The sequence below is a fragment of the Ursus maritimus genome, unplaced genomic scaffold, assembly GCF_017311325.1.
Source record: "Ursus maritimus isolate PB19 unplaced genomic scaffold, ASM1731132v1 scaffold_16, whole genome shotgun sequence".
Taxonomy (NCBI): Eukaryota; Metazoa; Chordata; class Mammalia; order Carnivora; family Ursidae; genus Ursus; species Ursus maritimus.
This window is the reverse complement of record NW_024424008.1, coordinates 26,515,379-26,587,467: the sequence shown is the minus strand read 5'-3', so window position 1 is coordinate 26,587,467 and position 72,089 is coordinate 26,515,379. Positions and strand designations below refer to the sequence as shown.

Here is a 72,089-nt window from a genome sequence, read left to right as displayed (position 1 = left end):
CTGACATTATTCTGATATTCCTCCCTCTGTACGTGAGAATTTTCTTCCTCCTGGCCACTTTCAAGATTGTATTCTTGGATCTAATATTTGCAAATTGCACTATGATGTGACCAGGTGTAGGTCTGTTCTCATTGATCTTGGGAGGGATCCTCTCTGCCTCTTGGACATGAATGCTTGTTTCCTTTGCCAGATTAGGGAAGTTCTCAGCCACAATTTGTTCAAATATCTCTTCTAGACTCTTTCTCCACCCCCACAGGGATGCCAATGATTCTGATTGGAATGTTTCATTGATTCGGTAATCTCCCGTAATCTACATTCTTAAGATTGGATTTTTTTGAACCAAGTTTCCATTTTTTCCTTCTCTTTTACCATCCCATCTTCCAACTCACTAATTTGTTCTTCTGCCTCATTTACCCTGGCCGTCAGAGCACCCAGTTTAGACTGCATTTGATTCATAGCATTTTTAATTTCTGCCAGATTCACTCTCTTTTCCACCCTTAGAGATTCTATATTCTCATTAATATTTTCCTTAATATTTTTTTCAAGCCTACACATTATCTTGACCATTGTTACTCTGAACTCCATTTCTGTCAATTTGGTTATATCCGTATCCATCAGATCTGTGGCAGAGGCCACAGTCTCTGTTTCCTTTCTTTGCTGAGGGTTCCTCCTCATCATCATTCTGATGAGGAGAGGTTGTGGGGATGCCCAGAGCCCAAATTATGGACCAGGACCCAGGCAGTGTGCACTTGTTTTATAGGGACCTTGGGGATGTGGGCTTCTTGATTTTTCAGCCTGACACTTGGGGGAGGGGCCTACCACACTGCTACTCAGGCAACCCTGTTTGCATAGAGTTGCCCAGTCCCCTGCAAGGGGGGGGGATGGGCACAATGCAGACCAGTATTTCCAGGCTTTTTTTCTCTGGCGGCTTTCCCTAGTGGCTTTCTGGGACTCTTCTGTGAGTCAGAGCAGCAGTGGTCATATCCAATCCTCTGTCTCAGAGCAGAGAGATCGCAGTCCACTCTCCACTGAGCTCTCTTGGCCACTTTAACTCTGTTTCTGTTGGGTTTGCTAAAAACCCTGCAGCATCTCTGGTTGTGTGCCCCACAGCCACTCTCCCAGCCTTTGCTTCCAGGTCCGGCTCGTCTCTACCCTCTGTGCTTCTAACACCACCTCCCTCCCTGGTTCCCATGCGTGCTCCCTAGCTCCTTGTTTCAGTGTGGTTCACGTGCCCTCCAGAGTGCCGGTTTTCAGTCTGGTCACGTGTGTGCTCTGGAGCTCCCGGTTTCACTCTAGTTCAAGTGTGTGCTCCGGTGCTCCAATTTTCAATCTGGTCACACATGCCTTCCCGGCCCACAGTCTCAGTCTGCTTTCTCCCAGGTGCCAGTCCGCGAGTCCGAGCCCGCTCTCAGTGCAGGTGGATACTGCTTCCTGGCACTGGAGCACGGCAGCTCCCTCTCCCTTCCGTCGATCTTCTGATATCTGTGCGTGGACTCATGGCTCCTGCTTTGTACCTCAATATTCAGCACTGGAGTTGTTTGTTTGTAGAGATCCAGATGTATCTTCCTATGTCTCAGGCTGATTTCATGGGTGTTCAGGATGATCTGGTAGATATCCAGCTCGGTTCAGGGGACCAGCTAAAAAAAGGTCCCCTATCCCTCAGCCATCTTTTTCCCTCCCTTAGCCTTTCTTTTATTAATGTGGTGTATCATGTTGATTGATTTGTGAAAACTGAACCAGACTTGTAACTCAGGAATAAATCCCACTTGATCATGGTGAAATAATTTTTTTAAGATTTATTCAATTATTTGTTAGAGAGAAGAGAGAGAGCACAAGCAGGAGGAGTGTCAGGCAGAGGGTTGAGGAGGCTCCCCACTGAGCTCCTGCTGAGCAAGGACCTCAATGTGGGACTCAATCCCAGGACCCCAGGATCATGACCTGAGCCAAGGCAGATGCTTAACCAACTGAGTTACCCAGCCATCCCGGTGAATGATTTTTAAATATATTCCTGGATTCAGTTTACTAGTATTTTATTGAGAATTTTTAAAAATATTATTATTTATTTATTTATATATTTGAGAGATAGAAAAAGAGAGAGAGAGAGAGCACAAGCAGGGGAGGGGTAGAGGGAGAAGGAGAAGCAGATTCCCCACTGAGCAGGAAGCCTGATGTGGGACTTGATCCCAGGACCCTCAGATCATCACCTGAGCTGAAGGCAGATGCTAAACCAACTGAGCCACTCAGTCATCCCTTACTGAGATTTTTTTTTAAAGATTTATTTATTTACTTGTGAGAGCGAGAGAGAGAGAGCGTGGGCACAAGTCAGGGGAGAGTCAGAGGGAGAGGGAGAGAGAGAAACTCAAGCAGAATCCCTGATGAGCACAAAGCCTGACATGGGCTTCAATCCCACAAACCTGAGATCATGGCGTGAGCCAGGACTAAGGGTGGACCAACTGAGCCACCCAAGTGCTCCTATTAAGAATTTTTGCATCCATGTTCTTCAGAGTTTTTAGGGGAGTATTTATCTGGTTTTGGTATCAGAATAATGCTTGCCTCATAGAATGAATTTGGAAGTTTTCCTTCCTTTTTTTTTTTTTTTTTTGAATAGTTTGAGAAGCATAGGTATTAACTCTTCCTTAAATGGTAGAATTCGCCTATGAAGTCATCTAGTCCTGGACTTTTGTTTGTTGGGAGTTTTTTTTATTACTGATTAAATCTTTGCTGGTTATTAGTCTGTTCAAGTTTTCTATTTCTTCCTGTTTCAGTTTTGGTAGGTTATATGTTTCTAAGAATTTATATATTTCTTCTAGTTTGTCCAATTTGTTGGCATATAGTTTTTCATAATATTTTCTTATGATCATTTGTATTTTTGTGGCATTGGTTGTTATTTTTCTTCTCTCATTTGTGATTTTATTTATTTGGGTCCTTTCTCTTTACCTTTTAATAATTGTGGCTAGGGGTTCATCAATTTTATTAATTTTTCAAAGAACCAGCTCCTGGTTTCATTGATCTATTCTAGTGTTTTTGTGTGTGTGTGTGTGTGTGTGTGTGTGTGTGTGTGTGTGCATTTTAAAGGAATTTAATTGTATTGGCTTCCATTCCCATTAGGTCGATGAGTTCAGAAAAATACACTTTTCTGGATTTTTTTTTTCATCCCATGCCTGATCTCTCCCTGCTGCTTCTGAATCTCATTAGCTGTGAATTAGTTCTTTCACTTCACAGCAATAGTGAAAAACTCCTTGCATTGACATAAAATGGTTCATATTTTGATACAAAATTTAGATATTTTTCTAGATTGCACACTAAACCATTTGTCCTAACTAGCTTTCTGCAGTTTATGGGTGTTTAGTATGGCATTTGCCTTAAGGTTACCTCTAATCTCTAAACCTCTTCTTAGGTTGATCTGGATTTCATACAATGTCAGTGTTAGTTAGATTACCCTTTGTCTCCTTTTTCACTGTATACTCATGGAAAAAGCAATTCTTCTCAAATAAGAAATATATGATATTCAATACGAACCCTAACCAAACATTTCTTCTCCAAGAATTTCCTAATATAAAAGCTACAAAATGGACTAGGTACCAGATTGGTCATTTACACAGCCAAATAATTTTCAGAAAAAAAAAAATAGAAAAGAATTGATTCAACATAAATAGAAAGAAAAAGAAACAATTCATTACTGTCCATTCAGAGACTATATGTCTGCAGTAGGGATTCAGAAGCTGTTATAATCAAGCTAATATCTTAAGCACTAAGTGTCAATATTGATACCTAATAATACTTCATATTCCTTGAACACTTACTATTTGTCAGATACTGTGCCAAGTGCCTTAAAGAGTTTCAGTGCTCTTTCAATCTCCACAACAACCTTCTGAGGTAAGTTTTATTATTATTATTGTTGTTGTTGTTGTTATTGTTGTCATTTTGTACACTATAATACTGAATTTTACAGAGTTTAAATAATTTACCCGGGGTCAGCAAGATGGCTGAATAGACAGCTTTCAACTCTCCTCACATAGATCAATTTTCTTCATGACAAATTCAGAAGCTAATTGGGAGGCTACTGCAGCCCTAGGAAGTGTGAAGTCAGCCACATAGAAACAAGTGGAATGAGTGAAGATGCTGTCTTACAAATCTATCCACATCTGGTAGTGTCACATGATCAGGAGAGAACCCCCTCCCCCTTCCCAAATGCTCCCTGAGTGGTTAAGGAGTTGGGCTTCACATCTAAGACTTCAACTTTTCCAGGTGTTACCAGAAGAATTGGTTTCTACTCCATCTGTTTCAGAGAGCTGATCAAGACTTGCATACACAAGTACCCTGGGGACTACAAAGAACAAAGCATGCAAGCACTCACTATAGCTTCTCCAACCACCACCCGCCCCCCACCCCTCACGGTCCCTGCAGAATGAGCTGGATTTTTGTTATTACATGAGAATAACCAGCAAAAGTGATGATAAAACTAATAGATGAAATTGTCCTGTGACAAGTCTAGCCCTCACAATAGGTAGAAATAGTTTAACATTTTATTATTTATTTGGTTTCTCTGAGAAAATTTAACAAGCCTTTTGTTATTTTGTGCAATTAATTAAAAGAAACTGTGAGGTTTTTAATTCAAATTTATGACTCTACAGATATATTCCTGACAATTCTCAGCTAATTTTATTTGTTCCTCAGACATACTGAGACATAATGCTGAGAAAACCCATGTATCTAAGTTGCTAACTGCCTGTTTGTGTCATTAGAAAGAATATTTTTTATATTTTTAACTTTATAATTAAATCTTCATTAATTACCTCATTTGGAAAACAAATAGTGGTGATGATTAATGAGTAGATTTTTATGGTTATTTTCATATGTTGTTTGGAATAGACCAAGAATGACATATCTAGGTAAATTAGAATATTAGAATTTCATAAAATACAGTATGAATATATAATATGCACATTATACATTATACACGTAACCAGACATAATTTGGAAGTTACATTGTCTCTCAGAGAGCAAAGTATAATTCTATAATCAGTGAGAGCCCTAAATAATCCCCCATCACTTATGCTAATTCATACTGGCTTATTTTCTCCTGTTCTTTTCTTTTTTTTTTTTCTTCTTCTTCTAAAGTTACAGTTTTCCAGATTTCTGTTTTATTTCTTAATATATTAACCCAAGATGAAAGTAAGCCACACCTCTGGTTTTCCAGTAAAAACAATATAAACACTCATCAAGAATTTCAAAGTTTTATTAGACTTAACTATTCAGACGCCATGGGGGAAGGAAGACACTATAACCACACCACTTCCCATTATGTACTGATTTAATCTCCTCTTTCTCCCTCAATTATCTATCTTTTGCTCTCTTCTTTTAAATTGTCCTGAAGAGTTCTAAATATTAAGTTTCACACGTGCATAACAATACTTATTAGGTGTAATAGAATACTCAGTTAAAGTTCTCCTGGGGAAATACGTATACCTCTGACATTATAAATATATATTGAAAAGAGGCCATTCATACCATTAGTTCCAAAATAAATAAAATATAATTCTAGGTCACTTGCCTTATACCCTTAAACATAGAAGAGTCATACACACACACACACACACTCACACACACATATACGTACCTTGAAAAGCAGTGTGTATCACAGGTATGAATTTGGGAGTGAAAGGTGATGTCTCAGGTGGCCCAGAGGATGGGATTAGTCTTGATGTTGGAAATGTCAGATTGTTTAGTCAGCACACAGTGAGGTATGAATGTTAAATATTGCTACCTTCTTGCAGATAGTTTAAGAACTAGATAAGCCCGTCACAAAAGGAGACTGTGTAGTTAGTTATGCACACCTTTCCAGGAAAGATGCAAACCAACTATTAAGGATCTATAACACAGTCATTTTGGGACACTAGAAGAAGGCATCTGAAATACTCAGGCCAAGTCTACAAGGTGTGAACTGGATGCTCTGATGCTTTGTAATGTCTGTTGATCTATTTTGCTGTTGTTCTCTCTGATCTTTTAATAAAATCTTTTGAATGTTTAAAAATTGATGTAACAATATGATTGTCAATTAAAAGAAACACCCCTCTGACAGCACTCAATGTTGAATTCTATAAATGTCTGAGGATTTGGTAAAAAAAAAAAAGTTTTGAAGAACTTGGCCCTTGCTTTGAATGTGTAACAGAAGAAAACAAGATTAAAAAGAAATGATATGCTTTAACAGTGGAGAAGATGAAACGATCTTGAAAAAAAAATGGAAGAAAAAATGGTGAGACAATTCTGCAAATAGTTTACAAAACTAAGAATATAAACATTTTGGAAGAATATTGTCAAATGAAGGTTTGCAAAAATCACCATTAGGGTAGGTAGAATATATATTTGCTGGCATTAGTGTTTTGGAATATTATATGTGTGTGCCTCCAATAAATGGAAGGAAAAAGAGGCAGAATCTAATAAATTTGTTTGGAATAACAAGGACACAAGAGGGGCAACTAGTGTAAGGGGAAGAGACTTTGATATCATCCTTGTAACTTAATATACTTGTATATATGATGGGGTCATTTTGGGGTCTTTGTGGGGAAGGTACTGATTTCAGTATCAGTATTTTTTTAGAACTCAGAAAAAAATTGTAAAACATCCTTTAAATTCTACCTTCCTAGACAAAAATAGACACAAAGTGCTCTGACAAGTATTTTTGAAAAAGAAAAATTGACAATAGGCTAAAAAAAAATACATTCTTCCATTAATGAGAGTCAGTATAACAAAGACATTAGTCACACAGAATCTGAAGGCATCTGCTTGAATTCAAACCCAACTTCATTTACTAACATGGTGATTTGGGGTAATATGTATAATTGTTCATATTTTTCTCACATAAAGTTGGGGCTGGTTGTATTATCTATTTTCATAGGTGTACTGTAGGTTTAAAATACATAAAAATGTGTGAAGCACTTAAAACAGTGACTGGCTCCCAAGTTATTGTATAAGTGTTTTATTTCAGTATTTTCATCATCAATTAAGAAAATATGTCACTTACTATGGTAACTGGTATATTGAAGTAAAGGACAGAGAGGACTATAAATTTGATAATTTGAAAGAATGGGAAAATTAAATAGATCATTCTGAGGCTGAAAGATTTTTTAGAAGAAACCAGACTCTCACATAGCAAACACATGGAGAAAAACAGTAGGATGATCAGAAGTATGAGAGAAAAATATGGTAGGAGAAGGCTATTGGAAAGAGAGGAGGTAAAAGGGGGTAAGGAGAGTTCATTGATAGTGATGAATATCAAATAGAAAAGTACTTTGGAGATCATTTGGCCAAGATTATGTTTTAAAAAAACTGAAAAATACTATCCCAAAGCAGAAGGAAATCTACAAAAAAAAATCATGATATGACAAGAAAGCCAATGTTTTGGAGAGTAGAAATACAGTTTATCATTGCAAGAAAGAGTTTAGAATTTAGTAGCCTTAATCTTCAAATCAAACCAAACTAAATATGTATCCTGCATGTCAACTGAAGAACATTATTTCAACTATAATGAGCCTCAATTTCCTGATCTATAAAATGAGGATATGATCTCTTCTTCAGGAGAATATCATAAAAATCATATGTGATAATAGGTATAAATAACCAGAAAAACAGTAAGAATACAAATTACTGAAAGTAATATTATTAAATGTTTAATGGGCAACGAAACCATAGAATAATAAGATGAAAGAATAAAATGTAAGGAAAACAATAATTATGTGACTCAGTTGAGTTTATAAAATATTAATGATATTTATATTTAGAAATTTTATCTACTGATCAAAAATAAAATCTATGTATATTAATATTCTTTATAATTAAACACCCATGAGGATCAAATAACATAATATCTGAAAACATTTAAAATTTTTAGCATGATAATTAAATACATCGGATAAATCGGTACTAAATTTTCAGACTAAAGAACTAGGGCAATTAACAGATGAAAGAACAGCTGTAGTAGTTGAAAATAATACGACTTTGAAGATAAGGCTTAAAATATAAATTACAACATAATGAACAGTAGCCAAAAGTGAGGGAGAAAGAAACACTATTTCTGAAGGGTTTTGAAGACATTTTTCGGATGTGCTTCAACAATTGAGTGTAACTTTTAGAAATCTGAGGGTTCCTAGTCTTTAAGAAGGTTTGACAAATGCATATACCCATCATTACAGTAAAAATAGTGAATATATTAATTACTCCAAGTTTCTTTGTACCCATTTGTATTCTCTATTTTCTCCTTTCCCCACCACTCCTACATTTCTCAGGCAACAACCAATTTGTATCTGTCACTATAGTTTGAATTTTCTAGAATTTTTTAGAAATGAAATTATACAGTATATACTTCTTTGTGTCGTTTCTTCTGCTCAATATACTTATTTTGAGATTCATTCATGGTAACCACATATCAATAGTTCATTTTTTGTTGTTGTTGTTGTTGAGGATTGTTCCATTGTAAAAATATGCTATCAAATGTTCATCCATTTTTTTTCATTAATGTTCATTTGGATGTTTCCCATTTGGGATTATTACAAATAAAGCTCTATAAATATTCTAGTATAAATGTTTATATGCACATATGTTTTAATTCTTTTGGATAAATACCTAGAACTTAAATGACTGGATCATATGATAGCTGTATATTCAACTTTTAAAAAAAGGCAATATATTTTCTACAGGTGTTGCAATATTTATATTCCACTAGAAGCATGAGAGTTTCTCCATATCCTTACCAATGCTTAGTATGCCCGCTCTTTTTAAACATACCCATTCTAGTAGTTGGTAATGGTATTGCAATATGTATGTGCATGTATGTGTGTATTATTGTTGAGAACTTTATTGATATATAATTATGGACCACACAATACACTAATTTTAAGTATACACATCAGTGAATTTTAGTAAATTTACAAAATTGTGCAACCATCGCCACAATCCAATTTCTATAACTGCCCCCTCCAATCCCTTATGCATTTTACAATCATTCCCTGTTACCACCTTCTGCCCTAGACAAATGACAATCAACTTTCTGAATTTATAGATTCACTTTTTATTGACATTTCATAGAAATGGAATCATATGTAATCTTTTGTGTCTGCCCACTTTCCTTTTTTTTTTTTTTAAGATTTATTTGAGAGAGAGAGAAACAGAACAAGCAGGGGGAGGGACAGATGGAAATGGAGAAGCAGACTCCCCACTAAGCAGGGTGCCCAATGTGGGGCTCAATCCCAGGAGCCCAAGATCATGACCTGATTGGAAGGCAGATGCTTAACCGACTGAACCACACAGATACCCCCTAATTTCTTTTTTTTTTCAAGATTTGTTTATTTATTTGAGAGAGAGAGAGAGAGTTGGGGTGAGGGACACAGGAAGAAGGAGAAAGAAATCCAAGCATACTCTGGGCTGAAAAAGAGCCCAAGGCAGAGCTCAATCTCACAATCCTAAAATCATGACCTGAGGCTAAACCGAGTCGGGTGCTCCACCAACTGTGCCACCCAGACATTCTATGTCTGCTTACTTTCAATTAACATATTTTTGAGTTTCATCCATATTGTAACATAGTATCAATACTTTATCCCTTTTTATTGCTTAATAGTATTTCATTGCATGTATATATGACCTTTTGTTAAAGGAATAATGTCAAAATGCAAAAAAAAAAAATCAGTGTTTATCCTGAGATTCCACCATTTTTATAAATATTTTATGAACAAGTTTTCGGTTAATTATTAAGCTCTGAAAAAAATATTATTTTGACAGTTTGGGCCAATGCTCTCATCGCTTTATGGAGGAGCAGATATTTGAAGGTCTTTTTTCCACCATTAGGAAATTTCTATTTCTTATATGATAAATTTATATTGGCAAACTGTTCTTAAATAGTAAAGTAGCACCATTATATATTTTTACTAACAATGCAGGATTATTAAATATATTTTACTTTGCATTTATTTCCCTAATGATTAATATCATTGATTATGTCCACATGTTTATTTGCCATCCCCAAACATTTTTATAAAATTTCTGCTAAAATATTTTGGCCTTTTACTTTTAAGTTAGGCCATTTGTTTTTCTTATTATTTAGTTTTCCAAATACTAGTAATATACATTTTTTATAATCTATATGTACTTTTAAATGATATTCTCATGTTACATATGTGTTTAAGAACCTTATAATGTTATATTACCTATTTCTCCTTCTTGCTTTTGTGTTATTATTCTCATACATTTCATTTTTCATATGCTGTAAATGTACATACACACAAAACTACTAATTTGATTTTAAGAGTTAGTCTTCTGGGGCACCTGGGTGGTTCAGTCAGTTAAGCATTTGCCTTTGGCAGGTCATGATCCCAGGGTCCTGGGATGGAGCCACGCATTAGGCTCCCTGCTCAGCAGGGAGTCTGCTTCTCCCTCTTCTTCTTCCCCTCCCCCAGCTGTGCTCTCTCTCTTGCTTTCTCATTCTCTGTCTCTCAAATAAATAAATAGAATCTTGAAAAAAAGACTAAGGCAATTAAGAATAACATATAAATGATTTTATTTTACCCCTATTTTCAACACTCTTTATTTCTTTAATTAGATGCAGATTTTTGACCTATATCATATTTCTTCTTCCTGAAGAATATTAAATATTTCTTATAGACCATATCTGCAAGCAATGAATATCCTGTTTGCTTTTCTAAGAAAGAAATTCTCTTTCAATTTAAACTTATTGTTATAGGCACTAAAGAGAATACAAATTGAGCCATACGTACATCTTCAAAGAATTTATTATGTAGTGAACTAATTATACATAAGCAAAAGGTTAAAATAAGAAATGACTGTGACTATGAAGAAGTGTTAGTAAAATTATTTCATCAGGTTAGAGGCCATAATATATTTCCTAAGAAATACAAAACAACAACAGCAGCAACAGCAACAACAACGAATAAAACAAAACCAAAAAAAATTGAAATGGTGAATTCATTATTTTTATGTAGATTGGATATTTATAGATGAAAACATTTTCAGTTTGTCCTTGATGATAGCTTCTCCAAAACAGCAAAAGCACTATGGAGGATTCCCCACAGAAAGAACAGCAAAAGTCTTACCCTTGGAAAGGTATTCAAACTATAAGATAAGTAAAACTACAAGTCTGTCAATTTATAAATTATAATTGCCCTTTCCTGAGAAGAACTCTTCTAATCTTGAGTTAATGCCTTCTTTTTGGAATATTAAAATGTTTTTTGCACAACGATCACTAAAGTGGATGCCAGATTTTCAGTTTACCTCGTGCTTTTTTCCCTTTAGTATTCATACTTGGCAAAATTAAATTTCCAATTTTATGGCTGTCCCAGAATCCCAGAAGTGTTTGTGTAAGAATGTATGTATATGTATTTTTTTTTAAATTGGTTCAGGAAATACAAATGCTTGGAATGTGGGCATTTTAAAATACTCATCTGGGAAAACAATAAGTATACTTATGCTGTATTGTTATTACTAGTTTATATTTCAGAAATATATATGAAAAGTATGAATATTAAGGAAACTGCTTGCCAAGTATTTGAAAGAAGGAGAAAGGAGAAAACTGAAATTGTTCTATTTTGTTTGTTTGTTTGTTTGTTTGTTTGTTTGCAAAAGCACTGGTGAAAATTTTCTATTCTTTAGGATAGTTGAATCCAATTCTACAGGCTAAGATCGATCTTGTACCACAACATATACATAATTGGAATGACCAAGGGAAAAAAGAAGCAGCACTGGCATATTTTGTGTAGCTTTATGTTAGATTCTGTCATGATTTCCTATGCATCCTGCCTGATCAGTATCATTCATTTCCATGCTGCAACTACATTATACTAACAGCTGTCTATATGTATTTCCAACTCCAATATTCATTCTACATTTTATTATTGTATTTCTAAATGCACACTAGATATCTTTAGTGACTATCCCAGAAGTATGTGAAAATCAACATAGTTCAAACAAACTCATTAATCTGTTGGCTTCCAATAAATACTCCCTTAAAATAGGATTAAATGGCATCATCAGTCATTTAGCTTTCTGAACAAGAAAATCTGATGCCAGTCACATATTCACTATGATCAGTCTCCAAATCCAATAAGATATTAAGTCAAGTTACGAATAAATCCTAAATATCTATCAAATTCATTACCTCTTTACAAATCCATTATTAATATCATAATTCCTATTCTCATCTATTTCCTGTACTATTTAGATAGCCTTTATCTAGCTTTTCCTTTCACCAGTGTCTCCTAACTTTAATACATTCACATTCCACAAGACTTTTGTGAAAAATCATTTACTTGGTGCATGACTTTTGGTATTTCCCCTTTGCCCACAGCTAAACTTCAGGCTCCTAAGAAAAGTATTTAAGGGCATTAAGATCTGCTTCTAAATTCCTATTCCTGCTTCTAAATTCTTGACAATTCCTATTTTGATTTCTTCACTGTAGCTATTCTATGATAATACCCTCATTATTTATGACACTTCATCAATGCTACTCAAGTTAGAATGTATGCTTTCTCATATAAAATATAATAAACTCCTTGCACCTTGAACCCATCTTAAAGGCCATCACTTCATTCAAAACCATCCTTATCTCCCTCATAATTAGTCATGCTCTTGTTTATACATTAATTTATAGCACCTATCAGCATGTATTACATTTATAAATATTCTTGCATTTTGTTTGTCTTACTTTAAACTCTGCAAAGAATAAAGGGAATTTTTCATTTTATTTTCCCATTTTGGCCACAATTGCCAACAAGTAAGAGATATTTAATGTATGTTTATTGAATGAGTTATATAAATGGCAATCCTACTTTATTTTCACCCCATCTTACCTTATTATTTAACCATTATTAAAATTTATCATCCAACCAGGCTATGTTATATGTCAGCAAGTGTGCCAAATTTTAGCATATATTATATCATTGAATCTCCCACAACATCACTAACACTTCATATTTTTATATCCATTTTACATCATTTTGCATATTAGGGAAGAGATAATGGAATATTTTATTCAAAGTCGTACAGGCTTTCTAATAGCAAAGCCTGTGTTCTTAGCCTCAAAACCATATACTGCCTCATTAATAATAAATCCCATTAAGCTTCCAAAGATCAATTTTACACATCATTAACTTGGCTTGGATAAAGAAAATAATGACCTACAGGTGAAAGGTTTCATAAACTATTGAATAACAAAATTAAAATTTGAAATGATTGCATTTATTGATTAGAAAAGCAACTTTTGTCTTAAACTATTTAGTATTTTCTATAGACTTTGGACACATCACTTAGACATTTTGAGCCTTTGTTATACATTATTTCACAATATTTTGAGAATCAAATGAAATAATTGTAAACTTCAACTATCCATTACAATTGGTGTTATTATTATCACATGGGACTTTTTTTTCAGGAGATTTTTATATTAGACAAATCTGAGTTTGAATTCTGTCACATAGGACCTTAAGTTCTTCATGTTTATTCTACTCATCTATAAATAAACATAATGATAAATAGCACTTACCTCGTCAAGTTGTGAGGAGCAATTCAGTCACGGAAGTTGCAGTACATGTTAATTGGTACCTAGTTAATATATGTGAGATCCTATGCTTAATATTATTGTTATAATGTTATAAATATATATTTTTTTATTATTTGCTTTTACTCACATGATCTCAGAATTACTATCAAGCTAAATCATTCTTTACATATAGCACAAATTCAAATTTTTACATTGGGAAGCCATTTTATTTTTACATGACATACCCAAATTTATGGCTCTGTAGAATCACCTTGGCATGTTCCAGATGGTTTGGCATGTGAGAGGAAAGAATAGTGGGATATTATAATGAAAGCTACTATAATTCTGGTCATAATTGACTGTGGTTTGTACTATGATAGTTATAGTGAATATTGTGTTCCCCAGTCCCATCTTTATGCTATCAGATACATGAACACTTTACAAGTCCATATTCTTCGAGGTCCTAGCCAGATATGTTAGGCAAGAAAAAAGAAACACAAGGAATCCAGATGGGAAAGGAAAAAGTAAAACTATCCCTATTTGTTGATAACATGATTTTATGTATAAAAAATCATCAGGTATACATTAATCAACCATTAGAACTAATAAATGCAGGATCAACAGAGAAGCATGATCCAAGATCAATCATACACAAATTTCATTTCCATACACTTGAAATGAACAAATGTAAAATGTAATTAAGAAAAGAATTCCACCTACAACACACCAAAAATATAAAATATCTAGAATACGTTTAACAAAAGTACAAGATTTGTGTACTAAAAACAATAAAACATTGTTGAAAGAAATTAAAGACCTAAACACGGTAAAAACATCACATGTTCATGGATTGGAAGACTTGACATTGTTAAGACAGCTGTATCAGTCAAGTTCTCCAGAGAACAGAACCAATAGGAGATTTTATATACATACAAAAAATATATATATTTATATGTATATGTACATATAAATTTATATATATTTATATAGATTTACATATATGTGTATATATATACATATATACATAAAGAAATATATATATATAATTTCATTATAAAAGGATTTATTTTAAGGTATTAGCTTACCCAGCTATGGAGGCTGAGAGGTCTAATAATCTGCTCAACACAAGCTGGAGACCGAAGAAGGCCAACGGTGTAGTATGAAAGCTTGAGAGGTAGAAAGCCAGTGATATAGAGTCCAGTCTAAGTCAGAAGACCTGAGATTCAGGAGTTCTGAGGACAGAAGTTTTATGCCCAAACCCAACCAGTCAGAGAGAAAGATAGAATCCACCCTTTTTCTACCTTTTTGTTCTATTCAGATCCTCAGTGGACCAGATGATGCATGCCTGCATTGGGGAGTGCAATTCCCTATACTCAGTCTACCAATTAAAATGCTAGTCTCTTCCAGAAACACCCTCACATACTCAGAAATAATACTTAATCAGATATTTGGGCATCCCATGATCCAGTCAGGTTGACCTGTAAAATTAACTATCACAATGGCACCACTACCCAAAGTGATTTACAGATTCAAAACAATCTCTTTCAAAATTCCAGCTACCTCTTTTGAAGAAATTGACAAGCTGATTATAAAGTTCATATGAAATTATAAGGGACCCAAAATAGCCAAAATAGTCCTTACACAGAAGAACAATGTTGGAGGACTTCCAATTCCAACATTTACTACAAAGCTACAATAATCAAAATATTGTGGTATTGGCATGACGGCAGATATGTAAATTAATAGAACAGACTTGAGATCAGAAATAAATGGTTAATTGATTTTGGACAAGAGTAAGGGAAGCAAACCGTAAGAGACATAATCACAGGAAAGAAACTGAGGGTTGATGGAGGGGAAGAAGATGGAGGATGGGGTAACTGGGTGATGGACATTAAGGAGGGCACGTGATATAATGAGCACTGGGTATTATATAGGACTGATGAATCACCGAACTCTACCGCAGCAACTAATAATACACTATATATTAATTGAACTTAAATTAAAACAAAAAAACAAATAAAAATTTACAATTAAATAGAAAATTATACATTTAAAGAGCACTAGTAAGTGAAAAGTCAACCAAAGGAAAGAAATGAAATATATGTAAATAATATTTGCATATACAAGGAACTTGTATGTACAATTTATAAAGAATTCTAACAATTCAATAGTATTCAAAGAACCCAAATAAAAAGTAGGCAAAAGACACAAATACCTATTGTTCAAAGAAGATATATGAATGGCCAGTAAAGTGAAAATATGATCTATCTCACTACTGATTAGGAAAATGCAAATGAAAATCATAATGAGACACTACATCACACCCACTAGGATGTCTATAATTAAAAACAATAACCGGTGTTTTTTGGAATGTGGAAAATTTAGAATACTCATGCATTGCTGATGGGGATGTAAAATGCTTCAAACACTAGAAAATAGGTTGTGACTACCTCCAAATATAAATACATGTAACCCAGGAATTCCACTCCTAGATATATACTCATAAGAAATAATATCAAATGTACTGTATGGTGACTAACATAATATAATAAAAAATCATTATAAAAAAAAAAAAGAAAAAAAAAAGAAATAATATCAAATGGCCATGCAATAATGTGTACACTAATGTTCATGGCAGGATTATTCACAAGAACAAAAAGGTGAGAACAAACAAAATTTTCCCAACTGATGATTGGATATGCAGAATATGGTATCTTCACATGGTATAGATATAAAAATCATTACTAAATACAACATGCATAAATTTTGAATATATTATGCTAAGCTAAAGAAGTCAGTCACAATATGCTGCATATTTTATGATTCCATTCATATGAAAGGTCCAGAATAGGCACATCTGTCATCACATAAAGTAAATTAGTTTTGACTTATGACATAGTTGAGTGAGGAATAGATGTTATAAGGCTGCTAAAGGAAACAAGACTTCTATTTGGAGAGAGAACAATTTTCTAAAATTATATTGTTGTGATGGTTATACAACTTAGGATATACTAAAAATCTACTTACCGTACATGTTAAATGTAATTATATGGTATTTGAATTGTATCTCAGTAAATCTCTTTTAAAAACATTCAACAGATGTTTAATATTTTACATAAAACCTCAGTGATTTGCGGTTTCTTAAAAGCATTACTTCCACTTGCTGTGATTAAATATTTATATCAATATCTATATAATAAATTGCTAACAGTCAAATATTGTAAAAGAAATGTTTTCTTAATATTATTGAGAGAAAGGGTTGCAAAGAAGGAAGTTCAAATACCAGTTTAGAGTGACACATATATGCCATAATGTCTTCCAAAACTAACCAGTATGTGGTAGATCAACTCATTGAAAAAAAATAAAATAAGAAAGTATTTTTCATTGCTACTCAATAATGCACAGGTACCACTTCCATGAAACTCTTAATGGTGACACATTTCTATTTCAGTCTTGATGACCAAGGCAGCTAGTCTGAACTATATAAAACTTTACATTGTTCACATATATTAACAGACATCAAAAGGTACACATGAAAAAGTGACATTTAGTATATGAAAATATGTATCATTAAATAAAAAGGAAATAAAAAATCAAGATACATTTTTAAAGTCTAGGACTACCCTATCTTTTATCAATTTAATAATCTAAATGTTGAGAATAATATTGAAACATTTTATAACAATTTGATGTTGCTGTAGCATCCTAAGGATAGACTAAGTAGGACTTGTTGAAATTATGTAGTAAAGAGCACATGTTAGCTGCTTATTAGTCAATCACAGCAGACGTTTTGCAGTGTTTAATATTTTAATGTCGTTTTATCAACTGTAGCCCCAATGTGTGCAAAAAGTCTTTAGGGTTTAGGTTTTTTGTAGAAGTATGTACCGATAGTGCTTTTTTTCATGAGGAAAGCTTTGCTCCTCCTTTCTGCTCCATTTTTCTGCCTTCCTTAAAAAAAGGGGGGGGAAAAAAGAAAGAGAAAAGAAAAAGAAGGAAAAGCAAAAACAGCAACAGAATACTGTTCAGTAACAGAGTAATACTTGTGAATTATTTAAAGCTAATATATTTTAATTTTTCTTTTATTATGTGAGAGCTAATCTTACACACTTGTAGAGGTACATGCAGTGTACCAGTGGCTTTTTTAGGAAATAATTTATGTTGAAAATTTTGAACTACAAAAAGCTTTTGCAATTGAGGTTATGAAGAATAAGAAACCAGACTGTTCTTAATGTTTTAATGATACGAACCAGACATGCAGATTTGCTTCATTGTCTTTTGTATTTTTAATGATTCTTATACTTCCATATAAATAAGGGATATAATTTATTTTTTAATGACAGGTAAGATTTAAAAGGACCCCATAGTTAGAAAACAGAATTTCTCTAGATTTCTGTAGCTTCTGTCATAATTTTTAGCAATAATTATCAAATAGGTAGGTGATGATCTATGAAAATTCTCAATGAACACCTTATAAATTTGATAAAGTATTAAAAATTATATTTTCCACTAAGATGAAATCATAGAATTTTTAAATTTAAATTACATGTGCATTAAAAAAAAACATGAAAAATTTATAGATCCAAGATCCATTTCTTTCACTGGAAAGATAAACATTTAAATATAATTTACAAATTAAATAACTGGAAGTGGCTACTGACAAATGATTGAATACTAATTTTGAAAACACAGCATCATTTTCTTCTTTTGTGAATAAATTACATTAAATTTCTTCCTCCAATCCCATCAATATACATATGTAAGAATGATTTCTTCTCATTAAATGCCAGTAAAACAAAACATAGAATCAGTTTAGATATACATTATCCCTTCTGAATACCACTCTCATCAATCTACCCAAGATTAGATAGGTTAATGTACAAAAAGCAAATTCATCATTACATTAAACCACTTTAAATATTGACACACAACATTTGCTCAAAGTGTGTATATTCATTTAATATGATAAATCATTATTTCAGTTATAATTTGTGAATTGCAAAATAATGAAATGTTTCAAGTATCATAGTGATTCCCGCCATTAATTGCCTATGTGTGCTGTGCTCTTTCAAATAACAATATTTACAGTTTTCTGTTACCTAGTACTGACTATTTTTTAAAGTGCAATTTTCTCTTTGTAGAATTTTATAATAAAAAAATCTTCTTGTAATTTGTAAGTCTTCTGTTTTTTAACTGATGTTTTCCAGCAAGTAATTTTTTATATGTTATAAGAAAATGAAACAGACCGGAATTTTTTTAAAAAATGGCTGTTTATCACAGACATTTAAATAATAACCCATAAAGGGCACCTGCTCTGGCCCTCCTCTTGCCAAAGGCTTTCTTGTAAGATAAAGCAAAAATGTACCCACCAGAAACCCACAACCTCCTCTGCTAAACAAAAATCCCTAGAAATTGAGACCTTTGACTTCCCTACCAAAAAGTTCCCAGACCACTTCCAAATCCTCTGCTCGCCTCTTTTCTTGGTCTGAACTCACAAGGGCAAATCACAGACCTGATTTGTGCATCTCTTATTCTGAAAATGTTCAAAAGGCAGATGTTTCAGGGACTATTAAAAGAACTTGCATCTGTGGACTAGGGAGTCTATATATGTGTGAGAAAGGCTGCAATATACAAGCCAAGTTGATAAGGGAAGTAGGACAAGATATTGACCTGGTGTTCGGGCACAGAATTTTCTTCCTCTATGTTGCCATGTACCTGAAGAGAATCTGGCCATTCAGATCACTTAAAAAAATATATCTGTCAAGATAGAAGAATAGAGCTTATTTTATGTAACGGTTCATTAACTTAATTATAATTTTTGAATATTCAGACATATGAAATATGAGCCTTTATTTATACTTCTGCCCTAATTCAAGGAAATGTCAGGGTCAATCTGACAATCACCATTTATGGTCAGTATTCATCCATTCATGAAGCAGTTATTTATGAAGTTCCTATCATGTGTCAGACTTTAGGTTTTGAGAATATAGCAGTAAAACAAAACAAAAAATATACACTTTACAAACTTCGTTTTTCTGAAGAAAAATTGGACTAAATTTAATAAAGTTATACATGCTCATTTTAAATGTGATTGAGTTCTAAACATGGGGATCTATTTTAAATAATATCTTACATTTATACATATGATATGTAAAAACAATTGTATCAAAAATAGGAACATAAATGTCCATCAACAAGAGATTGACTCAATAAACACCAATATTGATAAGTGCAATACTATATAATACGAAACAATCAAATGAACTAGATATATAGATAGATAGATGATAGATAGAGGATAGATAATAGATAGATAGATAGAGATGTAGATATATATAAAACAAATGTTAGCAAAGATGTGGAGAAAAGAGACTCCTTGCACGTTGTCAGTAGCATTGGTATAACCAGTTTAAAAAAAAAAAAACACAACAGTATGAAGTTTCCTCAAAAAATTAAAAAATAGAACTATCATATGACCCAGCAATCCCGTTTCTGGGTATATATCCAAAAAAGAAAAATGAAATCAGTTTACATACTTATTCAGCAGAGTAGTTGAACAGATAATTATGATGATAGGATTTATGACAGATATAAGATTTTTTTCCTATACTAGAATGACAATGATGGTACAGTTCTGTTCTGATGACGGAAAGGTTATGTTCATAGTTCTAGAACAGTGTGGAAGAAACAAAGTTGAGTAGGTTAAAGAAAAATAATTCTAGGAGGCCAGATGAATTATCTGGGGGATTTAGAAGTCATCACTATGATGGAATTAAAATCTACCTACATTCATTATTTATTTTGACTCTCTGTCTATGTCTCTGTTTCTCTGTATCTCATTCCCATCCTTCTTTCTCTTTAATTGATTCTGTTTTAGAAAGATGAAGGGATAATAATTTGGAAAAAATGATACCAATATCTATGCAGCATCTATAGGAGAAGAGTATGCAAAGTAGTTTTAAGGACAAAGCTGTTTTCATGAAGACAAATAAATCTTTTAGTGAAAAAAATAAAATAAAATAAAATAAATAAAATAAAAATAAAAAATAGGGGATGCTAGATTATCTGTTTAGAATAGCAGAGTACTAACCAGCATTGGAAAAATTTAGATGGGCAGAAAGCAATGGTAGGATCTCTTGGGGTCCATAGCATAGAGGGATTATAGTATCCTCTTGTCTATGAGAGTTTTGGAAAAGGTAGGTAGTCACTTTTGCACAATATACACAGTAGAAATTTAAAATATATTGCCATGTTTAAAATATTTTTGTTTGTGTTATAAAGTCTTCGTTCCCTAAGTAGAGAATGGAAGTTTGTCTTGATCTCTCATAACTTTCATAGTTAATGCTATGGCATCTTGCAGTAAATAAGTGTTCAATAAAACTTATTACAGAAATATGTAACAGTTCAATGTTTTAGTAAGTATACTTGATAGACCATTCTTGGTGCTATTACAGAGCACTAATGTGTACTAACGTTAGTAATAAATTATAGTTTCAAAAAATTTCACAGATTTATGACTATTCTAATAGTTACTGATATGAACCACATTGATTCCAAATAAATTTAACTTAATGAAAATAAAGATAAAATACATTTAATTAAATGAAAATAAAATAACCACTTGAAATCTTTGCAAAATACAGAACATCAATATCTTAAATTAAAAAATATATATATATAGTTTAATGATTCATTTATTCATCCATTCAATTGTTTTTACAATAAATATTTATTGAGTGCCTGCTCAGTGTATACTAATAACTTAAATAGATTTCCAAGCAGATGTAAAATTGTATAACCAAAGAAGAGAGAAGGTAAGAAACCAAATTAGTGAATTCTTCAGTCTCTAACTCTGTGAGATTTAAGAGAGAGATGAATTTCTTATTTACAAATTTTTCCTTTCTAGAATACCCTTCCACACAACGGTTAAATCCATTGTACTTCTGATAAATTTTAAGCATGGTCTTTTAATGCGTTATGACAAATCAGAGCTTGGGGAACTCATTTCTGACATTATAAATGTCTGTTTTCAATGTAGTCCCCATCACAAGGCTGAACCAGTGCCCAATCCACTTCTATTCATTTCCAAAGTATTAATCTAAGTTTACTTTCTCATGGAAGTTGTTCACATAAGATTATTATTTTAATACTTCAGAATAATCTGGCATCTTTATTCCTTATTTTTATATGTCACATGGTTTGTACCCTGACATCAATCATGTTCTCCTTTGGCTGCAGTAAATTTATTTTAAAATTACATTTCAGATTCATTGAGGTCAGATGCCTTTGGCAGAAAGGTTTCCTTCCTCAGGTTTACAAAACTCAAAAATGGCTTGTAACATGATTTTTCTTTATGATATTTCAACAAAATCTGTCACACATTGTACAACAACTTCACATTCTTCATGGAAATTTTGCATTTATTACTCAATCTTAGATTTATCAAGGTTTATGATTAAATTGGAATGAATATTCATATATAGGTATGCAGCCAAATAGTTGAATGATTGCTTCATAAACCATATTTTCCTGATCACATGGAATATGTATGCTGTTTTGGCACTGTTAGGCTGTGATATTTATACCAATCTACATTTCAGAGACAAATGCATACAAGAACTCCAGGTGCAAATATTTTAATTTATTTTATCTACTGTACTAGTGAAATATAGTACCAAATATTTGGATAGAGTTTTAGAGGCCATTAAGACCACACTCTTATCTGACGCCTAAATCATCTTAGCAACATTGTGCCTATGCTTCTGTGATCATCCATTTTCCATTTAAATCTCTTTTAGGTAGAGAATTGATTACTGTTCCAAAGCAGAATTTTATGTTTCTGGACAGATCTACTAATATTAAAGATGGTCATGAACCTCTCCTGCTTATCCACTGGTTCTGATATAGGAATAACCAGTCTAATATTTTCTTTTTGTGCTACATCTATTTGAATTTCTGAAGCCAGTGGTCTTATAGCTCCTTAGATTCTTTTACATCACTTGTGTTTAGATACAAGAGAGGTGTCTGTCATGTTGATCACTCTCTCAGAATGAAAGGTAAATACAAAATATGTAATAGTATTAATGTACCATGTGTTCATTTCAGTTTCAAAAAGCCCTCTGTAACCCCACCCTTCTTTCCTTTACCTAAACTTTTTTCCTTTATATAAATTTTTAACGTTCATTTTTTCCTTGTATGATTGAAAACACATTTTTTGTTTGTTTGTTTGTTTGTTTGTTTTGGTTGGTTGGTTTCTTTTTAAAGGAGATATGTAAACACTTTTGATGGCAAAGACCCTATTTTATTTATGTTTGTATTTTGAGAGTGTCAGGATATGCTTTTCATATTAAAGATATCCCAATGACTGCCTTTTAAGTAATATTTATAAGTGCACTATAATCTCTATAAAATAAAATGATACCACCTTATTGAGCTTTGAGTTATTGGTCATAATCTATAATAACTATTTGATATTTTTCTAATTAAAATTTTTGGAAGATAAAAATAATATTTTACATTCCATCTCTGTTATGATTTATTTGTAGGAGAAAACCTCTGTTTAGTCTTATTTGGATGTACTGAAGCATATGAATTACCAGAAATTACCACTCTATTCTCATGAAAAAATAAGGATGCATATACAATGCCTTTTTTTAGATAATATGTTTCTGATTTGCCTGATAAAAAATCTGGTGGATTGAGTGGCTTTTTTCTATAATGGAAATAATAAAGTATTTTTGGATTTACATTACAAGCACTTGTGGGATATTGGCCTTCACTTATTCACATGTCACCCTTATAAATCCTGTAACATTTAATTACTACATTTTCTAATACTTTCTTAATACTCTTTTAAAACTGGATTTTTTTAAAAGATTCATTCTAAACTTTGGTGTTTATGAAATTATGTTTTCTATATCAGTTATATTTATTTTAATATGTGTTAGAGTGGATATATCATCATTACAAATTTTTAAAATGCACATCTGTATCACATAAAATAATCTCACATGTCACCATTGGTATTCATATGTAAGATAATGTGAAGAGGGATTATTTTTCTTGCCCTACAATTGTGTATTGTGGCCTAAACCTGAGAAAAATGAAGTTTTAAATGATTCCTTTTATAATGAAAGATATATAATAGGAGCTGCAAAATATTGGTTGCAGTCACCTCCCTTTATTACCATTCATGGGTGATTACACGCTGTCTGATAACCATAGCATTACTCAAACAAAAGCCTGAAAAAGAATCTTGAGTTGTGGCCCTTAAAGGGAGTACTCTGCACCAGCACCCCCTCCTCTTTGTCTATCTCAGGCTGGGGCAAATTAGGGAGAGTTCAAGAAAACTTCTTGTAGAGACTGCCAATGGTAGTAAAAATCAAAGATGAACATATTTTTTCTCACCTGGAATTTTTCGGGGACAGCTAATTTGGCTAATATCTAATACTTACTTGAGCAATATGAAAAGACATTTTTAAAAATGAAGAAAAAGTGTGGCAATGCAGTAGTTTATAAAATTATCTTTTGGCATAGAAATTATGTGTGTTATATATGTTAATTTTCCATTTGGACTTGAGCTATCTTGTTTGCAGCTGTGCAAGGAAACTAGAGAAAAGTGTACTGCCAGTGTCCTGACTCAGAGGATGCTGGAAAGTTTTGATACAAAGTCAGAATTCTAAAAATCACCCAACTGCTTTTTCCAAGAAAACTATTTCTATGTCTGCTACCTCGTCTGGTAACATTAACTAGAGAAGCAATACAATCAGCAATCAACTGAACTTTCAGTGAAAGACCCATGTATTTTCCTCTCACCTGCCTCCAAGCTTCCAATTCCAGAGGAGTTTATCTTAAAACTGTATGAAGTAGTACTAGACAAGAAGCAGATCAATTACAACACCTTCATTACAAGAGGGAAGGGAAGTGGAATAGAAAAACATATCACATCCTCTTCCTTACCTCAGATATTGAAAGAACAAGTTTGAGTAAGCAGAATGTGTATCTGTATGTGTCTTTGGCAGAGGCAAGTTTTAAGAATTAGATATGAATTTGGGGTAAAACTGAATGGGAAGAAATCAGAGAGGCAGACAAACCATGAGAGACTCTTGACTCCAGGAAACAAACAGGATTGTGGATAGAGAGCTGGGTGGGGGAATGGGGTAACTGGGAAATGGGCATTAAGGAGGGCACATGATGTGATGAGCACTGGGTGTTATATCCAACTAACAAATCATTGAACATTATATCAAAAACTAATGATGTACTATATATTGGCTAACTGAACTTAAATAAAAAATAAAATAAAATAAATAAAACTGGATGAAATTTTTTAAAGATTTTATTTATTTATTATTTATTTATTTATTTCAGAGAGAGAGCATGCGTGCGAGCAGGTGGGGGGAAGGGCAGAAGGGGGGAAAGAGGGACAAGCAGATATATATGTACACACATAGCACATCTTCTTTATCCATTCATCCGTCCATAGACATCTCAGCTCTTTCCTTATTTTGGCTGTTGTGGATGTTGCTGCTATAAGTGTTGAGGTGCAAGTGCTCCTTCAAATCACTATGTTTGTATCATTTGAATAAATGCCTAATCATGCAATTGCTATTTTTAACTTTTTGAGGAACCTCTATACTGTTTTCCAGAGTGGCTGCACCAGTTTGCCTCCAACCAACAGTGTAAGAGGGTTCCCCTTTCTCTGCATCCTCTCCAGTATCTGTTGTTTCCTGAGTTGTTAATTTTAGGCTTTCTGACTGGTGTGAGGTGGTATCTCATTGCTTTTGATTTGTATTTCCCAGATCCCAAGTGATGTTGAGCATTTTTTCATGTGTCTGTTGGCCATTTGTCTTCTTTGGAGAAATGTCTGTTCATGTTTTCTGCCCATTTCTTGACTGGATTTGGTTTTATTTTGTTTTTTGGATGTTGAGCTTGATAAGTTCATAAAAAACAACATCTATTGACAGAAGATCAAGGACCTCTACAAAAAGTACTGGTACATTCGCAAGATCAGGCCTGACTGAAACTGCTTCTACTGAGCTTTCGGGTTCTCCCACTTGGAAGCACTGCTGGATGACAGCAAGGAATTGCAGCGATTTAAGGCAGTGTCTGCCAAGAGCAGAGATGACCTGGTTGTCCCAGGGCTTCACCAAGTTCACAGTTGAGGATTTCCACAACAGTTTCATGCACCTGATCCAGCAGGTGGAGAAGTAGGCCTCCGTAGCCAACCTGCTGGCCTCCTTCAATGACCAGAGCACCTCAGACTACCAGGTGGTGTACCTGTGGCTGCTCACCTCAGGCTACCTGTAGCAGGAAAACAAGTTCTTCCAGCACTTCATGGAGGCGGGTGGGTGGGAGGGTCAAGGAGTTCTTTCAGCAAGAGGTGGAGCCCATGTGCAAGGAGAGTGACCACATTCACGTCATTGCACTGGTCTAGGACCTCAGTGTCTCCATCCAAGTGGAGTATGTGGACCAGGCCAAGGGCAGAACCACCAGCCCACACATCTTTCCCAAGGGCTCCAAACTCAAAGTGTACCTCCTCTGTCAGCCTGTACACTAGGATATCCTCTACAAATAGGGCTGTCCCTGCCCACCACTGTCCTGCCTGCCCTCCCTTCTTCCAGGCACTAGACATGTAGAGTTTTTTTGTGGTTATAGATGGTTATATTTCACTCACCAATCTTTCCCCCACATGCAACCTTCCACATTTTTTTAAAGGGGCTGCTGGTGGTGAAAAATAAATAAATAAATTAGCCTTGGTGGAATAGTTGCATAGATGCAGTGGTAGTAACAGCTCTCGCCCTCCACTCCACTCTCTAGGTTTGTCTGCTAAGACATTTGCAAATATCTTCTATCAACCATTCCATAGGTTGACTTTTAGTTTTGATGATTATTTCTTTTGGTGTACAAAAGCTTTGTATCCTGATAAAGTCCCAATAGTTCATTTTTGCTTTGTTTCCTTTGCTTTGGAGACTGTATAGCAAGAAGATGCTGTGGCCCAGGTCACAGAAGTTGCTGCCTGTATTCTCCTCTAGGATTTTGATGGATTCCTGTCTCCCATTTAGGTCTTTCATCCATTTTGAGTCTATTTTTGTGTATGGTGTAAGAAGATGGTCCACTTTCATTCTTCTGCATGTGGCTGTCCAATTTTCCCAACATCATTTATTGAAGAGATTGTCTTTTTTCCATTGGATATTCTTTCCTACTTTGTTGAAGATTAGTTGACCATAGAGTGAGGGTCTATTTCTGGGTTCTCTATTCTCCATTGATCTATGTGTCTGTTTTTGTGCCAGTACCATATTGTCTTGATGATTATAGCTTCATAATAGAACTTGAAGTCCAGAAATTGTGATGCCTCCAGCTTTGGTTTTCTTTTTAAACCTTCCTTTGGCTACTCAGGATCTTTTCTAGTTCCATACAAGTTTTAGGATTACCTGTTCCACCCCTGTGAAAAATGTGGATGGTATTTTGATAGTGATTGAATTGAACATGTAGATTGTGTTTGGTAGCATAGACATTTTAACAGTATTTGTTCTTCCAATCCATGAGAATGGAACATTTTTCCATTTCTTTGTGTCTTCCTCAATTTCTTTCAAGTGTTCTATAGTTATCAGAGTACAGATCCTTTACCTCTTTGGTTAGATTTATTCCCAGGCATCTTATGGGTTTTGGCGCAATTGTAAATGGAATTTATTGCTTAATTTCTCTTTCTTCAGTCACATTGTTAATGTATAGAGCTATGACTGATTTCTGTGTGTTGATTTTATATCCTGCCATGTTGCTGAATTGCTATGTAAGTTCTAGCAATTTTGGCGTGCAGTCTTTCGGGTTTTCCACATAAGAGATCATGTCATCTGTGAAGAGTGAGAGTTTGACTTTTTTGCTGATTCAGATGCCTTTTATTTCTTTTTGTTGTCTGATTGCTGAGACTAGGATTTCCAGTACTATGTTGATAAACAGTGGTGAGAGAGAGACTGACTTTAGAGTAAAAGCTCTCAGTTCTTTTCCTGTTGATATCTGCTATGGGGCTTTTGCATATGGCTTTTACGATATTGAGGTATGTATCCTCTATCCTTACATGGTGGAGGGTTTTTATGAAGAAAGGATGTTGTATTTTGTCAAATGTTTTTTCTGCATCTATTGAGAGGATCACATGGTACTTGTGCTTTCTTCTATTAACGTGTAGTATCTCATTGATTGACTTGCAGATATTGAACCAACTTTGCAGCCCAGGAATAAATCCTTCTTGGTTGTGGTGAATAATCCTTTTAATGTACTATTGGATCCTATTGGCTAGTATTTTGGTGAGAATTTTGGCATCCGTGTTCATCAGGGATATTGGTCTGTAATTCTTTTTAGTGGGGTCTTTGTCTGGTTTTGGGATTGAGGTGATGCTGACCTCATAGAATGAATTTGGAATTTTTCTTCCATTTCTATTTTTTGGAACATTTTGAGAAGAATAGGTATTAATTCTTCTTTCAATGTTTGATAGAATTCCCCTGGGAAGACACTTGGCCCTGGACTCTTTGTGTTGGGAGATTTTTGGTTACTGTTTCAATTTCTTTGCTTGTTATGGGTCTATTCAGGTTTTCTATTTCTTCCTGTTTCAGATTTGGTAGTTGAAATGTTTCTAGGAATTTATTCATTTCTTCCAGATTGCCTAATTTGTTTACATATAATTTCTTATAATATTCTCTTATACTTGTTTGTATTTCTTCAGTGTTGGTTGTGTTTTCATAAGTGTTTCATCACTTATGACTTTATTTATTTGGGTCCTTTCTCTTTTCTTTTTGATAAGTTTGGCTAGGGTTTTATGTTTTATTAATTCTTTCAAAGAACCAGCTCCTAGTTTTGTTTATCTGTTTCACTGTTTGGTTTTTTTGTTTTGTTTTGTTTTGTTTTAATATCTATATCATTGATTTCCACTCTAATCTTTATTATTTCTCTTCTCCTGCTGGTTTTAGGCTTTATTTAGTGTTCTTTTTCCAGCTCCTTAAGGTGTAAGTTTAGGTTGTATATTTTAGGCTTTTCTTCTTTCTTGAAGAAGGCGTGTAATGTGTTTTCATTTTCATTTACCTCCATGTATTTTTAAAATTCTTTAATTTCCTGGTTGACCCATTCCTTCTTTTGTAGGATATTCCTCAACCTCCATGTATTTGTGGTCCTTCCAAATTTCTTATTGTGTTTGACTTCAAGTTTCATAGCTTTGTGGTCTAAAAATATGCATGGTATGATCTCAATTTTTTTGAACTGGCTGAGACCTGATTTATGATCCAGTATGTGATTTATCCTGGAGAATGTTCCATGTGCACTCGAGAAGAATGTGTATTTTGTTGCTTTAAGATGGAATGCACTGAATATATCCATGAAGTCCATCTAGTCCAGTGTGTCACTCAAAGCCCTTGTTTCTTTGTTGATCTTCTGCTTAGGTGATCTGTCCATTGCTGTGAGTGGGATATTAAAGTCTCTTACTATCCTTGCATTATTATCAATGAGTTTCTTTAATTTTGTTATTAATCGGTTTTTATATTTGGCTGCTCCCATGTTAGGGGCATAAATATTTACAATTGTTTAGATCTTCTTGTTGGATAGACCCTTTTATTATGATATAGTGTTCTTCTTCATCTCTTATTACAGTCTTTGGTTTAAAATCTAGTTTGTCTAATATAAGGGTGGCTACTCCAGCTTTCTTTTGATGTCCATTAGCATGATAAATTGTTCTCCACTCCCTCACTTTAAATCTGGAGGTGTCTTTGGGTCTAAAATGAGTCTCTTCTAAGTAGCATATCAATGGGTCTCTTCTTTTCATCCATTCTTATACCCTATGTCTTTTGATTGAAGCATTTAGTCCATTTAAATTCAAAGTAATTATTGAAAGATATGAATTTAGTGCCATTGTATTACCTGTAAAGTCTCTGTTCCTGTAGATTATCTCTGTTCCTTTCTGGTTTATGTTACTTTTTGGTTGTCTCTCTGCTCAAAGGATCCCCTTAAATATTTCTTTAAGGGCTGGTTTAGTGTTCACATATTCCTCTAGTTTTTGTTTGTCCTGGAAACTCTCTCCATCTATTGTGAAAGACAGCCTTGCTAGATAAAGTATATTGGCTGCATATTTTTCCCATTTAACACATTGACTATGTCATGCCAGTCCTTTTTGGCCTGCCAAGCCTCTGTGGACAGGTCTGCTGCCAGCTTTATGTTTACACTTCTAGGTTAAGGACTTCTTGTCCTGAGGTGCTTTCAGGATTTTCTCTTTATATTTGTAATTTCAAGCTTCACTATAATATGCTAAGGTATTGATCTATTTTTGTTTATTTTGAGGGGTTTCTCTGTGCCTCCTGGACTTGAATGCCTCTTTCTTTCCCCAGAGTAGGGAAGTTTTCAGCTATAATTTTTCAAGTAAATCTTCTGCCCCTTTCATCTGCTCCTCATCTTCTGGCACTCCTATAGTACAGATATTATTTCACTTTATGAAATTGTTGATTTCCTTCATTCTACCTTCATGATTTGAGTTTTCTTTCCCGCTTCTTTTCAGCTTCCTTATTTTCCTTCATTTTATCTTCTATATCATTGATTTGATCTTCTGCTTCATTCATCCTCATTTTTATGCCCTCCACTTGGGACTGCATCTCAGTAATAACATTTTTAATTTCAGCCTGACTAGACACTAGTTCTTTTATCTCTATAGTAAGGGATTCTTCAGTGTCTTCTCTGCTTTTTTCAAGCCTACCTAGTATCTTTATAATCATTGTTTTAAATTCTAGTTCAGACATCTCACTTATATCCATATTGATAAAATCCCTGACAGTTGAGTACTAGCTCCTGTTCTTCCTTTGAGGTGAATTTCTTCATCTCACATTTTGTCCAGACAAGAAAGGAAGAAAGGAAAAGAAAAACAACTATACCAACAAAAGCTTCAGGAAATGTTTCTGTTGTGCGCTGTGTATACTCTGCTGTTGTGTTTTAGCTGCTCTTTCCCACTGGCCCAGCCTCTATAGAGTTCCTCCTTGCTTGTAGTGGGGAGTGTTTGGACCTTTAACTATGTGTGCTGTTAAGATAAGCCTGGAAAAGAAAAAAAGAATTAAAAAAAAAAAAGCCTGATCCAAGACAAGAGAAAGGGAAAAAAATAACAAAAATGCAAACAAACAGACAAAAAACTATAAGCTTGATTCCAAAGAATAAGAAAGAAGGGGAAAAAAGTAATGAAAGAAGAAAAGAGAAAAAAAAAAAAGAAGCCTAATTCAAAAAATAAGAGAAGAAAACAAACCAACCAACAAATGAACAAAAAATTGTAACCCTGATACCAAAAAATAAAGTAGAAAGCCTTGACCTATTTCCACTGAAGCTGACATTTGGAAGCATTCTTTAATCAGTAAGATTGGTACATGTGGAAGTCTGTGTTGATCTTCTGAGGGAGAGGCCTCCTGGGCTGGCTCACAAGCTGACTTGCCCTCTTATAGATGTCCTTGCCAGGCAGGGGGGGGGGGGGCAGGGTTGAGTGTAGGGGACTTCAACTTCCACCGGGAGCAATGTATTTCTATCTGAAGTCTGACTGTGCTGGGGGGAGGGGGAGTTTGGGGTGGTAGAGGAGGAAGAATGTGATGTCACCCCACCCTCTTTTCCCCAGGGAAGGGAACTCTTGACCACCACTGTTCAGGAGGTCCTCACAGAAAAGTGAACAATCTCCTTTGTCTGGGCTTTCATCAGTTCCTCGCCCTTACCTGCTCTGTGCCTGGACCATCGGCATGCATGGCACCACAGATCTATATTTTACCTCTGCCTGGTGGCTGGGATTCAAAACTCCAAATTTTAAAGGTCCTGGCAAGGTGCAGACCCACTCCCTTCCCCCAGAGGAGAGCCTCACAGCATGCCCAGCCTGGTCTTGTCCCAGAAAAGCAGTCATACAGTTTAAACATGGAAGTTAAAATTTATTGTAATGTTCAGGGAATCCTGGAATCAGGTTATCTATCATCTGCACATAACTCCGTCCTCTACTCTGTTCTGTCCCACAAAAATAGTTGAACAGAGGCTTCAATCTATTGTGACACACAGCAAAAAACAGTGGCCATGTTACCCATAGTCTGCCTATGTCTTTGTTCTCTGCTCAGCTCTGCCTCAGAAAATCAGCCACTAGGTGGGCACACTGAGGTCTATGCCTATTGTGGCTAACAATGAAAATCTGTTAAGAGGTTTTGCCCTCTGTGCAAGCCTCTGATGCTGCTGTTGAGTGCCACTCAATGACTCCCAGCTGTCCTTTTGTCCTTGGAGAGGGAAAATATGCTCTTCCAAACATACTCCAAATATATTCTCTCTGTGTGACCCAGGGGATCTCCTCACTGCAGTGTGTTATGTGATCCCTACCCACTGTGCTCTCTCCCTCTACCTGACTGATCCAGAAAAAGGGTTCCCTCTTATTTGTGGCTGGAGGCTTTCTTCTCCCCCAGTTCACTACTCTGAAACTCACATCTACCACGTTCTCTCCCTTCAACTGTGCAGATTGTTTTCTTAGTCCTCAGATCATATTCCTAGTTGTCCAAAATAGTTGGATGTTGATCTAGCTGTGTTTGAGGGATGAGGCAATCTCAGGGACCCCTACTACTCCACCATCTTAACTCCACCCCAAAAGCCTTGAACTTTCTGATAAAAGCTGGCTGAACACCCTTAAATTTTGATTAGCATATCTGACTTCTCCTAGAATATAGTTTAAGTTAAATTAAAATGTGTAATTAAACATTTTCTAAGCCAGAGAATTTTAAATAGATTGTCAACATCATAATAGGCAGTTCTCCGATATAAGTATGGAATAAATATTGGAAAGTTACAAATGACTAAGCTGAATAAGTTTTATTTTATTTTTTTAAAGATTTTATTTATTTATCTGACAGAGAGAGAGAGGGAGGGATCACAAGTAGGCACAGCGGCAGGCAGAGGGAGAGGGAAAAGCAGGTTCCCCACCGAGGAGAGAGACCGATGTGGGGCTCAATCCCAGGACCCTGGGGTCATGACTCAAGCTGAAGCAAATGCCTAACCAACTGAGCCACCCAGGCAACCCAAAGCTGAATAAATTTTATCCTGCAAAACTAAAATCATCTGTTTTATTATTCAAACATTACAACTAGATGATAAAATTGAGATTTGGCAAGTAAATAACCTCTGTAAACTCATACATTTGGTAAACTGTATGAACTGAGTTTCTATGTGTGATCTTTCAAAATCTCACTGCCTCATTATATCACTCAATGAACAGATTAAAATCAAGGACTTGGGGCACCTGGGTGGCACAGCGGTTAAGCGCCTGCCTTCGGCTCAGGGCGTGATCCTGGCATTATGGGATCGAGCCCCACATCAGGCTCTTCCGCTATGAGCCTGCTTCTTCCTCTCCCACTCCCCCTGCTTGTGTTCCCTCTCTCACTGGCTGTCTCTATCTCTGTCGAATAAATAAATAAAATCTTTAAAAAAATAAAATAAAATAAAATCGAGGACTTTTTGCATCCTCTTCATATTTCTTCATTCCACTGCATATTCAAAGCCATGTTCATATAAATATATTTTGGATAAAGAGGTTCATTAAGTTAGTTAAAAAGTATAAAAACACATTCAAGAAGATATAAAAATGTCTGGTTTGTAAACATATGGGAAAAGATGTGGGCAAGATGGTAAGCATATTTCTAACTACTTATCTTGAAGCTTTTTTTTTCCCCTAACTTAACATACATGAAATAAATAGTCAATGCTTAAACAAGTAGTATCTGCTTTAGAAGAGATTGTAATAATTATGTTACAATAAATAACAGAATGACCTAAATGTCTGTCAATGGGTGAATGGATAAAGAAATTGTCATATTTTATCCAACCTTAACAAAGAGGAAATTCTACTATTTCGAACAGCATGGTTGAACCTGGAGGACATTGAGCTCAGTGAAATAAGCCAGACACAGGAAGACAAATACTGTATGGTCTCACTTATATGTGGATCCTAAAAATGTCTATCCTGTAGAAACAGAGTAAACAGCGATTGTCAGAACTAGGGGTGGGGGAAATGGGGATATATTGGTCTAAGAGTAGAAAATTTCAGTTATAATATGAATAAGTTCTGGGGATCTAAGCATGATGACTATAATTAATAATATCGTGTTGTGTACTTGAAAGTTGCTGAGAGTAGATCATAAGTCTTCTCAAAAAAATAGTATCAATGTGAAGTGATGGTTGTGTTAATTAACTGGATTATGGTAATCATCTTATAATGTACACATAAATCAAATCATCATATTGCACACCTTAAATATATGCAGTTTTGTTTATCAATTATACCTTAATAAAGCTGGAAAAATATAATGGAATCTTTCAGTAGTATTTGAACCCTCACAGTGTACCAGGTGCTGTACTAAGTGGTTTAGGTGTAGAAATTTATTGAATCACCAAAAACCTGTATGAAATAGAGTGTGATAACCATTTTATGGGAAAGAAAACTTCGGTACAGAGAAAGAAATGTAGATATTAAGTAGTAGAGTCTGTATTTGAATCTAAGTAGTCTGTTTCCATAACCCACTTTCTGAACTTCTAAACTATATTGTCGTTCAAATGAGTATGTGTCATCATTAATCTTCACCCATTTCTTTAAATCTACATATTTCAAGAAATTGCTTCTTTATTTTCTTCCTTACTGATCGTTTTTCTAATATAAGTCTGAGTTTTTAAGAATAAGTTTGATGAGAATGATATAGAACTTAACCAGATGTGCTGAGGGTATACACAAGACAGTGTTATTTTGATATACACTTCAGGGCAAAGCATGTGCAATAAGGTAGTGGACCTTTGAAGAAAAAGATAATTTAGTGTCATGATGCTAGAGGTAAGATAGTTTTAAAATAAGCAAAAGTCATTAGTTTAATTATCAGCAGCCCTAACAATTAAATAATGCAGTATTATTTTGTGTATTGACAAAGATAATAAAAACGTACAAATATAAAAATATAGGGGTGCGTGGTTGGCTCAGTCAGTTAAGCTCAGGTTGTGATGTCAGGGTCCTGGGATTAAGCCCTACCTACATCAGGCTCCCTGCTCAGTAGGGAGTCTGTTTCCTTCCTCCCACTGGCCCCCCTCCCTCCATTCATTCTCTCTCTGTCTCTCTTTATCTCTCTCTCTCAAATAAATAAAAATAATCTTAAAATGTATGTGTGTGTGTGTGTATATATATATATATATATATATATATTTGCTTTTCATGAGGTCTTACTAATCTAAATAAATGTTACCACCCAGATGCATCTATGCAAAGGAAAGAAAAATGCAAATAGAAGATTTTTTTTACTGAAAAACTAATAAATGATTACATATAATGGGCATGATGTATAAACACAATTACAACAGATTCACTGTTTTCTATGAATTCGGGAAGCATGGCTGTGTGTGTTTGTGTGTGTATGTGTTTGTGCATGTGATTATGCATGCATTGTGCACTATCCTTGTTGCAGTTTAATAGTGTGTCCCTTTTTGTTTTAATATAAACACTTTATGACATTAGGAAAAAAATGACAAAAGTTCATAATCAAATATCCCTTATATGTTGAAAATAGTGATTTACACAATACATTACCTGCATCTAAGTAAAACAGTTCAATGAATTAAGAGCATATTCCATGTTTGGTTTTAAAAGTGTTCCTCACCCTTACCTGTTTTAATCGGCAAAATTTATGAAGACCAAATCATCTTGGATTGCTGTAAATATTTTATGAACTCAGTTTAATTGCTGTCATGTTCAATAGCTTCTTTTTGTGGAAGAGAAGAAAAGGAGAGGTGTTGTTGCCTTTCTTAGAATACAGTGGCTATTTTATTGTTAATATTCAACTTTTCAGACATCATTATCTCTGTTTCAGAGTAAATACACTTTTACTACTTTTGATCAGAATTGTTAAACACTTACAGAACCTACTCCTGTAAGGATTAAATAAGACACAGATTCAAAAGAACAAAGAATATATATATGCTCCATTGGAAGTCCAGTATGTTTCAAAGGCATAAAAGAAAATAATGCTATGTTAAAGGTTTTTCTACAGAATGTATCATATTTTAATGAAATAAATATACAGACAAATCTTTCAAGCAAGAAAACAAAATGTACTATGTACATTACTTAATGATAGATCTATGTTTAAATTTTCAAACTTCCAGACATGTATTTTCTGATATGAAATTATTTTGTTCATGTCATTGCCAATGATGAAATTTTCTTCTTTAGTAGCATCCATGTTTAAAAGGTTTATTCAAGATTGTTTGGACTCAGGACAAATTTACAAATTCTCTCATTCATATTTTATTCAATAAAAAAATCCACCATAATTAAAATAAAGACTTAAAAACTTATCTGGACCACTTAGTATTTGTTTTTGAGATATTTTCCGAAAAATATGATGACATATTTATCATAATTTGATTTATTTTTAATTCTTACAAATCAATGTAATCGAAAACATGTTATAAATTATTCAATTCATTTTATTTCTGTACCTATTCCTTGAAATGTCAAGATATTGATGAAATATGTTCTTTGTTAAATAGTTTTGATTTCTGTCCACACACTTAGGTATTAAAAAACAAAATAATATAAATCTAATCTTATCAAAATAGATAAATCAAAGCCTATAAAGGCTAGCAATAAAACATTAGAGTATCAGAATGGAAAAGAAAAAAAAACTTATTTTTTATTAGGAAACTTCATCTAAGTGAGAGAACCAGGTCAGAAATCTTGAGAATGGGGAGTCTGAACCTGGATCAAGTTTTCTGAATTCATAGATACATTAGTTACAAGCATCAGCTTTGGATTCAGGTAAACCTGGTTTAAAATCCTACCACCGTACTTTGCTGGATTAAATGTGTCTGGTTGTTCAATTAATAATTGTCTCTCCACAGGACAGTAAATATTGCTAATGCAGTGATGACTTCTGTTTTGGTCATATGACAATTAAGGACTAAGTACTAAGAATACCATCCCACAAGATATACTTGTTGAAAAACTCTAATTAAGAAAAAAAATACCACCTATCTGTTATCAAGATTGTTGAGGGAACAAGATCATACTCACATCACAGAATCTATGATATACAAAAGGTAGAAAGCTGTTTTGTATCATCTTTTACTAATATAAAATTCACAAATTGAGATGTTTGGTAGCAGAAATGAAATATATATTTCAAATTATTTTAAGGATTTTAGGTTTTTCCATTTTCCCTTGATTCAAAACTATTGTGTTTCAGACCATTCCTATTTACAATCCCCTTTTAAGACATCATATTTCCAATTGACAGGGAATCTAAAACTAAAATTCCCTGACACCTTGGTGTAATTGACTTTTCAGACAATCTTATAATGTAAAAGGTGCCATTTCTTGCTGTGAAGATTTGTGAGAATTTATATATCCAGAATTTTCACATCTTGCCATGTTTCCATGTCTGAGGACATTTATGCTCTTTTCATTTTCTAACTTTTAAAAATATGTATAATGCTTCCTCATTACATATAAGTTTATTATAAGCTCTACTAAACTGTGGTGTCTGGAATCAGGAGATAGACTTGTTTCCAAACACCTTGATATTTTGTAGTTGTACATTTTTTCCTTTCTATCGAATTTCAGAGCATTTTTTAAACAATTTAGTGAGTTGAACAGTCACACTTTACCCGACATGATAGGTTTTTTTTTCCACCACACATCTGAGTCTGATTGAAGGAAGGACCAAACATATCAATATTTTAAAACACTTAATTGAAACCAATTTTATTGTTTTGCTTGTTCTTTGGTAGATTTTATTACCTTCTGTCTCATGATTAAACATGTACATTAACTGCAGTTATCTCCCTATGGTCAGGCAGGCTGTTTGGGCTTGCTCAATATTTCTTTTGTCCACTGACTCATTTATGTCCCAGGTTCCCATTGAGGAAACATCAAAAATGCCCACAGTACCAAATGAGTTTGTGGTTGGCATGGAATTCCAGAACTTGGTTGATTTTGTTGGAAAAAAAATCACTTGTTCTTTCATTGATATTTATAGAACTATAAGGAATAAAAAGGAAAAAACACAATAAATAATGAGTCTAAAGTAAGAAAAAAAACATAATGCTAAATAAAACTCCATAAACACCCAACAGCAAACAATTAGTTATTGTCATACTATTACTATTCTTACTATATATTTATATACTGCTTATTTCCAAAGAGAAAATGGAACAGTTTATAAAAGTGATATAATGGGAGTGCTTGGGTGGCTTAGTTTATTGAGCATCTGACTCTTGATTTCAGTTCAGGTCATGATCTCAGGGTACTGGAATGGAGCCCTGGGTTGGACTCTGTGCTGGGCATGGAGCCTGCTTAAGATTCTCTCTCTCCCAGTGCTCATTACAATACATGCCCTCCTTAATACCCATCTCCATGAACACTGGGAATTATATGCAAACAATGAAGCATTGAACACTACACCAAAACTATTAAAGTACTGTATGGTAACTAGCATAACATAATAAAAAATGCAAAAAAAAAAAAAGAGAGAGAGATTCTCTGTCTCCCTATGTCCCTCTTCTACTCTCCCTCAAAAAAATAAAATAATAAAACAAAATTAAATTAAAAAATAAAAAAGTTAAAGTTCAAAACTGATATAATAATACATGTACACAATTTGTTCAATTTAATTTTTCCTCTTTTACACTTACTTGTCTACTTTGTATGGTTTGGACTTTGTATGGTTTGTAAAACACATCCAATTGATATTGGCCTCATAGTATCTAAATACGTACAAATATATAATATATGTATAAAACTTGTAATTTATTTTTCTACTTTTTGGCTATTAGGGAAATAAATTATTGAATTAAAAAAATTGTTAATAAATGTAATGTTGAAGTCATCTTATTTCCTGCAGTGGCCCTGTGTCAAATTCAAAAGTTTCAATAGTGGGGCTCTTTTTTTTTTTAAATGCGGAAGGGATAATTTTTAAAATTATGAATTTACTTTTTTAACAATACCTAGATGTTGTTCAGGCATTTTAAAGACTATTTGTTAACCAATAGTGCAATAAGTTCTCAAAAATAAATCTTGAGGAAAGGTTTTATACATAATAATAATTTTCATTTTATATCTGCTTGAGGAAAGCTTTTATCCATAATAATAATTTTCATTTTATATCTGTACAGATCACAGAATAATTTCACAAAACTTCTTTTGCATTTGAACTTAGCAGCACCCTATCAGGTAGAAAAGACAGTTTTTGATTCCCCATTAGGAGATGAAAAAATCAGAATCTAAAATAGATGATTCACCAAATCACAAACAAAACATAGATCTATGCCCCATGGCTCAAAAAACAATGCCATTTCAACTGTAATCTGCTGTATTTGATGTGATGTTTCTTATTTTAATCTGCTTCTGAGAATAAATGGAAGTTTTGATTTAAAAAATCTTAAAATGTTCTAGAGCTATCAGGTGGCATTTGCAATTTTATTATCTATTTCCAAGGCTGTTTTTCTCAAAATGATAGGTTTCAGTAGGATTTAGAAATTTATAAAATTCTAACCTCCAAAGTTTGACATTAATTCAATCCATCAAAAATGATTTAGTGCCTAATGTATGGGAACATGTTATTATGCTCTGTAAGAAAGATAGTTTTTTAATAAGAGAATTTATTTCTTGCCTCTAAGAAAACTATCATCTTGAAGAGAAAATGTAATTTTAATAAGACAATAATTAAATAACATTTGCAATCTTGACATAACCAGTCATATATATATTAAAAATTGTTTGAATTCCTGTGTATACATTAAGGCATGGTATCTATTGTGATGGAGGTTGAAACCCCAGACATTTTCAGGCAAAAAAAAAAAAAAAGAAAAGAAAAAGAGAAAAGAAGAAGCATGGTGAATATTGCATCCTGTGAAACTTGATCTGGCAGGATCTATACAATGGACCACATATGTACAAGTAGAAGGCACACGTCTTACTTTACATGTCCCACAAGAATTGAAGCCTCTAAGAAGTGACTGCAAGAATGCTTTAATTTATTTGTGAAGAGGTCCTATGGGGTATAAAAGGAGTCTGGGGGAAAGCAAAACAAGGGAAAAGGAAAAACAGTACAAATGTATACTTTCAAGTTTGGTCACCACAATGGGCAACTATAGCTGAATTCCACCAGGACCTTCTAAAGGAATGTGTATAATGTATATTAGTACTTCCTATGTGAACAGCAGAAGGTGGGGCTATATATTCACCTTTTCTTCCATTGAACAATGACTTACCCGTGACACATTCATTTCACCATGCTACTAGGCTGCATATGCATAAGTATCAGGTAGTTCCTAGTAACATCACACATAATGGATCAGAGAAGCACTGATATAGAATATAAGAGACAAGTACCACAGTTGATGGGGAATGTTATCAGGTAATGGCTTTTAGAAACTGTCTCTTGCACAATGTCTGGTGCAAAAGGTATGCCAGTAGAATGTAAGGAGGAGCCCAAGACATTTCTAATACAACACATGACAGGAAGACAAATTATGAAGCTATTTCAACAATATCAATTTTGATCATGAGGGTCAGAACTATTAGCTCATTAAACAAAAATTACCCTCAGCATCTACTACATGTCGAGACCTTCACTGTAAGTTTTATCACAAAGAAGAATCAAAACCAGTCCTTGCTTTCAAGGGGCTCAAAGAAGATTAAAAGAGAAAATAACTTCAAAAAAACAAAGATTTAACTAAATCTTAAGGTAATTTAATTTTTTTTAAAGATTTTATTTATTTATTCGAGAGAGATAGAGACAGCCAGCGAGAGAGGGAACACAAGCAGGGGGAGTGGGAGAGGAAGAAGCAGGCTCATAGCGGAGGAGCCTGATGTGGGGTTCGATCCCGTAACGCCGGGATCACGCCCTGAGCCAAAGGCAGACACTTAACCGCTGTGCCACCCAGGCACCCATAAGGTAATTTAATTTAAAATGTAAATCCCTAAACAGGTTTAAGAAATATTTTATAGTTAAATGCATCAAGACTTGGTGACTAAATGTAAATAAAATATGAACAAAAATAGGATAAATATGTCTTCAAGTTAAACATAAACTTTTTTGAGAGAAAAATTACAAGTTTTATTTCATAATAATGCTGCCTTTCAGAACCCATCCTAGTCTAAAACCATCTATTTCTCTCCTGAACTCAATTTTCAGTTTCCAAACCAAAATAATCAGTGGAAAGTCTGTCATGTGTGTTCTCTGAAAGACTGGTGAGATCAAAGCAAAGACAAGTTAAAGACATAAGTTGTACCTGAAAGTAACTATCTCATGCCAATTAAGTTTTTCTAAAGAGGACTAAAAAAAACTCATGCTGGTACATAAGGTACTTAGAAATGACCCTTTAGTTCGATGTATGCCCTCTTCCCTCCCCTCCAAGTATTAATCTTGTAAAACAGAGATTTGATAATTATCATCTTAGATTATGATGAGCTTACTCAAATAAAATGTGTTGATATAGATAGATGATAGATAGATAGATAGATAGATATAGATATAGATATAGATATAGATATATACACTTTGAGACTTAAGAATGTCTATATAGTCATATCTCAAAGATATTGTTGGTTCAGTTCCAGACCACCACAGTAAAGCAAATTTACAATAAAGTGAATCAAATGAGGGTTGTTTTTTTTGTTTTGTTTTGTTTTCCAGTACATATAAGAGTTTTGTCTACACTATACTATAGTTTAAGTATGCAATAATATTATGCCTAAGAAACAATGTATGTAACTTAATTTAAAAATACTTTATGAATCACAGACTTGTACCCCTGAAATAATACATTATATGTTAATTAATTGAAGTTAAATTAAAAATAAATTAAAAAAATACTTTATTGCTAAAAAATGTTAACCCTCATCTTTGCTTTCAGCAAGTTATAGTCTTTTTGCTGGTGGAGGGTCTTACTTTGATGCTGATGGCTGCGAACTGATCAGGATTGTGGCTTATGAAGGTTGGGGTGGCTGTGGCCATTCTTAAAATGAGACAACAATGACGTTTCCTGCATCAATTGACTTCCTTTCATGTATGATTTCTCTGTAGCATGACCTGCTATTTGATGACATTTTACCCACAGTAGAACTTCTTTTAAAATTGGCGTCAATCTTCTCAAAACCCTCCTGCTTCTTTATCAACTAACTTTATGTAGTGTTCTAAGTTCTTGATTGTCATTTCAATAATGTTCACAGCATCTTCAGCAGGAGTAGATTCTATCTAAAGAAACCTCTTTCTTTGTTCATCCATAAGAAACCACTCCTTATCTATTAAATTTGTATCACAAGATTGCAGCAATTTAGTCGCATTTTCAAGCCCCATGTCTAATACTAGTTCTCTTGCTATTTCCAATACATTTAAAATTACTTGCCTCACTGAAAGATTGAACCACTCAAAGTTATCTGTAAGGGTTGGAATCCACTTCTTCCAAACTCCTGATAATATTGATATTTGACCTCCCATGAATCATGAATGTTCTTAGTGGCATCTAGAATATGAACCCTTTCCAAAACTTTTCCAATTTACTTTGCTCAGATCCATCAGAGGAATCACTACCTATGGCATCTATAGCCTAATGAAATGTGTATCTTAAATAATAAGATGCAAAGGCTATAGAAAGGATGTTATGTTAGCAGGAATGAAAACAGCATTTATCTCATTGTACATCACCATCAGAGTCTTGGGTGACCAGGCCCATTGTCAATAAGCAGTGATAATTTACAAGGAATATTTATATATTTTTTCTGAGCAGTATGTCTTCTTAGTAAGCTTAAAATATTCAACAAACCATGCTGTAAACAGAAACATTGTCATCCAGTCTTTGCTGTTCTATTTATAGAGAACAGAGTAGATCCAGCTTAAACCCTGGATTTTCTGTAAATGAGCATTGTCTTCAACTTAAAGTCACCAGATGAATTAGCTTCTAATAAGAGAATTCAGCCTGTCCTTTGAAGGTTTGACTTCTCTCTAGCTGTAAAAGTCCTAGATGGCATCTTCTTCCAATAAAAGGCTATTTCATCCACATTGAAAATAAGTTTCTGCTGTTTAGTGTAACCACCTGGATTAATTCTCTTAAACCAGATCTCCTGGGTAACTTGCTGCAGCATCCACATCAGCTTGCTGCTTCACCTTGCACTTTTGTTATGGAGATGTCTTCTTTTCTTAAACCTCCTGAACCAACTTCAGCTAGCTTCAAAATGTTCTTCTGCAGGTGTCTCACCTCTTTTAGCTTCCATAGAATTAAAGAGGGTTATGGCCTTACTCTGGATTAGGTTTTGCTTATGGGAATGTTGTGTCTGGTTTGATCTATGCATACTACTAAAATTTTCTCCATATCAGCAATAAAGCTGTTTCTCTTTCTTATTATTCATATGTTCACTGGAGTATCTTTTAATTTCCTTCAAGAACTTTTCTTTGCATGTGCAACTTGGCATTGTTTGGCATAAGAGTTAGTTTTCAGCTTATTTTGGTTTTGAACATGCTTTCCTCACTAAGCTTAATCATTTCTAGCTTTTGATTTAAAATGAGTGACATACAATTCTTTTCACTTGAACACTTAGAGGCCATTGTAGTTTATTAATTTGCCTGGTTTCAATACTGTTATGTCTTAGGGAATAGGGAGGCCTGAGAAGAGGGAGAGAGATGGGGTAATGGCCAGTGAGTGGAGCAGTGAGAACACACACAAAATTTATCAATTAACTTTGTGTCTTATATAGATAAAGTTTATGTTGTCCCAAAACAATTGCAATAGTAACATCAAAGATCACTAATCACAGATCACCAGAACAAATATAACAAAAATTTTTAAAAAGTTTAAAATACTGCAAGAATTGCTAAAACATGACACGGAGGCACAAATTGAGCAACTGCTATCAGAAAAATGGTGACAATACACTTACTCAGTACAGGGTTACTACAAATTTGTAGCAATATCTACAAAGCACAATAAAATGAGGTATGTTTGTACTGATTAGACTTGTCGGTTGTGAATAATTTAGAAATAGGAAGTTATAGACAAGCAAATTCCACCCAATGCTTTTAAATCTTGGACTTTTCAGGTTAACCTATGGTTAATTCTTGGTTTTCAGGATACTTTGTATTCTTGATTTTCCTTTATCTTTAGTTATGATTCTTCCTAGGCAACTTTGCTGGATCTTCTTCTTTTTCTTTGCCTCCTGATGGAATTCCCAGAGCTCATTATTTGGACCTCTGGTTTTTTGTTACTTATTCCCATCCCTTTGTGATTTTGTCAATCTTGAATGCCAGCAGTATTCCAAAAACTTCCAAATTTATATTTGCAGCATCAACCTGAATTCCATACTAGTAACCTAATGCTAACTATACACTTCTAGTTAGATGTAAAATAGGCATCTCTAAATTAACTTTTCCAACACCAAACTTCATACTTTCAACTATCCCCCAAATTCTCCTCCATCTGTAGAATTCCTGCTCACAGTTTATTGCAATTCTGTTTTTAGAGTTGCTAGACCAAAAACCTTGGCATCCTCCTAATTTTCCCTCTTTATTTCACATCTCCTCTTCAATCGATTAAGACATTCTGCTAGCTCTACCTTCAAAAAAGATTACAGATTATATCGTTTCTTAATTATCTCCATGTATACCAGACACCCAGGCATCATAATCTTTCCACTGAGATATTGCAAAAGACACAAAATACCTTCCCATCATCCAATTTTGTCTCTCAACATGGTTGCCAGAGTGATCTTCTAAAATCTTTATCAGTAACTGCCATTTCTCTCCTTAGAAATTTCCAAGAGCTTATCATTTCCTGAGGGTAAAAACAAAACAAAACAAAACAAAATTATAATAGCCTGCAAATCTTTGTTCCTTCGTAGAGTGCTGGTCTCATCTCCTACAATAACCTCTTTGGCTATACTGTTCTCGCTATTGTTTTTGAAACATACCAAGCATTGACATGTTGTTCCCCTGCTTGTTATGTTCTTGTCACATATACCTACACACTCACTTTCTCCAAGCTTTTGCATAAATGTCAACTTCTCAATGAAGCTATTCTAACAATACTATAAGCTTTTCACTGTTCTGATGAATTTTACTGTTTTTGTTTTCCCGTAACATCACTTATGCCATTATTAAAAACCACTGAATCACTTAAATGTTATGCTTATTTTTATTGTTGACATCTACTCATTAGAAGTTAAGTTTGATGAGGGCAGAGATTTTCATCACACTGGTTTTTTGTTTGTTTGTTTTGTTTTATTTTCCCCTCATGCCTGAAACAGTGCCTGATATATATTAAACACCCAGTGAATGAAATGCATGAATGAAGAGCTTGCTGAAAGCATATACAAAGTGGACTATTCTTACTACAATATGTTTCTTTTTCTGTAGATTTCTCTTTCATGGCACCTAACATAATGGCCAATTCAGTCAAATATTTCCTTTAAATTTTATCTTCTAAATGTCTATGAAAGCATTTCATAGACATTTAGGTACAACGTCTTCTTATCATATAATAAGTATTTTATTAACTTAAATTAGAGTAGCCAGACATAGTGAAAAGAATACTACTAGGAAAAAGCCCTAGAAAGATAATGCTGCAATGTGAAAATTTATATAATCTAAAAATCTGGACAGTTCTGGAATACACATACCAGACACACAATGGCACACACACCAAAAGAAATTGGTTGTGTGAATATAAATAATAAGCCCTTAAAATCAGGTAGAAATAAAATTAATGACTTCAAAATTTGAGTGTCAAAAATATTTGAACCCAATGAAAAAATGAAGTGCTTACAAAACGAGCACATAAGTTTGCATATTACTTACACTATTTACTGAAGAAAGCTGACCAAAAAGTATTTATTACTCACACAAAATCCACAAAAGCATCCATCACATAGTCAGCTTTATCTAAATGAAACATAAGAAAATATCAATACATTTCTAGAAATGATAATTGGGTATGTAATGCACATCACCAAATAAGTGAATTCACTTTGAGTCCACAGTGGTAGTTCTAAAGTTAGTAGCTCAAGCTCTGTTAAATTACATGCAAATCACTAAAAAGCAGTCAAGACAAGCTTAAAGGGACAAAATATTACACTTGTTAAAATAATCCATAACCAGTTGAATCAAATAGCTTTTCACTACTGAGATATTAAAGTGTTGATTAAATTATGTTCATACATACATTTTATAGTGTGTTCTCATTATGGTATACCACACATGTAAAGATATGTATTTGTTTAATTAAAATGATATTCAGAGCACATTTTTAGGAATGAGAAACATTTAAAAGTTGAATAAAGGATGAACAATTATCATCAAGGAGCTTATAATTCATCAAAATTTGGAGTATGTATATGAAAAAATAAAATGTTACGTAAATCAGAGTAATCTTACTTTAAGACTACCTAGAGCTAATGTACACTAAATATGCTCTTTTTAAAATACTAAATATACTCTGATAAGCATTTTCTATACATTATCTCATCTGATCCTAGTCACAAATTGAAATGTAAGTCTATTATCACCCCCATTGCACAGTTGAGACTATCAGGGTTAGAGAGAGTAATAACAAACCAATGATAGTGTGTATTAGAAGGACATACATTTAAATCTGGTAGTCTGATTACCATGTTGTAGTGAACTAAAATATTTCTTCCAAAAACATGCAAGCTCAGAAATATTTTTGAGGTAGAAAAGATCTTTACTTCTTTTTTGAAGGCAGATAAGAAATACCTCTATCTTCAGGTCTTAGAAAATGATGTATTTGGATGAAAAAACAAAACCTCTGAGCATTCAGAAAGAGTGATTAATTAAAATCAGAATCTTTCAGAGAGAATGCCTGTAACTTAGTAATTCATAGCTACTGCTAGAGTTTCAAGACTAGAAAAATTCACAAAAATTGAATTCTATTTGAGGCATTATGCCAGGAAACCCAACTCTTGTAACTAATAGGATAAAAGAAAGAATGATCAGCACTAATGGACAGATAGTGAAATTTTAGTCATGAAAAATATGCAGAAACTTTCTTAACTTACCTTAAAATCCTTATGTTATTGAAATATTTTGCATATTCTTTTAACACAATTTTCAATATTTAAACAATTTCATAATCAAGTGTTGCTTGGAAATCTTGATTATTAATTTACGTGTGAAAAAAAATTGTTTTTTCTCTTTATATTCTTTTTGTACTGACATGATATTTTATGAAAATTTCCTATGGACAATTTTACTTTTATTTTCCTTTTTACTTAATTTCTTGTAAAAGCGTTTAACTGGAAAAATTAAGTGTTTGGTGACACTACTGACTGATGGATAACTGAGGAATTTAGCCTATGGCAGATAAAGCAAATTCATTTTCTATACTATGTAGGTGTATGGTCAAGCGAATTGAGAATATGCATCATAAAGTAAAATAATCTTTGCCTAACTTTTAGCAAATTTCTAGAGGCTATTGAACCCTTCAGTTAAAATAAATTGTTAATGTAAACTTTGAGGATGTTGGAGAAAAATGTAATTCTGTGAGGAAAGTATAGTACTGCACTATCTGCATAAAATGTTTGTGGCTTATCTCAGATAAACTATGCTGTCAAAGAAGAGTTATACTAAAATAATTCCTTATATAAAACACTAGACTCTGAAAAAATGCTCATTTTTATATAACAGTAAAAAGTAGGAAGAATGACATCATTGGATGTGGAAAGGAAGCAATAAAAATATTCTCTTAGATTTTCCATTTGCATACATTATGTAATAGAACATTTCCTGTATGGTGATGGCTGTGCATTCAGCTGTAAGTAAGTTAACTGTTATTACTATGGCAAAATTGTGCCATTTGTAGTTATATAATGTGGGAGAAAAATGACTAAGATGTAGAATATCAAGCATTACTAGGAGCAGCAATTTATTATTTACCCATGAAAGGACTTGAAATAGCAGAGCAGTAAGATTAGATGGAGCTTAAGATGGATTTTGTGAAGAATCAGGAAATCAAATGGAATCTATAGAAACACAATAATGGTTAGTAAAAGGAATAAATAAGTGAATTATGGAGAACAGCTTGGATATAAACCAGTGTTTGCAAAATCTGTCAGTTTAGGTTTCTAAATGTAACAAAATTTTTATGATGTTATCCAAATTACAAAAGAAGACTTGATCTGGCTTGATGTTTGGACCCGCATGAGTTTAAACATAGATGTAGTGATGTTCTGTGAATAATAAAGTCCCACAAAGCACATTCAAAAATCTATAATATATGTGAGATACATGGGACAGTTGCAGGTGTAGCAAATTTACATTAACCATATTTGTAAAAATGAGAATGAGAGAATTCACACTGATTATTTTTTATGGAGATATTTTATCCATAATTTTTTTTTTACCCATGATATTCTTATGTACATTAGAGTCTAGTAAGTTTTTACCTAGATGAGGGTATATGGATATTTAAAATGTCATTTCAGAGAACACTAAATTGGAAGAATACCACAATATAGTAGATGAAGGTGAGAGAAGTTTTGGAAATCTTCATGTGCACATATTTATTAAAGAAGAGAAGCTAATTTTGGGGTTTTTTTTAGCTATACTATTAGTATTTAATGATGTCTTCATAGATTATTTATGATTATTACATAATAATTTCAATATAAATTTATGCTCAGATGGTTTGCCATAAAGGCACTTCCTGATCTGGGGAGTGCTGGAAAATAAACCTCTACAGTAAGAAAACACACTAACCTACTTAGGAGATAAGTAGTGGAATAGGATTCACAGGTGAGAGAAAATAAAATTGTATTTCAATGCGATGTTAGCAAAGAGAAGACAGTTGCTTCAAGTTCTTTAGCAAATTTAATGATACAGACACTAAATTGTTCACATTACACAATGGCACACTATATAATAAAAATTTATTTTATTTTTAAATTTATTTTAAATATAGTAAAAATAGTCAAAGGGATAATTAAAGAAAGGTATATTTGTCAAAATGCTGTCAGAATATCACTCTAAGCATTTCAGAAGGATTTTAATGTATAAAATTAGGTACAAAAGTGTTGGAAAGATGTAAGTGAAAAAAATGAGGTAACCGAGTGATGGAAAAACTGCAGGGAACACTATATTCTCCCAAGGAAAGAAAAATGATAGGAACGTTGCCCAAAAACAATAATCTTTGCCACTGGGGCTTCTAGAGTGTCTTTGAGTTTTGTGACTGTTAGAATCAACATTGTTAAAGCTTTGCAGGAGCCAGAAGTCTATAATCCCATTGTATTCATTAGGTCTTTCGGTCTCAGATTACCAAAAGATTTTACTGTTATTGTTACTGCAGAAGCCAGTCTATGGACCCTGCTACTGAGATTAATGTGTTCACTGTCTGAAACAACTCCATGGGAACTATGCTGCTGGCTGAGGCTGCTGGGAGGTCCTTCAGCTGTTCTTACTGGCACCACACTGCCTAAGAAAGAAGTTGCCATTGCTGTTACTGGACACTACCACAGAACCAGGGAGAAAAAACAATACTTTCTTTCTTCCTCTCACTTCATATCTTCATTTATTGCCTCCCATTGGCTGTCAAGGAAGCATGAGAAATGTAGTTTTCAGGTTTCTACACCCTGGTGATACTGAGGGGGAAATGTAAAGGCAAATATGGAGATGAGACCCAAAGACAAATAACAAAGTATAGTGTCTCAATTACATATGTGAGAACTGAAAACTAAAAGACAAATCTATCAAATCTATTATGGAATCTAGGTTGACTGAAATGTTGACATCTCTAATAGACTAGTACAATGGTTGGCAGAGGTAGAAATTTCATGGTACAGGGTGAGAAAAATAATACAGCTGTAAAAGATTCAGAAGAGTAAAGAATCAATAACCTGAGAACCTCAAGGTATTTTCTATGAATTCTAGAGGAAATCAATTTGAAGCATAGAGAGCAAAGCAAAACAGAAATCAGACCTAGAGGATGAAGAAAAAGCCCCATGGAGTTAAGTCACCAAAAGATCATGATTAACGTACTGGAGAGAGAGAGGTCATGTGATGAGAGCAAAGGCTTGTCAATTATTGTCTAGATCATTAGAAGATTTGAAAGCCAGAGAAAGTCTTCAACTTGATATCCTGAAATTATTTATACATAGTAGCTTTGTTAATGCTCTGCAAAATGGTAGTTTTCATCTTATCCACCCAACTAATTTCTGGTACTCTGTTTATATTCTGTGAAAGTATTTCATAGATTGTATAACCCACTTATCTCCATATATGAAGAAAAATTTCATAAGAATTATAAAGGGAAACAAAGGAAGATCAAATCATAAGATAAATGCATTTAATATGTAGCAGCTCAATCATGTCAGTGGTAGAAGACATAAAGATACATTAGATAATACAGATATATTGTATTATGTATATCCTATTTGTTACTCCATATTCCCACCCACCCCTCCCACATCATGTTATATGCCCCAGAGGAATGACTCACATGGGATCTATCAATGAGCTTCTTTATCTTATGACTTTTGCTGTAAATTTTCAATGCAAGGCACCAGCAGGGGTCAGAGAGTGGGAGAAAAGGAGGTAAGAGGTTTACTCTCCTTGTTTCCATTTCTGCTAGTTTTTCACAGGTTTGTTGCATCTCTGTACAAAAAAAACCCAAAAAAAACAAACAAACAAAAAAAACCAGCCTTCTTCAAAGAACCATCCTTTCCAGGTTTTAGTAACTGTTATCTTCCTTATCCTTTAGGTCTAGGTTGGTATTGTCACCTTAAATTTATAATTCTTGGATTACTTTGCTATTCTTATTCCCCTTCCAAGACCTTGTCCAATTTTTTTATTAATTTATTTTAATTCCAGTAGAGTTAACATATATTAGTTTCAAGTAAGTGTGGTGATTCAACTAGGTAGAATTTGCCTTTGAAGCCATGTGGTCCTGGACTTGTGTTTGTTGGGAGTTTTTATTACTGATTCAATTTATTTGCTGGTAATCAGTCTGTTCAAATTTTCTATTTATTTCTGTTTCAGCTTTGGGAGGTTATATGTGATGAAGTATCCCTTAATGTATGGGAGAGGTTAAAATACCCTACTATTATATTACTATTGATTAGGTCTTTTATGTTTGATACTGCTTTATGTACTTGGGTGCTCCTGTGTTCGGTGTATAAGTATTTGCAATTATATATATTATATATATAATATAATAAACAATGATAAAATAATAATATGTAATATATAATAAATATAATATAATAATAATATATATATGTATATATATATAATTTCTTTTGCTTCTGTGTTTCCTGCTTTTCTTACTTTTACTTATCTGCTTTTGTTTTTCACTCAGAGTCCCCCTTAGCATTTCTTGTAGGGCTGGTTTAGTGGTCATGAATTATTTTATCTTTTGTGTGGGGGGGAAACTATCTCTCATTCTATTCTGAATGATAGCCTTGTTGGATAGAGTATATTTGGTTGCAGATTTTCTTCTTTCAGCACTTTGAATATATCATACCACTCTCTGGTCTTCAAAGTTTCCGCTGAAAAATCAGCTGTTAGCCTCACTGAGTTTCCTTTGTATGTAACTGTTTTATGTTCTCTTACAATCTTTTAAAATTCTTTATCACTTTTTTTTTTTTTTTGCCATTTTAATTACTATTGTTCTTGGCATGGACATCTTGGGGTTGAATTTGTTGGGGGATCTCTGTGCTTCCTGAATCTGGATCTCTATTCCTCTCTCCAGATTCAGGAAGTTTGTAGCTGTTATTTCTTTAAATACATTTCCTACCCTCTTTTCTCTCTCTTCTCCTTCTGGGATCCCTATAATGCAAATGTTATTATGCTGGATGGTGTTGCTGAGTTCCCTAAGTTTATTCTAATTTGCAATATTTGTTTGTCTCTCAACTGTTCAGCTTGATTGCTTTCCTTTACTGTATCCTCAGGTCACATATACATTCCTCTGCTTCCTGTTGTTTACTTTTTATTCTATTTATTGCATTTTTAAAATTTCATTTACTGACTTCTTCATCTCTGATATGTTATTTTTTATTTCTTTGTCAAGGGTCTTGCTGATGTTTACCACCATTTTCTGAAGTCCAGTGAGTATATTACTTTATATTCTCTATCAGGTATATTACTTATTTCTGTTTTGCTTAGATCTCCTGCTGTGATTTTGTCCTATTCTTTCATTTGAGACATATTCCTCTGTCTCATGTTGTCTACATCTCTGTGTCTGTTTCTGTGTGTTGGGAAAATTGCTATGTCTTCTGCACTAGAAAGTAGTATCTTTATGAAGATAAGGTCCTTTAGTGCCCTGCAGTGCAGTGTCCCTTATTCACCCGAACCTGGCACTTCAAGGAATGCCTCCTACACGTGTTACTTGTACCCTGCTGTTGTATATGAGTTGCTTTTTCTTTCATGCCGGGAATGGCCAGCAATCCCGATACCGACAGATGAAAGATTTCTCCAAACTTTGCCATGAAAGAGGAGAGGGCAAGGGGGTCAAGGCTCAGAGGCAAGACCTTTTGCTCTTCTTTGCTCCCGCTTTTATTGGTCCTTCAAGATAATCACAAATCCTTATTACAGTTCAAGCACATGTGTGGCAAGTAATCTTACTGAAACTGGGAGGATCTGTTTACAAGAAAGATACAATATGCTAAGTTGGGCATGTTCTATGAGTTCTGCTAAACATAGCCTAAGGGACAATGCCTACATCTCTTAGATCACAGGGTGACTGTTTGGGCCAGGAAAGTTTCAGGAAAGCAACTCCCCGCAGCATTCCAATGGCAGAGTGGTCACCTAGGCCTCGGCATTCCAAAGGCCTACTCCCTTCTCTGAAACCTTCTGTGCCCTCAGCAGCCTCTGTGTTACATTTTAGCAAGCCAGGTCTTATGGCTGATTTCTATTCTATATTAACCCCAACATTTTCAGTCCAGAAGACTAAACTGAATCTCTGCCTGTTGTGGGGTGTGTTTGCTCTCTGGTGTTGAGATCCAGGCAGACTAGCTGAGGAGGCATGACCTCAGGAGGAGTCAGGAGCTGGGCAGAGATGTTAGCAAAATTTTAACTGAGCCCCTAGTCCTGGCCCAGATTACCTGGAGCACAGTGGCTGGGAGTGTGGCATGTAGCAGTGGCCAGGGGTGTGCTGCATCTGCATGTAGTGGCTGGGCAAGGCATGAACATGTGGAATTAGAAAAATCTGCATTAAACCCAGGGCCAAGGCCTACAGGCTTAGATTGGGCAAGTCCTCAGAAGAATGTGTAGGTGCACACTGCTAGCAAGTTAGGTAGCAAGTATCTGTGCTGTACTACCTTCCACATGTGGCTTTGTTTTTATGCTGGGGAGTGGGGGAGGAAAATGGCACTTTCCAGCTCCTTTGTTCCTAAAGAAGGCCACCAACAAGCTCCAAAATCAGTACAAACAGATCTTCCTCCTGTTTTCCCCAGGTGTTGTGCAAACTCTCTCTTTTTGTGTTCCCTCTCTGCGGGTTGCTGTCTCTTTAAGCATGGGGGCTCAGCTCTCCATCACTCTCTTGGTTCATCCAGTGCTGACTCTGCTGACTTTTAAAGCTCCAGGCTCTGTGTCCAGCTGGTTATACAAACTTATGGAATTCAGCCACTCTGGCTTTCAAAGCCAGATATTATAGGAATTAATCTCCATGTGGGTCCCCAGTGGCTAAGGACATTTTCTCTCCCCTCCATATGCAGCTCCCTCCATCCTATAGCCATCTCCTGACCATGTTTCTGCACTTTCTATCTTCTCAGATGCAGCTTCTTCTCTGTATTTACTTGTGGAGTTTGTTCTTCCAGTCATCAGATTGCTCTCCAATTTATTTATATGATATATGAGTGATATCTACTTGTGAACATGGTACAGAGTGAGCTTAGGGTCCTCCGACTCTGCCATATTCCCAAGCTCCTCCCCTGTCCATCTTTTTTATAAACTTTGAAAACTTATTAAACCTTCTTCCAGTTGCCTACTTTGACTATTCCATCTGTTCTTGCTGTGTTCTTATAATTCTATATATGTACTTTTAATGAATACACTTGGGTTTATGAAAAGTAAGATGATAAGCTATATAATAAAAATGTAGAAGAAAATAATATAACAGAGGTATAGCTGAAGGTAGAAATAAAATTTAATACTAAGATAGGCAGTTACATGGTAGTCTTATTTGTATATAGGAAAAAAAATAGAAAAACAACCTAATGGAAGTAGAGATAGCATTCTAAGATATTGAAGACTATCAAAAGACAAAAAATACTAAAGATATTTAATAGTCTCACAAATGAGCTGGATTTTATTTATTTGTCTCAAAATAATTACCTTTAAGTTCATAATTAAATATTACGGTATACAGTTTTTATCTTGAAGTCTTATATGTTGACAAATACATTCAGGTTTAATGCATACAATAACCTTGAAGAACTTTTACATACAAATAATAGGGAATACAAGATGAATTAGAAAAAGGAAGAACAGAGAATGTAATGGAGTAGTAATATAGATTTCTGAGAATTTCTTGGAATATCTGCATTAGAACAAAAGCAGCAAGCAAACCCAATAATATATAGACAGAATTTAGATATCAAATGGTAAACTAGATATTTAAGAGTGTTTGCTGTTAAATAACAAGTTAGGTCTTTGTAACGATATACCCAAGTTAAGTATGTTGTCATTCAGTAGTTTTAAAATAATATGTAAGATAGTTAAATATGAAGCATTTTTTAAAAACTCTTTGGATTGTTAAAGAAATCATATTATGGTTTTTAATGTGTCAAAAAATTCCATAGTGTCCACTACATTTGAAGAGTTTTCATATAAGTTTTTCTTGTACTTGTTTATCTGTATTAAAAGGAAAATATGATGCAAAAAGTGCAAGTCTTCTACCATAGCCAGCAATAATGATGAATTTCTCTCCAGGTATTAGCTTTCACAGTATGAATCCAGACTCATACTTTATATTGTTATGTAATTCCTAAGCTTTCCTCTTTCTACTGGTATTATATAAATTAATGCAGGCTGCCCTAGTGGTATGAGCTTTTTTCCCCCTTTAAATTCAAGAAGGGTAATTATAAGCTATCAGTTCACTAAGCCCTTTGTAGCTCTTAACAGAGATATAAATATAGAAGGGAAAAATGATTAACAGTTACTCCATATCACCTCAAAGGGAAATTTGTGAGGTTTAATTAGATAATGTCTGCAAAGTGCTTCAGTTCCTAAGAGAAAATAATACATAAGCATAAGGAAGAAAAGGCACCACAGTAAAATTATACTATGTAAGTAGCAATAAAGGTAGGCTTTAGTTTGAATTCTGACATACGAGCAATAGGATACTGATATGAATTGCCCTAAATCTCTTGTTCAAATGTTGTCAGCAAACACTCATATAACAGTGAGCTATTATGAAAAAATATAATAGATTGATAACATGAGAAGAGGGCAGGTTCAATTCCTTGCTTTTTCATTGTCAATTGTAGGGCTATAAACCTGCTGTGGAAACTTAAACCCACAGTTTCCTCAGCAAAAAAAAATGATGATAAAAATTCCTTTCTCTTAGTAGTGCAATTCCTGGGTCATAGGGTAGTTCTATTTTTAACTTTTTGAGGACCCTCCATACTGTTTTCCAAAGTGGCTGTACCAACTTGCATTCCCACCAACAATGTATGAGGGGTCCCCTTTTCCACATCCTCTCCAACATCTGTTGTTTCTTGCCTTGTTAATTGTTGCCATTCTAACTGGCATAAGGTGGTATCTCAGTAAGGCTTTGATTTGAATTTCCCTGATGGCTAATGATGTTGAACATTTTTTCATGTACCTGTTAGCCACTTGTATATCTTCTTTGGAGAAGTGTCTGTTCATGTCTTCTGCACATTGTTTGACTGGGCTATTAGATTTTTGAGTGTTGAGTTTGAGAAATTCTTTATAGATCTTGGATACCAGGCCTTTATCTGTAATGTCATCTGCAAATATCTTTTCCCATTCCACAGGTTGCCTCTTAGTTTTGTTGACTGTTTCTTTTTCTGTGCAAAAGCTTTTTATCTTGATGAAGTCCCAAAAGTTCGTTTTTGCTTTTGTTTCACTTGCCTTTGAAGGCAGGTCCTGAAAGAAGCTGCTGTGGCCGATGTCAAAATGGTTACTACCTATGTTCTCCTCTATGATTTTGATGGACTCCTGTCTCACATTGAGGTCTTTCATCCATTTTGAGTTTATCTTTGTGTATAGTGTAAGAGAATGGTCCAGTTTCATTCTTCTGTATATAGCTGTCCAATTTTTCCAGCACCACTTATTGAAGAGATTGTCTTTTTTCCATTGGATATTTTTTCCTGATTTGTCAAAGATTAGTTGACCACAGAGTTAAAGGTCCTTTTCTGGGGACTCTGTTCTGTTCCATTGATCTATGTGTCTGTTTTGTGCAATACCATGCTGTCTTGGTGATCACTGATTTGTAATATAGCATGAAATCAGGCAACATGATGCCCCCAGCTTTGTTTTTCTTTTTCAACATTTCCTTGGCGATTTGGGGTCTTTTCTGGTTCCATACAAATCTTAGGATTGTTTATTCCAGCTCTTTGAAAAATCCCAATGGTATTTTGATAGGGATGGCATTGAAAGTATAGATTGCTCTGGGCAGTATAGGCATTTACCCCAAAGATACAGATGTAGTGAAAAGAAAGGCCATATGCCCCCCAATGTTCATAGCAGCAATGTCCACAATAGGCAAACTGTGGAAGGAACTGAGATGTGCTTCAACAGATGAATGAATAAAGAAGATGTAGTTCATATATACAATGGAATATTACTCAGTCATCAGAAAGAATTGACAGGGATGGAACTGGAGGAGATTATGCTAAGTGAAATAAGTCAAGCAGAGAAAGGCAATTATCATATGGTTTCACTCATATGTGGAACATAAGGAATAGCACAGAGCACATCAGGGGAAAGAAGGGAAAACTAAAAGGGGGAATCAGAGGGGGTGGTGAACCTTGAGAGACTATGGACTCCAGGAAACAATCTGAGGGTTTCAGAGGGGAGGGTGTAGGCAGATGGGTTAGCATGGTGATGGGTATTAAAGAAGGCATGTGTTGTAATGAGCGCTGGGTGTTATATGCAAATAATGAATCATGGAACACTACAACAAAAACTAATGATGTACTGTATGGTGACTAACATAACATTAATTTTTTTTTTTTAAGGAAAATAGACAGGAAAAAAAAGAGGAAAACACAGAGAAGAAAACAGGAAGAATAAATGTATCTTACCATGAAGACCTGCAACTTCTGTAAACATTTTGGTGTGTAACCTTCTGGACTTTTTTCCAGGCTCTGCAAGCTATTTAATAATCTACTTTTTAAACTTCATAATATAATCTGAATACCTTTTTGTGTCAGTGTGCATTTACATCATCTTCATTGTCTGCATGACATTAGATTTAATTGAATATACCTAGATCTGCCTAGCCAATCTCATTAAATATTTAAATTGTTTCCTTCTTTTAACTATTAAAAATACTTCTTTGTACCTACATCTTTGTGTTCCTGTCCCTTAGAACTGCTAGGTCTACAAGCATTTTTAAAAAATATTTAATATATGGTAGATAATTCTAATGTCCTAACTGTAATGTCCTATATTTTCCAAGAGTATAAACAGTAGTGTGATAACATGTTCTCCAAGGCCACTGTTGAATTGAAAATTCAAAGCCCCCCAAGTTTTTAAATTCAGAAACTAAAGTGAAACTAAAGGTCACTAAGTTTTAATATTAGGAACCTTGAGGAAAGGAGAAACTTTGATGTATTGGCATAGGGCTTTGAGAATAAAGCTTTTATACAAATGAAAATAAAAGAAAAGGTTCAGATCAGGTGTTTGAAGACTCTGAAAAAATAAAACTTTGAGTAAAGTCTTGTTAAAATAATTCCTTTCTCCTTTATACACTTTCTGTGAGGATCATATTTTTAAAAAGTTAAGTGAAAATACTTGGAAAACTTTAACATCCTTTATAAATGTTTGTTTAAAAAGTTAGCTATAAGTGGGATAGCTCAAAACAAGAAATGCAAGTATATTTATTCTAAAAATTTAATATACATTCATTTTCTGCATATACTACTTTTTTTTTTTTTTTACTTTGTTTTGAGGGAGTCTGGGTCCCAGTGGGGAATTTAGAATCACATTTTTAACTGTGTTTCTATTCCCTTATTTCCTCATCACTTCACAAACAATGAAGACAATATTTATCTGTTTTTATAGGTCATTAAATAAAAAAAAAATCCTCAGCAAAAATACTAGCAAACCACATACAACAATATATTAAAAAGATCACTCACAATGAGTAGGTGGAATTTATTCTGGGAATGCAAGAATGATTCAATAGTCACAAATCAACCAACATTATATACCACATCAACAAAACAAAGGTAAAAATCATATTATCATCTCAATAGATGAAAAAAACCATACGACAATTTTCAATATCAATTCATGATAAAAACTCTCAACAAGTGCAGTTAGAGGGAACATACTGCAACATAATTAAGGCCATATATGAAACAACAACAGCTAACATCATACTTGGTGAAAAACTGAGAGTTTCTCTTTAAGGTCAGGAAGAAGGCAAGGATTTCCTGTCTTACCACTTTTATTCAACATAGTACTGGAAGCCCTAGCCACAGCAATCAGACAAGAAAAATAAATAAGAGGCATCCATGTTGGTAAAGAATAGGTTAAACTGGCACTGTTTTCAGATGACATGAATCTATTCAGAGAGAATCCTAAAGACTCCTCCAAAATCTTTCTACAAGTAATAAACAAATTCAGCAAAATTGAAGAATATGAAATTAGTACTTAAAAATAAGTATCATTTTTATACACTAATAACAAAAGAGCAGAAAGAAATTAAAAAATAAAAACAGTAACAACATTTACATTTGCACCAACAATAATAAAATACTTAGGAATACTTTTCACCAAAAAGGTGAAAGATCAGTACTCCAAAAACTATAAAACACTGATGAAAGAAATTGAAGATGACACAAAGAAATGGAAAGATATTCCATGGATTGGAAGAATTAATATTCCCAAAAATGTCTATATTACCCAAAGCAATCTGCATTTCAATGCAATATCTATCAAAATACCAATAGCATTTTTCACAGAGGTAGAAAAAAATAATACTAAAATTTGTATGGAGCCATAAAAGACCCTGAATAGCCAAAGAAATCCTGAGAATAAAGAACAAACCTGGAGGTAGCACAATACCAGATTTCAAGTTACATTACAAAGTTGTTGTAATGAAAACACTTTGTTGCTGACACAAAAATAGACACATAGGTTAGTAGAACACAACAGAGGGCCCAGGAATAAACCCACGGTTATACGGTCAGTTCATCTATGGCAAAGGTGGTAAGAATATATAATGGGGAAAAGACAGTCTTATCAGTAAATGGTGCTGGGAAAACCGGATAGCTACATGTTAAATAATAAAACTGGACCACTTGCTAACACCATACACAAAAATAAACTCAAAATAGATTAAAGCCCTAAATCTGAAAACTGAAACCATGAAAATCCTAGAAGAGAACAGTGGCAGTAATTTCTCTGACGTCAGCCATAGCAACATTTTTTTCTAGATATGTTTCCTAAGGTGAAGGAAACAAAAGGAAAAATAAACTATTGGGGCTACATCAAAATAAAAATCTGCACAGCAAAGGAAATCATCAACAAAACCAAAATGCAACCTATGGAGTGGGAGAAGATATTAGCAAATAATATATATGATAAAGTGTATATATATCAAATATATTTGATACAACTCAACACCAAAAAAATGGGCGGAGGACCTGAATAGACAGTTTTCCAAAGAAGACATACAGATGGCCAACAGACACATGAAAAGATGCTCAACATCACTTATAATCAGGGAAATGCAAATCAAAAAACCACTCTGAGATACCACTTTATACCAGTTAGAATTGTCAAAATCAAAATGACAAGAAATAACAAGCACTGGAGAGGATAAAGAGAAAGAGAAAGCCTTGTGTACTATTGATGGGAATGTAAATTGGTACAGCCACTTTGGAAAACAGTATGGAGGTTTCTCAAAAAATTAAAACATACACTTGAAACGAATAGAAAACTGTATGTTAACTAACTGGAATTAAAATAAAAAGTTACAAAAAGAATTAAAAATTGAAAAACAAATTAAAAAGAGAAATACATCTGATCCACTAATTCCACTACTGAGTATTTACTCAAAGAAAATGAAAAAAAAAAAAAAAAGAAACTAATTTGAAAAGAGATATGCACATGCTTATCACAGCATTTTTTACAATAGCCAAGATATAGAAGCAACCTAAGTTCAGATCAATAGACAAATGGATAAGGACAGTGTGATATAGATGATAGGTAGATGCATGATAGAAAGATAGATAGATTGATAGATATTACTCAGACATAAAAAAAAGGATGAGATCATGCTATTTGAGACAACATGGATGGACCAAAAAGGTATTATATTAAATGAAATTAGTCAGACTGTGAAAGACAAATACCATGTAATTCCACTCATAAATGGTATCTTAAAAATATGAATAAACAAAAAGTAGAATCAGTTGTATAAACACAACAAGCAAACTGATAGTTGCTAGAGGGGAGGTAAATGACAAGTTGGAAAAGGGGGAGATACAGTATTCCAGTTATGGAATGAGTAAGTCACAGGAATATAAGGCACAACATAAGGACTATAGTCAATGATATTATAATAGCAACTTAACAAGACAGATGGTAGCTACGCTTGGATGAACACAGCATAAAATATAAACTTGTCAAATCACTAAGTTACACACCTGAAATTAATGTACCACTGTGTGCCAAATATACTCAAATTAAATAATAGTAGTAAAAAGAAAGAAATTCTCCATATGGGCAATGGATTGAATTAGATGAAAGAATGTCCTAATAACAAAATTCTCTTCCCTCACCTCTATCCCCACCACATACATGACTATCCTGCATGAATATTGCAAATTACTACCATTAGTTGATCTCTGTGGCTAATATCAATAAGAGCTGGGTTATTTTTTTCATACACAAGTTTACTGATAATAAAAACATATTACCATCAGGACTATAGCTTAAATTATTCTATTAGTTACAATTAAATACTTTCAGAGTTATGATTGTAACATCTGAGAACAAAGGAGCTGGCTGGCACTATTTCCCTCCTCTACTTCTCAGCATAAACAGAGAGCCACCTGAGGGAAGCAGCTCAGCTTGGACACGGGCTGCATAACTTGCTTACACCAAGTCCCACCCCCATGCACTCTGCTGGGAATGCCCTTCTTGGTAAAGCTTGCCTCAGTCCCAGTGTGGCAGGCACCTCCCCCATAAGACCAGAACAAAGCCCTGCCCACACCATGTTTCCCAACCAGAGTTCTGCAGGGCCTCAGTTCTGGTGGAGTTAGTGTTAGGTCTCATTTCACAAGCAGATCTAGCACACCTAGTTAAAACATGCCACATTCAGGTCAGGGACCAAACACTGCCCACAACAGGCGAGTTGAGCCTCTGCAGATGACTGGCCTAAAGGATACAGCATCCAAACCACAACAGCAGAATGTATACAGCACACACCAGAGACATTCCCTGAAGCACTAGGTTCTGCACTACATGACCTCTTCTTCTTAAGGCCATTACTTTCAGGAGCAGGAGACATAACTGGCTTTTCTAACACAGAGAAGAAGGCAGAGACTTAGACGAAATGGTAAACCAGAGATGAAATGAAAGAACAAAATAAGGCCACAGCCAGAGATCTAAGCAAAACAGATATAAGTAACATGCCTGATGGAGAATTTAAAGCAACAATCATAAGGATTGAAGAAAGAAGACATCAGTCAGACTCTTAGCACAGAGATAAAAGTGTTAAAATAGAATCAATCATAGATGAAGAATGCAATAAACAAGATTGGAAATAGGCTTGATGAAGTGAAGAGCAAGCTGGGAAAAGCAGAGGAAGGATTTAGTGACCTAGAAGAGAAACTAATGGACAACAGTGAAGCTGAACAAAGGAGAGCAAGAAGAATTATGCAACATGAGAATAGATTTAGGGAACTCAGTGACTCCATCAAATGTAATACAGGAGTCCCAAAAGAAGAAGAGCAGGAAAGCAGGACAGAAAATTTATATCAAGATATAATAGCAGAAAACTTCCCTAATCTGAGGAAGGAAACCGGCATCCAGATCCAGGAAGCATAGGGAACTCTTATCAAAATCCACAAAAGCAGGGCAACACCAAGACATATTGTAATTAAATTTGCAAAATACAGTGATAAGGAAAAATCCTAAAAGCAGCAAGACAAAAGAAATCTTTAACTTACAAGGGGAAAACTATAAGGCTAGCTGGAAATTTCTCAATAGAAATTTGGCAAACCAGAAGGGAATGGCATGATGTATTCAAAGTGCTGAATGGGAGATTAATCTGCAGCCAAGAATACTCTATCCAGCAAGGCGATCATTCAGAATGAAAGAGAGGTAAAGAGTTTCCCAGACAAACAAATACTAAAGGAGTTCATAACCACTAAACCAGCACTGCAGGAAATATTAAAGGTGATTTTTTGAATGCAGACGAGAGACCAAAAGTGACAAAGATAAGAAAGGATCAGAGAAAATCCCCAGAAACAGTGACAAAACAAATAATGAAAAGGCACTAAATAGATATCTATCAATAATTAATTTGAATATAAATAAACAAAATAATCAAAAGGCATAGGGTATCAGAATGGATAAAAAAAATAAGACCCATGTATATGCTGTCTAAAGTGTGTATGTGTGTGCGTGTGTGTGTGTGTTTTAAAACTGGCCGTTACTTTCAATGTTACATGATTGTTCATTCTGGTCTCAATTTTATTTATTTCCAATTTTTCTTTGTTATTTCCTTCCTTTACTAAATTTCAGTTAAGTTTCTTCTTTTTCTAGTGTCTTGTGGTGTAATGTTAAGTTGTTTATTTGAACTTTTTTTCTTAATACAAACATATATAGCAGAAATTTAACTCTAACATCTGCTGCACCCCATAGGTTTTGGAATATTGTGTTTTCTTTTTCTTTTGTTTTGAGACATAGTTTGATTTGCTGTTTGATTTTTTATTTGGCCTATTGTTTATGCAGTAGTGTGTTGTTTAATATTTACATATTAAATTCTTATTATTTATGTTGTAAAAAAAAGAAAAAAATAGTTTCTTAAAACTTCATGAATCCTCTACACTCAGGGCAAGAGAAGATAATTTCTTAATAAATTTTTGAAGTACTTGTGCACAACTGGAATATTCATTTTACTTTGGTAATTTTGGCAATTTATATTCTTAGGCAGAAAAATGACCATTTTACTGATTTTGACATTTATCTTGGCAAACTTTTATATAGTACTTTCTAAAATTATTTGTGCATGTTTTATTCTAAATTTTATTTCAAAATTTTAAAATGCATTCTACTGTTACAGGGATGCAGACACAAACTTATCATGTAACTAAGACTACTCTTCTATTAACTAGGAGATGCAGACCCCTACCAAGGTTGATCCGATTCTCTTTATTTATGTCACACTGTGTGATTTCAATATAAACTGTATGCATACATATCACAATAGATGCCATGTTTCTTTTCTTGATTGTATATTCATGGTCATATTAGTGGGAATTTAGAAGAACAGGTTGTCTCAATGCCTATGCTCAAATTATTACATTTACTTGGAAGTTATTTCATTAATTTTTAAATGGCTTATTTATTTTTGTCCTGAAAAGAAACATTCAATCTCTTCAAATATCAATTCTATAGCTAGTTATGAGACTGAGTTAATTCCTTATTGTCTCTTAACTCATTTGCAAACAATTATCAGAAAAGAAACATCTCTGTCCTGACTCTGAAGTAATCAGTTATGTAGAGATTTATTAGTAAATTTGTTCATGTTCAAAACTTGTCCTTGAAATGTAATATGAAAAAATTCTGGACCCAGAAAACAAGACTTAATCTCTCCTTTTAGAATATATATAGATTTAGATTATATATTTGCACTGATATATGTATGTATATACATACACACACATACACACATGTGTATATATACACATATCAAAGCAAAATAATAGAATTACTTTATATGTGATATGTTCCCTTCTAAAAAGATTGAACGATTATCCATCAGTGTCAGCATTTCTATATATGTTGTTTTTGCCCTTTCTACCTTAGGTAATAAAAGTATCTTATGTTTTCTGATTCTTCCTTTTTTAAATGTCATTAAGTTTCATGGGTAGTTTAATTTAAATTATCCAATGTTGCACTTCACAGAGCAGCCTACAACTTATGTGAAGCAGTAAATGTAAAAAAAAAAAAAGTTATTAAAAATCTTTAAATATTTAAAAAGGTGAAAATGATTAATACTATTTCCTAGATATTAGTGATGCTCAAGTAATGGCATTCACAATGATGTTTGGGAGATAGAACCAAAGAGTTAAAATCACTTTTGTTTTATGTTGTCTAATGAACCCACAAAGTTCTCTATTACCATAAATCAAGAATTTTCAATAACTAAGAACAAATAGAATTATTTATATTTTTATCCTCAGACAAAATTTATCAAATTGAGATGATCTTACAATCTCGTTTTATGTAGCTATTGGATAATGTATTATTTTTTTAATGTGCAGTTATCATAGAGATCTAATAAAAGAAGTGAAGGTCACCTCAAGTAGTTTTGAAATTTAATTGAATAAGATAATTTGAACTTTATATAAGTCAACTTTTAAAACACAAATTCAAAAAGATATATGCACCAAATGTTCATTGCAGCATTATTTACAATAGCCAAAATATGGAAGCAACCTAAGTGTCCCTTGATAGACAAATGAATAAAGAAGTTGTGGTGTATATACAGAATGGAATGTTACTCAGACATAATAAAGAATGAATCTTGCCACTTGTAACAATATATAGATGGATGTATGCTAAGTGAAATGAGTCAAACAGAGAAAGACAAATACCATAGGATCTCACTTATATGTGGAATTTGTTTTTCTTGTTAAATTGTAACTTCGTAGTTCATACCAATACAACAAAAGAACGTTTATGACTACATTAGTCATACATTTTCATCCACCAGTTAAACATTTCTTGGAGACAGAGACTCTTACTCCTTTTATTTCTCTACAACAATTAACACTGTTCTGGATTCCTGTATATACTAAGTAAATCTTTATTATGCTCCATTCTATGTTTACCAAAAATCTTTGGCAAACAATAGCTTCATTAAAACCTCTCTCTTCCACTGAACCACACATACAAATGAACACACCCTCATTTTGCACACAATTAAAGGCTATAGGCTAAGAGTAAAATTCTCAGGTAAGCCAACTCACAAATAAGTTTTGAAAATAGTCATGCCCCAAGCACCATAATTATATCTGATGATACAAAAATGAACAAAAATAATCCCTTCCTTCACAAAAACATCTATCATGGAAGAAATATACTTAAATAAGAAATCATGATAATGTGGGATACGGTCAACAATTTGTAAAGTAGGATGCTAATCAACCAGATAGGAGGGGTGTCTAACGTTTACACACAAGAAAAATTATATACCATAGTTCTGATTTCTTATTTAAAGCATCTTATTTATAACTTTAACTCATCATTATGTTATGTATATTTTCCCACAATAATAATGTCTATTTATGAATTTGACTTATAGATATCTATGTATGTAGTTTCTCTCTCATAATAATAGTAATGGTAAAAATAACAATAATCAAACATATAGCACTTACTCTGTGCATGTATTATTCAAAATGTTTTATGTATATTAACCATCTTAATCCTCACAACAAATTATGAAATAAATGTTAACATTGGTGTCATTTACATCTGAGAAAACTGGAGAACAGAGAAGTTAAATTACTTGCTCAAATATAAACAACAAAATAGTAATTGGTTAAGATAGATTTCAACCCAAAGTTTCTGAATCCTGTACCCTTAAACACAGTTATATTAATTCTCAATACACATAAAATAGATTATATTGATTTTGAAAGCTTGAAAAGCAGGGATTGCCCTTTCCCAGCATTACCTAAATACCCCATTTTGCTAATCATTACCTTTCACCTTTATTTCAATTAGTTTCCCCTACTCAAATGTCATCTTTGAATCTCTACATGCAAAATTCATATTAAACTAACAAGACCCAGATCAAATCATTTTTTGGTCATTTTCTTTATAAAACCTAAAGTAAGGCAACCCTCCATCTCCTGGATTATAAAATGTATTTTCCATTCTTGTAAATGCTGACACATGATCTCAAATTTTAATGATTTGTTTATATGTGTGTGTGTAAATGTGTGTACATATATAATCAGTAAGTGTCTTTAAAAAATATTTTCATTTTATTTATTTTTCTCATAACATAGTATTCCCAAAATAGTTATAATATTGACAATAAATACTTTGAATGAAAAAGTTCAATGATATTCTACAGATTCTCTAAGGAAGACTGCTATGAATATATATGGATGCATATTTATCTGGGAGCCAGTCATCTAAGATATTTGAGTATATTAAATTATAGAAATATAGTTTGTGTGTGGTTTTACTTGTTTTTGTCACATGCACATATTTGTGTTTGCTCTTAAATTTTATATGGTATTATATGCCAAAAATAATGTGTCAAGCCTCTAGTTTATTATTTAAATTATTCTTGTTACCAAAGTTGTAACCTGGTGGTATTTGATGGTGATGAAGTTCAAGTGTAGATTATTCACCAGAATTTAACAAGTGAAATTAGCTAATCAGATAATATCACTAATCTCCTCAGATTAGGTGCTTTTCATTATAGCATCTCACTAAATTCAAAAGGTTATTCTAATTTAAATGCAAAATGAAAGGTTTTATAATGCTAATAAAGGCAAAAATAAATAGAAAATGAGGGTGAAATTGCATTGTAAACTGTAAAGCTCTCTTTGAATTTAGAATACTATCATTATATTCAGCTATCTTAGAAGTTGTGTTTCTAGGCAGGACAACGGACCAATTAAGATCTTTTCTTATCATGTTCTATACTCTTAACAATTTTTACTTGACTTTTTCATATGTATTTCTTGACCCAATAATTTTCATATTATTGTGATTACCTGGATCCTTAATTTTTCTAGAACAGTCACAGGTAATATTTTTGGCATTGTTAGTAGTACTTACTAAATAGATATTTGAAATGACACCTCCATGATTTCCCTTGTTCTAATTATTTTTATTCTCCTCAAAATGTGACATTTTAAAATTCAGTTTTATAACCTCCCCTACATATCTTCCTGGCTATTGCTATGAGGAAAGGACATTAAATGTATTCCCATATTCAGTAAGATAAAAATTGAATTTTAAGATGCAGAATTATACAAAGTTCTGACCTATCAACATGACTTGAGACTTTTTATTTCTCAATTCTTGATGTGAATGAATTCAAAATTACAATAGCTTATAAAATGTATAGTTTTCCCTTATGTATAATTAACATTGTAAAAATTCAGAATAAAACTATTCAAGATACTGTTAGAGTATTAAAACAGGATTCAGATGTGAAATACAAGTCTGAACTCTTGTGTTAACACTGCTTTGTTGGATTAGCTGGAATAAGAAATATTACCTTTGTCTTTCATTTAGTCTTCTATAAATCAGCCTAGTACCTGTTGTTAATCTATACACCTAACAAGAAACTAAAAAGAAACCTTGGGAAAATGACCATTATGCTAAGTATTATGACACTGATGAAAAGACAAAAAAAAAAAAAAAAAGAAAAGAAAACAAATACAAAAGAATACATATCTATAGTACATATGTTTATATTAAAAATTAATATGAAAAATATAGGGAATGAAACAGAAATATCATGGACCAAAAAATTGCATACTTTTTCATGGAAGATAAACAGATAGTCAATGATTTAAAAAAAAATTGTCTAAAAAATTACCTGAAACTTGCAAATAAACCAGAGATTATCAGATGTTCTTGCAGTGCAGTGCAGTACTGTTTGCAACTTTAATGGATTTGCTATTGAATAAGCTATTTTACAAGTATAGGATCAGAAGCTTACATAAATTTTTAACTGGAAAAAATTCAAATATTTTCTGCCATTAGGAAAGATAATCCAAAAGATAATTGTTTTTTGTCCCATTGGACAGGAATATGTTTATATCAACCTGGTGTATGCATTTATTAAATTATTTATAAATATCTAGTTCTCTCAATGCACTTTGAACCGGTTTTATACCTTATCTGTTCCTTTATTAAATTAAATTACTTAAATAAAACTTTTGTTTCATATTTATTTTATATTTGCAGTTTTAGGTGTCCCATTGAATTGTCCTGGTGCACTTATTTGATGGAGTTAAGCAATTTTTATTGCATAAGTAGAGTACCTCAGAAGCCACTTAAGTCCATGCATATCTTTTCTTTCTTGGTTTCCAGAGGAAATCTAAGAAGCAACAGAATTTTCATTTCTAACTCTTTGTTTCTCTCTTCCCTTCCTACTCCTACTAATTTTGTTTCATTTTTTTTTTACTGCTGATTTATTCATAGCCAATGTTTTGTTTTGCTTTTTCCAATGGTGACATAATTTAGAATTTTGTTTTTAGTTAGATAATTTGGAGAATTCTGTCAGGTTAATGATGGAGATATCTACCCTATCAAGTAAGAGAAGACAGAAAATCCAGCTTTTAGTCCTGTTTGTTTCTTTTCTGATCAGTAAACAGAATCAAGAAAATATTTTGTGCCCAATTAGGAGAATAGTTCTTTGACATCTGGAACTTTGAGTTTTTGTGTTTGTGTTTATACTTTTGACATGTGACTGAGGTTGTAGAACTGAAACTGTAAGCATTCAGCATCTCTGTTCCTCTCTTTACAACTCAGAAAATATTTTACCTCAGTGTGAAGTCTTTTTCTATTTATGGAAGGTATTTATAAATTAAATTTTTATAATTATCTATCTATTCTTATAGGTTTATAGAAATAAATCAGTATGTATATAAATTCAACATTTTCCAAATCAACTGAAAATAAGAAAAATAAATGTTTAATATTTAAATTTGCTAGATTTGAAAGAAAAATCATTTTTTACTGAAATATTTTTTTAATCAAGTTAATACATTTTTTTAAAATCAAGTTCATATAATTAAGGTGGTTTAATACTTTTGGTTTAGGAAATTTTTAAAGAACTTTTGTTTGATATCTTTTCTTAGATTTATCAATATAGAATGTGATTCATTGTGTTTTTTAGTTATATTTTGGGTCGTTTACTCATAATAAGCTCATTAATCTTAAATTTCTAAGCTTCTTAAACTAGTTTCATGATTAAAATATTGACTTCTACTCCTGTATAATCATTCAAATTATAAAAATATAAATTTGTGTTCAACCAAATTGGATAATATATGTATGGATTTTTTTATAACAGCAATTATATTTTTAGTATAATTACTTGAAAATAATTTCCAGGGTCTTTGGGACATTTAAAATCTTAAATGAGTATTAAAATGGGGTAATTGATAATTCTTGAGTAATTACATAATTTCTAAGTAATACAAGAGGCTGATCAGTAAGCATATATGTATTATATATATGTCTATATATCTATGTAATGACTATTTTACTGGGTTATAGGAATGAGCATAATTATTCTTTCACTTACAAAATGTACAAAGATGGTAGGTATATTCATAAATTTTGCTAGTTTGCTAATGTACGTGTGGAAAACAGTTCTAAATTTTGTAGGTCTGTTTTCTCTATGAAATAAGGTTATTTTCTTGCTTAAAGGTTATAATGAATATGGTGGTTGAGCCTGTCTAGAAGCAATACTGGTGGAAAAATTTCACCACGTATGCAAGGAAATGGTGTGAATTTTTTTTTTTTGAAGGAAAAGAAAACCTACTTTGCTATAAAGTATCAGTTTGTTCCTGAATTTGAAAGGATAATAGAAGACAAAATTTGAGGGATGGCAGAAAGTTGTTGAATATTAAGGGGAATGAATTCTTTTTTTTTTTTGGTCTGTTTCATAATACCTGAATCTGTAAAGATGTTATTATTAATTGTGTTAAGTTTTTGGCAAAGTTCACTATTTTTGCTGAGCTTATTTATGAAAAATTCAAGAACAAAAAAGGACCTCATGACAATATTCCTATCAAATAGTATATTACTGCAAAATAAGAATTTAGCTTTCTCTTTGTTAAAAGGCTCTGCTGGTTCCAGAGCTCTTAATTAGGGGGAAGTAAAAGGTAATACTTTATGTAATACTTCTATGTAATCTGTTCAGATGCAAAGATTCTATATCTCACCCGAAGAATAATTTTATCTGCTTATGTTGACTTTATTAGTCCCTTAATTATTTACAAAAGCAAAAAACAGTGAACAAATTTTCCTCGCTTATCAAAGAACTAAGCTTTCTAACATTTGTGTTATCTTTCTCTTTTTATTTTAAATGAATTGTCATTTTGTAATCAAGTTGTTTCCTATGCACTCACGATTTTTAGGCATGATGACACCTCCTCTCAAAACTCTTGTATCTGTTTTTCCAATATCTGATACTATATATAAAAAAATAATGTACGAAGAACTACCTTTGAGATTTCCCCAAAGTTCTAGAAATCACAAAGATTTGTTCTTCACTGTATAAAAAAGATGATAGAAATGTTTCATATCTATTGGGCATATATTACTTCATCACTAGGGGAGGGGCTGCATGGGAAGAAATGTAAAATCAAAAGACACAATCAGCCTTTACTAAGTTAAGCTTGTAAGGTTAAATATTACAAATATAAATATTTCAGAAATTGTCTGCTTCCTGGGAAGACACTGGATACTTCCTATGTCTTCCTTGTACATACTATGTTCTTAGCATTGAGGAAACATGGATCATATCCTTATGAAATAGATATGCACTGTGATTCCAGGATAATTTTACATTTCTCCATTTTTATATATAGTTATTGAAATAAATTAACCACAGCCATTCAGTCTTAACTCTCAAATAGATTTCTGCTTCCCTATCTATTCCCTATAAATTCCCTGCTACAGTTCAAAAGCTGTATTCACAATCCAGAGCTCTGTGGGAAGAACTGCATCAGGTTCTTTGAAATACTCTTATGACTTCAGAGAATATAGACTTTGGTGTAGGCTACCAAGCTGATGTCGCTTATACAACTTTTGATTGTGCAAGTGGTCTTTGTTAGGATTATGGGATTTTTAGTTCAGAAGCAGAGACTACTGACCAAAGATCCAGAGAAGCAAGAATTAATTGTATAAAACTAAATTAACTAATGAGAAAATGCAATGCATCTAATTTATTTGGGATATTGTTGGCAATGCTTTTATTATTTTATTGGTACCTGACATTCAGGACCTCAGTTTCACAATCAGTTAGGGAGTTCATTAAGCTTAGCAAATTTTTAGGGCCTTGAAAAGAGTGCAATTTACCCAGATTTAAAGAGACTGTGGCTAAGAACAGGTAGAGAGTGTTTTATATGTGGTTTCTGTAGCTTCAGTATACAAGAACAAATAATATAAGCTTTTAGAAGGGCAAGCCGGATTCCTTATGAAAACTTGCAGATGAAAGTTAATTCTCTGGCTCAACATTGCATGATCAAAGAAGCTTATATAATTAATTAACACTTATTTTGGACCCATACATGTAATAATCTAACCAAAAATTATGAGATGAGTCTTAATATAATTAAGATTAATCTTTGGAGGTTATGATCAAATAAGCAGTGATATGTCTCCTGAGGCAAGGGAAATGGAAAAAAAAAACTGTTGGGACTACATCAACATAAAAATTTTCTGAACAGTGAAGGAAATAAGAAAACTAAAAGGCAACCTACTGAATGGGAGAAGATATTGGCAAATGGTATATCCAATAAAGGGTTAGTATCCAAAATATATAAATAACTTACAAAACACCCAAAAATGAAAATCCAATTTAAAAATGGGCAGAAGACATGAACAGACATTTTTTCCAAAGAAGATACACAGAGACCAACAGACACATTAAAAGATGCTCAACATTCCTCATCATCAGGGAAATACAAACCAAAATTACAATTAGCTATCACCTAGTACTTGTCAGAATGGCTAAAATAAAAAACTCAAGAAAGAACAAGTGTTGGTGAGGATGTGGAGATAAAGGAACTCTCATGCACTGTTGGGGGAAATGCAAATTGGTACAGCCACTCTGGGATACATTTTTTGAGGTTCCTCAAAAAATTAAAAATAGAACTACCTTGTGATCCAGTAATCATGCTACTGGGTATTTATCCAAAAAATCCAAAACACTAATTCAAAGGGATACATGCACCCCTATGTTTATAGCAGCATTGTCTATAATAGCCAAACTATGGAAGCATCTCAAGTGTCCATCGATAGATGAATGGATAAAGAAGAGGTGTTATATTTATTTCTGTATAATGTATTATATATTACATATATTATGGATACATTATCCATATATATGGGATATTATT

The 72,089-nt window shown here is 33.4% G+C and overlaps 1 pseudogene; it reads left to right on the top strand.

The window, feature by feature from the left end:
* Positions 1-20,163: 20,163 nt before the first annotated feature.
* On the top strand, positions 20,164-26,117 carry LOC103660775 (annotated as a pseudogene).
* The last annotated feature ends 45,972 nt before the right edge of the window (positions 26,118-72,089 follow it).